The 72,089-nt window shown below is 37.3% G+C and overlaps 3 protein-coding genes across 5 annotated transcripts; 1 reads left to right on the top strand and 2 right to left on the bottom strand.

Moving 5' to 3' along the window:
* Positions 1–19,578: 19,578 nt before the first annotated feature.
* On the top strand, positions 19,579–27,523 carry LOC107831676 (peroxisomal fatty acid beta-oxidation multifunctional protein AIM1). Of its 2 annotated transcripts, XM_016659461.2 has the most exons (18): positions 19,579–19,829; positions 19,933–20,004; positions 21,018–21,080; positions 21,170–21,226; positions 21,355–21,422; positions 21,504–21,585; positions 21,686–21,741; positions 22,166–22,468; positions 22,670–22,756; positions 23,453–23,627; positions 23,795–23,916; positions 24,103–24,266; positions 24,809–25,063; positions 25,335–25,456; positions 25,531–25,652; positions 25,770–25,918; positions 26,346–26,484; positions 27,231–27,523. In XM_016659461.2, the coding sequence occupies exons 1-18, from the start codon at positions 19,736–19,738 to the stop codon at positions 27,273–27,275; spliced, it is 2,175 nt and encodes a 724-aa protein (XP_016514947.1). In that variant the 5' UTR covers positions 19,579–19,735; the 3' UTR covers positions 27,276–27,523. The 2 variants fall into 2 exon arrangements, with proteins under 2 accessions (XP_016514947.1, XP_075098556.1); XM_075242455.1 differs by lacking the exon at positions 24,809–25,063.
* A 702-nt stretch (positions 27,524–28,225) lies between these two features.
* On the bottom strand, positions 28,226–46,372 carry LOC107831675 (protein tesmin/TSO1-like CXC 5). Of its 2 annotated transcripts, none has more exons than XM_016659458.2 (8): positions 45,683–46,372; positions 43,644–43,754; positions 41,959–42,136; positions 39,529–39,885; positions 39,132–39,232; positions 38,963–39,057; positions 32,733–33,152; positions 28,226–28,672 (listed from the first exon to the last, which is right to left on the bottom strand). In XM_016659458.2, exons 1-8 carry the CDS (start codon positions 46,006–46,008, stop codon positions 28,425–28,427), a joined length of 1,836 nt encoding a protein of 611 aa, XP_016514944.1. In that variant the 5' UTR covers positions 46,009–46,372; the 3' UTR covers positions 28,226–28,424. The 2 variants fall into 2 exon arrangements, with proteins under 2 accessions (XP_016514944.1, XP_075098557.1); XM_075242456.1 differs by lacking the exon at positions 28,226–28,672 and adding an exon at positions 31,574–31,734 and having other exon boundaries at positions 45,683–46,370.
* A 3,573-nt stretch (positions 46,373–49,945) lies between these two features.
* Positions 49,946–52,862, bottom strand: LOC107831674 (cyclin-dependent kinase F-1). The gene is made up of 2 exons (XM_016659457.2): positions 52,344–52,862; positions 49,946–51,260 (listed from the first exon to the last, which is right to left on the bottom strand). Exons 1-2 carry the CDS (start codon positions 52,827–52,829, stop codon positions 50,325–50,327), a joined length of 1,422 nt encoding a protein of 473 aa, XP_016514943.2. The 5' UTR covers positions 52,830–52,862; the 3' UTR covers positions 49,946–50,324.
* Between the last annotated feature and the right edge of the window lie 19,227 nt (positions 52,863–72,089).

The following is a 72,089-nucleotide window of genomic DNA, read 5'->3' as shown; positions in this document are numbered from 1 at the left end:
CTCGTTACGAATTAACTAAGTATAGGTTATTTTCGACCTCGTTCAATTAACACCTACCGCCCCCGGCCACGACTGAAACTTAATTCTGTTTCTACCTTGTTCAACACACATAAACCAAGTTCTTACGACTAAAGCGACAGAACGGCAAAACAAAAAAAAAGAGGCATACAAGCCCGAACAGAAAAATAAGAGTCAGGTACGAGCAGCGAAAATGGTATTTCATAAAATATATTCTTTACAAAGGCTAGAACAGATGCCTACAAAATATATACAAAACTTACAAGAAAAAAGAAAGAAAAACAACTACTCGCCACCTAACCCAGCAACGTCATCTATCTGACCGTCTAGGTTATCTCCGCCTGCCTCTACGCCAGTACCGTCGCCACCGCCTTCAGAATACTCATCCTCATACCAGGCATCTTGTTCAATCTCGTCCATGCCTGTGTCCTCCTCGCCATCACCAGCCTCCGGCATAGCGGGATCGTAGCCACAAGCAGTCCGAGCTGAGCGTGCCTTAGCGCAAGCATCCTCAAAGTCGGCCTCAGAAACTTTCCCCACCGCCATTAAGTCCCTAAATATATCCCGTTAGGCCTCGACGTTGATCCAGATCTCATACAGATCCCACGGAATGTCAGGAAAGGTAAAAGCGCGAGAAGAGGACGGCTGAGCCAATAACTAGAACTTATCGGCTTCAAGGGCGATAACTCGTTCATTAAGGCCCGAATTTTCTTTCTCCAACTCCCCTATATGCTCGTCGAGTCGCTCCTTTCTGAGCCTTGCCATCTCCAAATCACTCGCCCGCTCTGAACGAAGAACGCGGATTATGGCCTCCGATGCCTCTACTTGTCTCAAAGCCGCCAACCGATCCGATTACGACTTCTCTAAGTCCGCTATCCTCTCGGCGAGATCACCACCTAGAGCATCCGCCTTGATTTGACTTTCTTCGAGCTCGGCCCGCAGCGAGCTCACTTGGGCTTGAAGGTCGGCGCATCAGGCCTCGACTCCCCTGCTTACCTCGAGCTTCTCTTCCTTGTCCCTTAACGCCCCCTCGAGCTCACTACATTTTCCGATTACCTTCGCCAATTCGTCATCCTTCTCTTTAGCTCATCTCGGAGAGCGTGGAAGTTGCTACTCCCACCAAGCCGCCTGTAAAGCTCGCAGTGCTTATCACAATACTCGCGATATTTCTACTCCATCTTTTGGAAATTGGCCTTCCGCCTCTTTTCTCGGCGGGAGCTTTCGATCGCTAAGATCACGGTATGAAAAGAAAACCAGAGCGAGTAAGAATAAAATCGGATTCGACATTAACGAACATACAAATGAAATACCCAACTTACCCTAAGAGCAAGGCCGCCTATGCTCCTCGACAATGTGGAATCCTTCAGTTTCTTGAGGGTCTTACCCTCCATGTCGGAACAGAGAGGACCAAGAGAAGGGACCACGTCCTCCGTATCAACTAGCAGATCCCGGTCTAGAGGGATCTCAATAGTCTGTGTGGTTCCCTCCAACCTCACCTTGAGCTAGGTGATTCATTCTCCCATCATCCTAACCTCTTCAGGATTCCATATCGGAGCCCGTCTCGTAACCATCCTCAGCAACCCCTTACCTCTCTCATAGGTAAACGAGGTGGGAACATCAACGGGCCGCGAGGACGACGGCTCATCTCGCCGCACAGTACCCAGAACCTCCAAGGACTCTCCACCAGTTCTGACGTTGGCATTAGGAAGGGGCACGCTCTCTATGGCTTCCGCTGATGGTAGGACCTCAGATGGAAAATTTGCACCATCTTCAGGCACAACAGAGGCCGATTCGCATTCGTTCCTTGTAAAATCTACGGCTCGGATTATCCCATCACCGACGTCTACTGACCTCCTTTTATGAGGGACCAAATCCTCCTCGTTCGGTGAAGACTCTTCATTTATTAAATGAAGTAAGGGATAGTCCGAAGCCCCTTGTATTGAAGTCGTCGACGATCGAGTCGATCTAGCCGAAACTGGAGGCCGAATAGAAGTGGATAGCTAGGAAATCTTGGCCACAGTCACAGCAGGGACGGACCCCGTTGTAGTGTTCATCTGGAGAAACGTAGGAGTAGGGGCCTTCGACCTCCTCGAGGATCCCCGGGCTAAAAATACAACAACAACAACGACAACCCAGTAAAATCCCACTAATGGGGTCTGGGGAGGGTAGTGTATACGCAGACCTTACCCCTACCCCAAAGGAGTAGAGAGGCTGTTTTCGAAAGACCCTCGGCTCAAAAAAACAAAAAGACAAAATGGGAAAAAAGGGAGACAATATTAGTATCACAACAACAATCATAGGATAAATAGGAACACCATGAAATCCAGAAGAAAGATGCAAAGTAAAGGGACACAATATTAGTAAATATTAGTATCACCACAACAGTCATAAGAAAAATAGGAACCTCATGAAATCTAGAAGAAAGATGTAAAGCAAAAGCGATAGCTAGTAAATAGGACCCGCACTGAAAAGAGAAATAGTAAGCCACAACATTCCCACTAGTTATCTTAGAAAAATAAACCCTACATGGCTAGTCCCACCATGTTACGAAGTAAGGCACGACTCAACTACCTCCTAACCTACAACCCTAATACTCGACCTCCACATCTTCCTATCAAGTGTCATGTCCTCGAAAATCTGGAGCCTCGCCATATCCTGCCTGATCACCTCTCTCCAATACTTCTTAGGTCGCCCTCTACCTCTTCTCGTGCCCTCCGTAACCAGCTGCTCACACCTCCGTACCGGAGCATCTAGGCTTCTCCTCTGAACATGTCCGAACCATCTAAGCCTCGCTTCCCGCATCTTGTCATCAATGGGAGCCACATGCACCTTCTTCCGAATATCATCATTCCTAATCTTATCTATATTAGTGTGCCCGCACATCCACCACAACATCCTCATTTCTGCTACTTTCATCTTCTGGATATGTGAGTTCTTAACAGGCCAACACTCAGCCCCATACATCATGGCCGGTCTAACCACCGCTTTATAAAACTTACCTTTGAGTATCGGTGGCACTCTCTTGTCACACAGGACTCCAGATGCTAACCTCCACTTCATCCATCCTACCCCAATACGGTGTGTGACATCCTCGTCGATCTCCCTCCCCCTGGATAACCTAACCAAGGTACTTGAAGCTGCCTCTACTCGGGATGACCTGCGAATCAAGCCTCACATCCACGCCCACTTCCCCTGGCTTAGCGCTGAACTTACACTCCAGGTATTCCATCTTCGTCCTGCTCATCTTGAAACCCTTAGACTCAAGAGCCTGTCTCCAAACCTCCAGCCTCTCGTTAACATCAACTCGGGACTCATCAATCAGAACTATGTCATCGGCGAATAGCATGCACCATGGCACATCCCCTTGAATATGGTGTGTTAACGTATCCATCACCAGGGCGAATAAGAACGGACTGAGCGCAGAACTTTGGTGTAGCCCCATTACAACAGGAAAATACTCAGAGTCGCCTCCTACTGTCCTAACCCGAGTCTTAGCCCATCATACATGTCCTTAATCGCCATAATGTAGGGAACCAACACACCTTTTACCTCCAGGCATCTCCAGAAAATTTCTCTAGGAACCTTGTCATACGCTTTCTCTAGGTCAATAAACACCATGTGCAGATCCTTCTTCCTCTCTCTGTATAGTTCCACCAACCTTCTAACAAGGTGTATAGCTTCTATAGTCGAACGACCCGGTATGAATCCGAACTGGTTGTCGGATATAGACACCGTCATCCTCACCCTCGCTTCAACCACCCTCTCCCACACTTTCATGGTATGACTCAGTAATTTGATACCCCTATAATTGTTACAACTCTGGATATCACCTTTGTTCTTATACAATGGAACCACCGTACTCCACCTTCACTCATCCGGCATCCTCTTCGCCTTAAAAATAACATTAAACAACCTAGCCAACCACTCCAAACCTGCTCTCCCCACACACTTCCAAAATTCTACCGGAATCTCATCTGGCCCGGTCGCTCTACCCCTACTCATCTTACGCATAGCTCCCATGAACTCCTCAACCTCGATACGCCTGCAGTACCCAAAGTCACGGTGACTCTCGGAATGCTCCAATTCGCCTAGCACAATATCACGATCCTCTTCTTCATTCAGAAGTTTACGAAAGTAAGTCTGCCATCTCCTCTTAATCTGGGCATCTTCCATCAATACTCTACCATCTTCGTCTTTGATGCATCTCACTTGGTCCAAATCCTGAGCCTTCCTCTCTCTCAACTTGGCCAGCCAGAATAACTTCTTCTCCCCACCTTTTTCCCCCAATTCCTCGTACATACGACTATAAGCCGCAGACTTAGCCTCTGTGACTGCCAGCTTAGCCTCCATCCTAGCTGCCTTATACCTATCCATGCACACTCACCTCTCCTCCTCACCTATTCTCCCCACTAACTTCAGGTACGCCGCCTTCTTTGCTTCCACTTTACCTTGGACCACTTCATTCCACCACCAGTCTCCTTTGTGCCCACCAGAGACGCCCGTCGAGACCCCTAACACCTCTCTCGCAGCCTCCCTAATACAGTCTATTGTCGTTGACCACATAGTGCTTGCGTCACCACTGCTCCTCCAAGCTCCCATAGCCGACAACCGCCCCTCCAACGCTTGGAATTTATCCTTAGTTAAGGCTCCCCACCTGATTCTCGGTCTTCCTCGAGTAGACCTTTTACTCCTTTTTAATATAATACCAACGTCCATCACCAAGAGCCTATGCTGCGTCACGAGTATCTCACCCGGAATCACCTTGCAATCCTTGCACAACCCTCTGTCACACCTCTTGAGGAGGAGATAGTCAATCTAGGTCTTCGCCACCGCATTTTGAAAAGTAACCAAATGCCCCTCCCTCTTCTGAAAGCTAGAGTTCGCAATCACCAACCCAAAAGCCTTAGCGAAGTCCAACAACGATGTACCTCCTCCGTTCCTCTCCCCAAAACCAAAGCTTCCATGCACCTCGCCATAACCACCTGCGGTCGACCCAATATGCCCATTGAAATCCCCTCCTATGAAGAGCTTCTCAGCAGGCGGAACCTGACGCACAATCTCATCTAACCCTTCTCAGAAGCGCCGTTTAACCTCCTCATCTAGGCCCACATGCGGCGCATAGGCGCTAACGATGTTTAGGTTGCACTCTCCAACCACCAACTTAATAATCATCAATCTATCATTCACTCGTCTAACCTCAACCACCGACTCTCTAAGTACCCTATCCACCAAGATGCCCACTCCATTCTTACCTTTCTGGACTCCTGAGTACCAAAGTTTATACCCGTCCACGTCCCTCGCCCTCGACCCTACCCACCTTGTCTCCTGGACACACGCTATATTGACCCTCCTCTTCTGGAGGATCTTCACCAACTCTATAGATTTACCCGTCAATGTACCTATATTCCATGACCCAATTCTCAACCTACAGACACCCTTGTTCCCTTTACCTCCCTTGCCTCCTGCCCTACCCCCTAAACCCTGCCCTACCTCCCGCCCTACCCCCCATTCCCCCCGAGGACATGACCTCACTCGACCATCCCAGACCACAGCCACTCTACCTACGACAGAGTAAGGGGAATTACTATCACACAAGGCAACAGACCAAACCAGAAGAATACAAGTTGCAACAACAGGCACACTAATATGGTAAATAAACTAGTACGAGGTAAGATGTTAGCAATTTAACTCACATAACAAAAGAAAACTGGAAAACGGGAGGTACAAATTCCCGCAAGCAGAAAAAATACAATAAAAATACCGATACCACGAGTACCACATATAGAACGAAAGAACCTGGAGCAAGTTTTCCTGAAGCGTGTCGGATCTGCTCAAGAGCACTGGCAAGTCCTGCTGTGTCCGGCAATCTGAACACACCGGAAAATAGTCTGTCCTCGTCGGGAAGAAGCTGCACAAAATTAATTTTGCCGGGCCATGACAACAAAGATTCAAAAGGGGTAAACTCACCGATCGCTGAAAGCTTGGGTCCGAACTATACCTGTTTAAGGGGCCGGGTTGACCTATTTCCGGACCGACCCAGATCGGTTGTAACCTGGACCGGCCCGGAGTGATAGTTAGGGGGCCGGGTGGGCTGGGTTAGGGGGTTGGGGGTTGGTCCATTTTAAAAAAATCCGGTTAACCGGATCGGTCCAACCCGGTCAATAAAAAATACTATTGAATCGGTTAACCGTACCGGCCCGAACCGGTTCAATGGCTATAAATCTGAAAGTTTTTTTTTAAAGTGATATGACCATTGGCAACGGTCAGCCTTAATTTGGCTGTTGCCCAAAGGGTAGATTGCAAAAATAGCCCTTTTTTGGGCAATATTTTTAAAAAATAACACTTTTAGTAATTACTAATTTAACCCTTTAAAAAACTATAAATACATCCCCTCCCCCCTCCCCCTCCCCCAATCTTCATTTCTTCACTCATCTCTCGTTTCTCAAACTCATATTCTCAACTATCATTCTCTCATTTATTCACCTAAAGTGCAATCAACTATTTGGCTCTCATTTTTTTTTTGGAATTTAATTTATCGTATTATTTATTTTTTGAAGTTTGAACAATTGAACTTCAAACTTTGAACAATTGACGTTTCTTCGTGGTAACATTGGAGTTGCGAAATCATCAAGTGTTCAATTTATTGCCGAATTCGGTGCACTCCCTCCAACTCTTTCTCTTATTATAATAATTATATAATTATTATATAAATATAGTTTATGATGCTGCTCTTAATGTAGGCAATGTTAATCCCACTACGCATTGTACCACTTCTACTACTATGGATGATAATGAAGGCCTTCATGGTTTTAATATTTGGTCTATATTTCCTACTACTCAGACCAATAGCAGGAATATTGATGACCTTCAATTCTGCTTGCAAAAGCAAAAAGAGCCTCGCACAAAGGAATTTTCACCGTTGGGATGGAGGCATGAGAATGAAAAATAATTTCCTATTCTTTTTGCTATGGCTCGGGACGTACTGAATGTGCCAATTTTAACTGTTGCATCAGAGAGTGCATTTAGTCAAGCAAGATAACAACTTGGAGACACTCGTCACTCATTGGGAAGCAATGCTTTGGAAGTTTTAGTATGTTTCAGAGATTGGATTAGATAGGAACGAAGAAATCAGGGACGTGAAGATGTTAATAGACCAGAAGACGAGGAACTTGGAGATATATTAACACATGGTAACCCATCTGAATTTAACACTCCAGAAGATGGCCAAGAAGTTCATATTGATTATGAAGAACTTACTAAGGCAATGCAAAACCTTTGAATTTACTCGTTTTTCGTTAATTTACTTGTTAAATGTAAACTTCAATTTGTAAATTTGAAATAAAAAAATCACTTGCAAATTATAAGTGCAATTGTTTTCCATCTTCATTGTATTCTATTATCTTAAATTCTTAATGAAATATTCAAAATTTCAAATATAAAGATTTTAAAGCCTTTGCATCCTTTTATTCAAACACTCTTTTTATAAGATTATTTTTTTGTTTTATATTTTTATTTTATATTAATATAAATTATGATAGTTATACAAAATATAAAAAAAATAAAAATAACATTAACCCGGCCCGGCCCGGCCCGGCCCCTTGGACTCATAACCATTCCGGTTTATTTTTTTTACCCGGATGGACCTGGACCCATTAAACCCGATATGAAAAAACCGATAACCGACCCGGATTAAAAACCGATCGGTCACCTTTTTTCTCAACCCAGACCAGCCCGTCCCACCCGTTAAACACCTTTAGTCCGGACTTCTTGATAAAGGCCGACCATTCGCGAATCCTCACTATGTGAGGCAAGACCTGGCTAACCCAGTCATGAATATCCGCAACCAAAGGAGGGGGCGAAGTCTCAGCTGAATGAGGAAAAGGCAGAGTGTTAGGCTACAATCAAAATGAGCAAAATAAGCGCTTAGTAAAAAATACTTACGGGCATAATTCTATGCTTCAGGAAATCCATTCGCATTTGTCACCACGTCCTCGGTCTTGACTTAGAAGTAGCTAAGCCAGAACTGACGATTTGCTTTATCATCCATCTTCACTACCAAACTCTTACTTCCTCGGTGACGAAGATGCAACATCGTCCCCCTATAGAAACTGGGTGCGAAGAGGTGCATCAGGTGGCGAAGAGAGATCCTACGGCCGGCCAATCCCGCGTACTTTGTCAACATACGGATGAGTTTGTAGATGTAAGGTGAAAGTTGGGCCGGGAAGACGCCATAGTAGCGGCAAAATTCCTCCGCCAATGGGAGAAGGGGAGATGAGTAGCCCACATAGAACGGATACGCGTAGAATGCGTAGTATCTGGGGCGATAAATTTGCACCACGTCACGACCAGCCGGGACCAGATTGATGTGGGCCGGAATTTTGAACTTCGCCCTGAAATTAGCAAAGGCAACCGCATCCATCACCGATTCCGTGGCCTCAGGGTCGTCCTCGGGCAGTTTTGAAAAGTCAGATCTAGCTTTCTTGTTACGGGAAATTATTTCCTCCACCATAGGAAAGCTTTCATCCTCCGCAACAATGGCAACCTCATCGTCATGGGGAGGCATGCACACTGCCAAAGGAACAGGGTCAGGTACCCCCCAGAACTGGAAGACACATTAACCATCTTTGTTTATGAATAAAGGAGGTGTAAACACAGAAAAGTCAATAGTAGTAGGAGCCACCAGAATCAGTGAAAGCAAGAATATGGAAGTAAGATCAAAAGAGCAAGGATTCTGAATGAGGAAGGAAGAAGAAGGTATGAAGGTCCAATATTTAGATTGCAAAGAGTAAGGCAAAGGATTTTGTATCCCTATTTATAAGAGTTCATGTATCAATATCAAGAAAGCAAACCATTGTTACCCAGCTCAGGAATCGAAGCGGTAGAGGCACAACGATGCAAGGTATCAGGAAAATGTGTAATAATGACATATGATGACATGACATCAATCTGAAATGACATGACCCTGGGTTGCAGCTCACGGAAGACCACGTTTCCACCCCGTCTGAAACTCTACTACTCGACCTTCTCATCTAAACTTCTCAACCATAACTAACAGAGTCCGCTCATCGAGGTCGCCCAGGGTCGACATCAATAAGCGGAGGGACTAACTGTATAGGTCAAAATCTGCCTCAATGATATTTAGCATGGAGTGGTATTATGGAAAGTGATGTGGCCGAGGTCGACTAGTGGGCAGCGGGGCTCGTAGCCGGGCGGTCAATAACGGGCAAGATCAAGTATCAAGGACGGTACTAACGGCTAGTTTTTATAATAGGATATTTAAGGAAATATTTCACTGAATATTCTATGTACTGATACTTTTAGGGTTGACTGGGGATATATCCCATATAAATAGAAAAAGAGATAAGGGGAAAAGGCATGTAATATTTTTTGATAAGAGCACTTTTTGAGAAGAAGACTCTCTGTAGAAAAGATACAAACACTACCATTCTAATAAGATTCTACCATTCATTGTTCCATATTTTTCCATCAGATCCGAGAATAGTTCCAATATTCTAGGATTTGTCTATCACTCATCACTGTGAGAAAAAAGAATCATCCACCTCATTCAATATTGGGTGAATCATTCCCCTTATTTATGTTAATACCATTTATTATTATTTATTGCTTGATATTCTTCCTTCATTACTTCTCTTGAAATATTAAATGCACAGTGCATTTAATCCCCCACCAACACTATCCTGAGTTATTTGTGTTAGCTAGTTGTAAATCCAGGGATATTATTATTAACTAGACTTAATCCCTCATTACATAAAATTAATTAGTTTAACCGAAGATTTATACTTTTTGGTGAAAGAGGTACCAATTACCCACGCCCCGTTTAATGATTGTGATGAATTATCTATTTTTTGTTATTCTATGTGGAAAATATATTAAATGACAATATATAATTCATCTGTCCAATGACATAAAAAATTTGGGAAATTTATAGATTCTATATTGGAGTTGTTGTGTAAGGGATGGTTTGGTAGGAGGTATTAGAAAAAATAATGCAAGCATTAGCTCTATGCATTACTAATACCTTATTTGGTATATTTTTTCAACCTGTGTTTAACTAATACTTGTATTAGTTATACATCATACTTGGTATTATCCTATGTATAAGTAATGCATAGAAAACCATGGCATTAGTAATACCAAGGCTACTAATGCATGCATTAGGTTGGTTAAAGATAAAATTATCCTTAAAGTCCCTTAAAACTTGAGAATATGGAGGGAATTTTTATAAAGAACTATTCTTCTTAATAATTATGCAATGCATTATAATTTTAATACGCCACACCAAACAGTAGATAAGAAATAATATCTGCATAACTAATGCATGCATTACTAACCCATGCATTACTAATCCATGCATTACTAATATACCTTATTCTGCACTATTCTCATACACCCTACCAAACTACCCCTAAAAAAGCTGAACTGATGGGTAAAACCTTTCTGTATGCTGCTCTTCCTATGTTAATTAGACCAGATAAAAAATACCTTTCTTTTCGTTCATGTTCCCTTGTGCCATTTGATACTATTCCGTTTCAATTTAAATAATGTAGTTTGACTTGGCACAAAGTTTAAGAAAATAAATAAGACTTTTGAAATATGTGGTCCTAAAAGCTCAAGGGTCAAAAGTTTTGTGGTGACATGACAAAGTGGGTAAAATGAAAAATTTAGAGTTAAATTATTTTCAAATATAGAAATGTGTCATTCTTTTTGGAACGGACTAATAAGTAAAGTGTGTCATTTAAAGCAACCTAATACAAAAATAACTCCAGAAATAGGATTCAATAATAGTCTTCATAAACTCATAACAAAAAATATCTGTGCCAAAATTAGAGTAATTGAAGTGCACTGAGCACATACTGCTGTTTGGACTGACCGTTTGTGTTCGGGAGATTGCTTGTACTTCTCAACTTCAGCCAACCAATCTTCATCGGTTAGAGGAGGAAGGCTCCCTGTGAATTTCCAGTCTGTCATTGATAGACCAGAACGTGTCAGCTGTGTGACACCACCAAGCACAACCATACTGAAGACCCAAGCAACAGATGCAAAAGGCCATATGCCAAGCATTTTCCGGGCATAGGGTCCAGCAGTCACAAGGAACTTCAATCCCTCCTTGTTTTCAGCTACAAAAGTTGCCACTGAGGAAATTTTCCTGCAAGACATTCTATGCACACCTTGAAATCAATACAGATTCTCCTGTTGGGCTGTTGGCTGCCATAATGAAACTTTTTGGACACCAAAACAAGACACAAAGGGAAAGAAATCTGACTTAAGCACTTCAATTTTTTTTGCATATTCATACACCGATTCATATCTAGATGCAGTCGCTTAGCAAGCTGAAGTATAACATAATGTGTCATCGATAACAGAGATAAGGTAATACCAACTCTGAATTTTTTTTTTTGCAAATTTCTACTTGAGTTATTACAAACCCCTACTCGAGAAATGTGGTGGAAGTATGATAGTTTCTACATTCGGCTTTACCAGCCTCTATGAGCGTGCATAATGTGTAGTGTACTCATCAGGCTTTAGAGGCAATTTTTTTTGATTAAAATGGAATAAGAGTCAAAACGCAGCAAGTCAACAACTGATTCAACTAAATGAAACTAACCCCAAGAAATTGTACTAAACACCTCCAGATGAAATTATAGTTGGATTGCCACTATGCTTTGACTTAAATTTTAACACTTACAATGTGAACAAGGGGATGAAGATTGAGAATTTCATGTTCATATATTGGATGGAATATGCGCACCGAATGTGGGGAAGGGCCCTTGGTATAATGTTTGCACTTCCGTTCTCATATTCTCTCCTTAAGGGATACATAACAGTAAGACTTGGACTTAGACTTTCTGGACTCTTTGCTCTTGGTGCTGGACAGGGGCTTATCGGTTGGCGGGTGGTGAAAAGTGGTTTAGAGGTACTGTTTAACCAAAGAATTAGATTCTCAGTCAAAGCCTATTTTTAGAAGTACTCGGGTTACTGATAATCAAGAAATTTAAGATTCTCTCAGAAATAAGAAAGAAAATTAGAATAAAAAATGACAAAGTAATCAATAGAAAGCACAAGAAAGTAATTACAATAATAATCAGAACGTATCTGTACAAATGACATTTCTTTCCCTTATATAGAGGTCTTCAAGTACAACGTCTTTTTCCTTTTAAGACCGAGTCATTATGAGCATTAATGATATTAATGAAACGTTATATTTGGTAATCGTAACTGTTCGTGAAGATTCTGTAATGTTTGTAATCATCCACGCTCATTAATTGAAGATCCATGAATCTGCCCTTTTTACTGTCTTGGTTCATTCCACCGGTGCCTTTTCATATAACTTAAAGAGACTCGAGCAACCATTTCTTTTCACCTCGTGGGTGATTTGTTCGTATTTGCTGCGACTCGTGTCTCTTTTAGTGCTCCTCTCCAGCTGTCGCTTTTCTAGTGATCCACGTGTCTTGCCACATCAGCCACATATACAAATCCACGTGTAATATTTATTTTTTACCAATACAGATAGTCTCCCCACTTACCAATTATTCAGCAATTGAATATTTGGAAAGTGGATCACATTTATGGCGGGAATTTTTTGCTGTCGTTTCTCATGTATCATTGTGTCTTCTTCTGAACCAATGCGTCGTATGTCACTTCCATTTAATGCATGTGACATGTGGCAGTTATCGATTGGTTCTGCAACTCTTCAGCGGGTTTTATGGCTTTTTTGTGGCTGCATCAGTCACGAAGTGACTGTTTTCATAATGACATTTCCATTATTACCCTCTTTACATGACGGTTGCTTCTGCATATAAATACATCCTTTGCCTTTGCTTTTACGAAAAACTTTTTTCAGTGTTCTTTATTCATAACTTACTCTTGTTCTTCGTTACGTACTAATTCCCCATACAACTATGTCTTCTTCAAATCATGATCCTCGAAAAGTCGTCATAGTAGATGAACTTCCCCCTTCTTCCGCTCCTATTAGGAGTAAGAGAGGTGGTAGGTTACGTAGTTTAGGGTCAGTGTCTGTACGTGGTTCTCCTTCTCAACCCAGTACTACTCCTCCATCATCTTCTAGAACTAGGGCTTCTTCTTCACATAGATCTTCCGCTAAAAGTAGGGATTCTAGTGAACCACTTTGTTAACCTACTGTCGACGAGATTATTCCCGCCGAACGTTCCTTTGTCATTGATAGAGAATTAATTAAAAATCAGGTCACTTCCATGACTTCTCACGATCGTGCTGATGTTTACCCTTCCCAGATTACCGAGGGTTTAGTTTCTATTGTGCGGAGAGATTGCTATTGGAAATTTGACTTCCCGATTCTAGTCCCCCATGAAAATCAAAGGATCGCTTCCTTTAAAGCTGGTTTTTCTTTTGTGTATACGTATCCCTTCACATTAGGTTTTAGGCCACTTATTGATCCAGTTATCATTGAGTTTTGTCGTTTCTTCGATGTGTGTTTAGAACAGATTGGTCCTATTGTATGGAGGGCTATAACATGCCTTAGATACTTGTCAAATTTGGCATCTTTACCCTTCACCTTTTACCATCTGATTTATCTTTACTCTCTCAAATTATTTCGTCATGGGATTTTTACTCTCGTGGCGAGGAATAAGAGGGTTTTGGTTAGCCCTGAAGACGACAAAGATCGTGGCTGGTATGCCCGATTTGTTGTTGCTCCTACAAGTATGTTAGTAGGTACAGAGAACATGCCCTTCCATGAGAAGTGAAACTTTGCACGTAAGTCTTTCTTTCAATCTTTTATTTCTCTTCTTTTTTTGTGAAGAACTTGTAATCTCATAACTAATTTTCTTTTCTTTTTCAGCAACCATGGGAACTGTTGAGGAGATTCCTAATCTCCGTGGTTGGGTAGAGAAATTGTTAACTGTTGCTCCTATGGAAGAAAGGTCCTCGAAATACCTTTCAAACAGATTTGGATGGAAAGTTAAGACTCACGGTAACTTTCTCTTTCACCTTCTTCCTTACTTCCATGTTTATTTTGGAACTTATTAACCCCTTTCTTTGTTAGGATTTCCCCATTCGAGTTGTGAGTGCTGCTTCAATCACTGCTTCGAGGCTCTCTCTATCAAAGGCTCAAGAGATAATCTTGAGTTCTTCGTCAAAAAGAAAAGCTAATAGACCACAGAACTTTGAGGATGAAAAAGAACGGGACGAAGGCTCGTTGGTTCGTAAGCCACGGGCTAGGAGTCGGGTCATTTAAGATGACAAAGCTACTCCCCCTCCTAGTTCTGTTCCTATGTCCGAGCCTGAAAATGCTACCTTAGTAAATTCTGATGAAGAGACGCATGCTGCACCCCGTGACTCTACTGAACAGCTCTTTTCTCGTGGGTTTGATGAAGAAAGCTTTGGCTTTATATCTGAGGAAATGCCTCTTGCCACTTTTCATGCCTCTGCTCCGATTAATTCTTGCATGTAAAACACACATGCATCCGTGCATTCCTTTATTTTATAGCCATTCCCCATTCATGTGGGGGATTGTTGGGATTTTAAGCTTGTGTAGCTTAAAAAGGGTGAATAAGAAATGGAGGGAAAATAAAATATTTGAGTTTCCCTTGGCAAAGGGACATTATCCCATATCGGAGGAAGAAAAGGCTTTTGATGGGTATATATATAATTTCTCTTCTTCTAGCTCTTAAAGAGTTAAGAAGAAGGCAAGCCTCGCGTCGTCGTCGTTGCTCGCTCGGCTTCGGCTTCGGCTTCGGCTTCGGATTCCGATTCGGTCAAAGATTGATTGATTAATCTTTTTGGACAAAATTTTTTTCAATTATTTAATTAATTAATTAAATAATTAACGAAAAATTCAATCCGGAATAACCCATGACCCGCGACAGAATTTTCCCGTAACAACCATGTTCCAACAGCCATGGCTATTCTGAAAACCTTTTCAGAAACAATGCCAGCAACTCTATAAATAGAGTTTGAATCCCAGAATCTTTCCTTACGAAATTTTCTGAGCTTCTTTTTCTTCTTCTGCACAAAAAAATTTCAGTGTGTTTTACAGCCTTCGAGTGGCTCGCTATTACCGGCGTTTTGGTACCAACACTCCGGTGAGTTAAATCGTTCTATCCTGAAAGGATATATTCCAGCACCTCGGGTACTTGAGTGGAATAATTTCCTTAAGAACACATTGTGTATTCAGTGGGCTCGATTTATTCCTATACTGTTTTTTTTTTCAGAATCTATTTCGTTAAACAAGTATTACTAACTTTCTATTTTATTTTTTCAGAAAGTTTAATTGTTTATTACAGCAATACAGAATTATAACAGGTATTTCATTTGTCTCTTATGATAAAGCTACTCTAACAAAGTTTAAGTTTCTGGACATTGAACCAGACTTGTTATATGCACTTGCCACAATAGCAGAACATTGCCTTGTCAAAATAAAAATAAAAAGCAACAGGCGGAAAACTATGATTGGAATGCCACCAGTTTAAGCATTTTTTTTGAATGCCAAAACTTCTAGATCATCGTATACTTGACGAATTTCATTCTTTATTTTTGCAGCTTGATCATCGTATACTTACCACTGCTACTTTAGCTGCAATAGGTGGGTTATAGTGGTCAACCAGGAAGCTGTACGACACTTAATCGGAAGCACCATGGGCATGGCTGCTCTGCAGGTATCAACATTGCATTATCGATAATATTCCCCAATGGCTATTTCTTGTCTTCGATTATATAAAGTGGGAAACTTTTCCCACAGTAAGAATTGAACGCACACCAATTGTGTGGAAGACTCTCACTGGTACCATTAGACTGTCAGTGTGGTTGAATCATTTTGATTTCAAATGCAGGTAACATTGGGCATATCTACTCTTCTTTCCTATGTCCCAGTTTCTCTAGGAACTGCTCATCAGGCAGGAGCTTTGACTCTTTTAACATTCATGATCCTTCTCAATCACACTGTGCGACGACCTTCTCCGTCACTTCTCAAGATGTTACCCTCGGTCGCGAAAATGGTCTGATATTAAGATCAGCCCGGTCCCTAAGCTCCCGCTATGTGCGGGGTCCGGAGAAGCACAACTTGCAGAATCAGAAAAAAAAATGCCTTTCTTTCTGCCCCTCTTGTTCTCATGCTTTCCCGGGGACTTTAGAATGATTAATCTTGTAAAAGAACCAGCAATTTTGTACTTTTGTCTATGCTCATTGAGTCTTTAGAAAATTAGCAGCAATCAACTTTAATAGCAGAGTTCCGATTGGATCTCTATGAAAATAAACATTTTTGTATATTACAGTTCTATTGTAAATTACCATAATTCTGGTTTCTTTTACCCCCATCTTTAAATATCTGCATCATGAAAAACTGCAGACTTAGAATTTGCCTGGATCAACAGACTAATATCAAGCTCCCAGGCTTTGGTCTAGTGATAAGATCACAACTTGTGATGTGGCGAATGTTACGAGTTCGAATCTTGCTATAGACAAAAGCTTAGTATTTAAGTGGAGAACCGTTTTGAACCTGTTCTATTGGTCCTCAGGAATATATCAATTAAAAAATGAAATTAAGTTTTTACTTTTTTTTTCTTCTAATGAGTTGGTTGAACTCATACTACTAGCAACTTATTTGGATTGTTGTTACATATCGTTTCATAATGTATTGCATTGTATTGTATTATTTAATAAATACAATGTTTGGATAGGTTGTATCATTTGCCGTTGTCTCATGATGTCATGCATCAGCAATATGAAGAATAAACTTGCTACATTACTAAGAAAAAATAGGACATGAAGTAGAATTATCAAATAAAAAAGTAGGATAAAGGATAAAATATGATTATTTAATTATAAGAGCAAGATGAGACAAAAAAAGTAAGGTAACGACGTCACCACACTAAATTCGTCGTTTCATAAAATAACATTTTTTCGTCGTTACGAAACGATGGATTTAACGATACGATACAATAAAATTTAAGTAACAATAAAAACAAACATTATATTTGGAATAACAATACAATACAATATAATACATCTGCAACTACATGATAGGGCTGGGCATATATTGGGTATTAACCGATAGTCCGAACCGATAAAATATTATTGAGTTATTGATATCGGGTTATTGGGTAAATAGTTTAGTAATGGTTTAATGTTATTTGACTATTAGGTTATCGGTTCGGGTCTTGGTTTGCCTAATTTTATTAACGGTTTAACCGATAATCCAATAAGCTTTATCAAAATTATAATTTTACCCATTAAGTATATAAAGTCACCTTATTGATTCATTCTCTCATTCTCTTAATTCTCTTAACAATTACTCTCATCAGACCTTAATCCTTAGGGTAAGTTTTAAACTTTTCTGAATTTCTCATTACTTCGGTTAAGATTTTTAGTTTTAAACTTTAAAACATTAATTGTTCAATTTTTTTTGTTTTTCTATTTGTTTCTTTTGTTGCAATGGTTCTTTAGCATTTATAAGATAATGATTTTGTTATTTTTCTGTGAATTATGCCCAAATGTACTGAATAGTTAGTAAGATTAAATTAAATGTCTTATTACTTACTCTATTAACTTATATCTTTGAAAATTGAGATCATTTGGTAGGATTTTCGCATGCAAAGAAAGTTTTCTTTTCTAAAATTGAAATTTAATCCCTTTTTATGTTAAGAATAAAAATTTAGTCCCTTTCTCTTGACGGTATGATCATAATTTCTATAATAAAAATATTTTAAAAAATGGATATTTTTTTATTATTATCAGGTAAACTATAACCGAACCGATAAGAATTGATAACCGATTAACTGATAGGGACTAATAACCGAATCGATCGATACCCACCCGATAACCGATAAGAATTGATAACCGATTAACTGATAAGGACTAATAACCGAATCGACCGATACCCACCCGATAACCGATTAACCGATAAGGATCGATAACCGAATCGATCGATACACTACATGATATGCTTCCCAATTTATAGTACGTTAGAAACACTTGCTAAAAATTGCTTTTACTGAAACTAGCGAAAGACGTAATTGCTAACATATTTGCCTTTACCAAAATTGGCAACATATACCGGACATTGGTGTTGACTCTACCAATAGAAATATTTTTTTCGAAAAAGCTCGTTCCTTCATAAAAAGAAGGAAAAATGTTTAATTTGTCCTGTACTATTCCAAATTTAGCAACTTTATCATTAGTTAAAAAAATTGTCTAATATTATTTTAGCTATTAGGAAACATTCTCTTTTTTCACATTTGCCCCCCTAATGAAACTCTAACCCGAGGGTAATTTGACAGGTAAATGTAGAGTTTTTTCCTTGAAGAAATTAAATGTGCGGAGTTACCTATTTTACATTGGAACTTCATTAATCAAAAATGAAAAAAAAAACTATGCTAACGATAAGAATATAAATGGATCAAAAGTGTAATAAAAGACAAATAATTACGCAAAAAAATATTTAAACAAAATTTGGACATTTTCCCTTAATACGATATAACCTCAATCTCAAAAAACAACAAGAGTTTTTTATTTGAAAATATAAGTCCACGTGGTTTTTAATTAAAATTTTAAAGACTCATTACTTGAGTCAACACGTCAACTTTGACTTGCAGCTTGTTTGGATGGTTGTTACCTATTGTACTATAGTATTGTTACTTTAAATATGATATTTGTTTTGATTGCTAATTAAATTTTATTGTATCGTATCGTTAAATCTGTCGTTACGTAGTAACGAAATGTGTCACTTTATGTAACGACTGATTTAGCGTGGTTGCGTCGTTACCTTGCCTTTTTCTCTCATCTCACCCTTCATTATTATTTAATAATTTTATTTTTTTTATAACATTACAAGTTTGCGTGATATCATAAAACAACGATAAACGATACAATCTATCTAAATATTATATTCATCAAACAATACAATACAATACAATTAGATTTGTGCATAATTTGGTAAATACCGAATTACCGCACCGAAACCGAAAATTTTGGTATTTGGTAATCGATACTTTGGTATTTGGTTTAAGTTCTTTTTAAAAAAATTAGTATTCGGTATCAAAAATACCGAAATACCGATACTGTAACGAAATATATACTAAATTACACAATACATATATTATTAATTATAACATAAATATTAAACTTCTAAATCTTACTTTCTGTTATTTTTATAGTTTTTTTTAAGCTTTACCACCTTTTTTCCCACTATACTTTTATTTTCCCCTTTCTTTGGTTGCCTACTTACGTTTCAACCTTTCTCCCGTCTAGGTTTAGCATTTTTGTTTTTTTTTACTACATTATAATATTTTTATTTTCATATTTGTGAGTATCTTATACAAGAATATTACAGTGTATGACTTTATACACTAGTTAATATTCAAGCCGAACAAATCGAAATTATCAGACCAAATAAATCGAAATCGAAACCGAAAAGAGAAAAAATGAATCATATCGAATTTAATTAGGTATGATATTAGTATATCATTTTAAGAAATCGAATAACAAAAATAACAAACTAAAATGTCTAAATAAATAAAGTAACGTAACTATACAATAAAATATATTACAAAAACGATACGTAACAACGTCAGGACAAGACAAAACTGACATCATTATCAACGTCACATCCATCCCTTTCAGATTCAGCGAATCCTCAATATATTCACTTTCTTCTTCTTTTCTCTTCATTTATTTTCCCACAGAATTTCCAAAATTTGTAGGTTCGGAACTGACGGCGTTTCAAATGGCGGAAGTGAAAGTGACGATGGAAGTTGGAAGTGACGGCGTTGCCGTTATCACGATTTCTAATCCTCCAGTTAATGCTCTTGCAATTCAGAGTAAGTTTAAATAATTAAATTCATCTCTATTTATAAGTATTTTAAGTTGTTTATATAATCGGTGTTTTGATTTTGATTTATAAGTTCTGTTTGGTTATTATAGTTTTTGCTGGATTAAAGGAGAAATGGAATGAAGCAGCTAAGAGAAATGATGTCAAAGCTATTGTTTTGACTGGTAAGCTCTTAATTTTATTAATAATTCGTTTTTATTTTTTAATATTCTTCTTTTGGTCTGTTTGATTTTGGATAGAATTTAGTATCATTAAATAGTACTCCTAATTAGCTTTAGAAATTTAGTTACTGTTCTGAATTATGAATTTGTGAAGCTGATGTTTGTTTGAATTCTAGTAATCGTTGCTAGTAAAATTTACTTTTGTAAAGGTCCAAATTTTGCCTTTGTGCTATCCGGAATTGTTCAATTTTGTCCTCCATGACACATTTGATCCATTCATACCCTTGTCATTAGCAAATTATCTCGTATTTCTCGTCATTAACAGACCTCCAACGTGAAATGGGTGGACTCCACTTGTCCAAATTCTTCAAAATAAAAGTTCAATTATACCCCTAAATGTGTAACTATGGTTTAAAATTACCGGAGCTATGTTAGGAGTCGAGGGTAAAAAAAAAAAAAAAATTCTCAACAGCAGGGGTAATATTAGACTGAAAGTTTAATAGAGAGCAAAAGCTACTCAATTTCAAATATTACATGGGCAAATTTGACCTTTTCCCTTTAATGAAATTGACTAGAATATCTTTGAATCAATGCAGAATTAGCTAATGCAAACTTAAGAATATAACACGATGCAAACAACGACATGGATAATACCAACTAGTAGGGATTAAGGTTTAGTTGTTCACTTATACTTACACTAGGTTCAGCAGATTTAGAGAAGCTCTAGTCCCTAATTTGCTTTAAAGTACAAATATTTACCAGTATTGGAATGAAATGGTCTGAATAGCGGATGCTGATTAGTTGGGGATTGAGGTGTAATTGTTGTTGCTGATGTTTTTCTTTCTTCGGGACAAGCTACAGTAAAGGTTTAATTTCCTTTTCTGTACCTTGTCAAAGAAAAACAGTGTTAATTTTCTTTTCTGCTTCATGGTTCATGTCCTTTGTGCTTTTGTTTGCTTTGTGTATGTGGGTCTTCCCTCTTCCTTTTTGTTTATGTTCTCATTGTTTTACTGCAGGACATGGTGGGAGGTTTTCCGGTGGTTTTGACATCAATGTCTTCCAAAAGGTTCATACGACGGGTAATGATTAGTTTCCTTTCATCTTTGTAAGTTGTTATTGTGTCTCAAGGAACCTTGTTTTTGAAAATTGGAATTCATATGCATTGCAGGAGATATTTCTTTACTGCCTGGTGTTTCTGTTGATCTCGTGGTGAACACTATGGAAGGTAAGAGGACTGTTGGTCCAAATTAGGATCTCAAAATCTTAAATGACTTACTGTAACTTCTTATTTTACTTCTCCGTGTCATTTTGGTGTCTTATAATACTGTCTATCATTTCGTTTTGTAACTTTAGATGGAAAGAAGCCTGCAGTGGCTGCCGTGGAAGGACTTTGTCTTGGTGGTGGCTTGGAATTGGCATTGGTTTGTGGTCTCTATAAAATTTATTGCATGTGCTTAACTCTTTCTCTGGTGTGTAAATAATGTAATGCATGCTTTTGGTAGGGATGCCATGCACGCATTGCTGCGCCAAGAGCACAACTTGGGTTGCCAGAGCTTAGCCTTGGAGTTCTTCCTGGCTCTGGAGGTAACTCTGCCACTTAGTGCTCATTGAAATTGCGTTTAGGTTAATTGTCTTTTTCTTTTCTAAGTTTTGACTGAGCATAGAGATTATGTTTCTTCTCAAGGTACACAACGTCTTCCAAGGCTTATAGGGTTGTCAAAGGCCATTGAGATGATGATGGTAAGTCATTCGTGATTCGTCCTTACGTTAACCATTTGCAATTAGTTCCTTTTCAAAGTAACTGCTGGAGAAATAATGTGTTTACCGGGTGCATCATCTTAAACAGAAGTTTTCATAGTTATTCTCAGCATTAGATGGTGATTCTGGACTTTCTTTCATGATAGCAACTAAAATAGGATAAGAAATATGAAAGGGCAAAAATATCACATCCTTATTACATGTACTAGTTCAAGCTCTGTTGTTTGGCTGATTGTGATTGCTGGGTTTTAACTTTAATCAGTTGTCCGCACATTGACCTCCCCCGAGATTGCAATACATGCAGAATAATTGAGTTGCTTTTTACTCTAATTTGTAAATCAATGTAGAAACAATGATTTGTATGAACAACTTCTGTAGCCTAATTAATGTGAACAACGTCTTGCAGACGTCCAAACCAATAATGTCAGAAGAAGGGAAGAAGCTAGGTCTCATTGATGCCATTGTCCCTCCAACAGAGTTGTTGAAAGTAGCTAGACAGTGGGCACTTGACATTGCAGAAAGGCGCAAACCTTGGATGCGTTCCCTTCACAGGACCGACAAAATTGGTTCCCTTTCAGAAGCACGGGAGGTACTGAAGTCGGCTAGGCAACAAGTGAAGCAAACAGCTCGGAATATGCCTCAGCACTTGGCATGCCTTGATGTAATTGAAGAAGGCATAGTCCATGGTGGATATAATGGGGTTCTCAAGGTATCTATTGCTCGGTCAATTAATGCGTATGTTCTATAATGCGTATGTTCAGAAAAAGACAACGTTCTAGTTTAACCATTTTTTATTAACAAAATCCAGATTATCACAAATAGTGTCATAGAAAGGCAGCTAACTCAGTCTTTAGCCATTTGATAAAAATGGACCAAATGGATTAACAAGCTTGTTTCGAGTCTTTTGCAGGAAGCTAAAGTATTTGAGGACCTAGTATTATCCGATACGTCAAGAGGTCTTGTTCATGTATTTTTTGCCCAACGGGCTACATCAAAGGTACAATATATGCTTCATCATGGAACATGATAACTGTATGGACAAGAATGCTGAGTAGGCAAGAATGAACAATAAAATTAATGTGGATGACTAGAACTTATGCTCCCTAGCAGTTTTAAAGCTTAAATCTTATTTTTTTTCCCTCTTGTTATCTGCTGTAGCTTTGTCTCCAATTTCCAAAATGGCTCTTAAACATTTAATTCTGAGCACATAAATCTGATTATAGATTATTTCGTATCATAGTTCTTATGTTAAAAGATAGAAAGGTATTAGCTGTTGGGCGCAAAACAGTCTGTCTTTATGCAAAGCTTCTCATTGATAAGATTGATCGCATGGTTGAGAAGCAAAGTTGGGTTCATCTGTTGTTTTTTCATAACACAAACTTGATTTGGTAGGTTTCATATACTTGAGGTTTCACTTTGGGATGGCTTTTCTTTATGTGTGTCAGCTAATGAAAGTTTGTTACCAGTATGATTTCACGAATGAGAAGTAACATGGACTCTGGATCTCTTGTATATATTTAAGTATTCTGTACTTGTTATATTATATTTGTTTCTGATCATTCCTGTTGCCTTTATGCTCCTGCTCTAGGGCTAGTTTGACTTTATTAAGAAAGTTATTTGGATATCTGCTTCCCCATGGGACAATCAATTCTATCTTATTTCTGAATTATATTTTAATTACTAAATGGTTCAGGTACCTAATGTAACTGATATTGGTCTGAAACCAAGGCCAATGAAGAAAGTTGCTATAATAGGTGGAGGTTTAATGGGTTCAGGCATAGCTACCGCTCTAGTTCTGAGCAACATATTTGTTATTCTCAAGGAAATTAATCCCGAGTATCTTCAAAAGGGGATAAAAGCAGTTGAAGGTTATTGATACTCTTTCAGCAGGAACTTATTATATTTTAGTAGTTGATGCCTTGGTAATATGTTGTGATAGATTGCGAGATTGTGAGGCCCTTTGACCATTTTTATATTGATACTCCTTTTATGGTCTTGGAAGTTAGAAACTTATATGGAGCACCTTATATTACAGCAAACATACGAGGATTGGTAGCGAGAAAGAAGTTGCAGCAGGACAAAGCAAACAAAGCTCTCTCAATTGTTAAAGGTGTACTGGATTACTCAGAATTTAAGGATGTGGATATGGTCATAGAGGTAGGGACTGAACCTATATTTTGCCAAGTAATGTTCCGCAGGATGGTTTCTTCTTTTCCCTCCTTGCTTCTTTGTTTTGCTTCTCTATTATCCTGGTGCTATAAAAATGCCAATGGCCAGAATTTTAGTATTCTCAATCTGTTGAAATTGTTGTAAGTATTTGAAACAGTCCTGTTTTCTGTGTAGGCTGTCATTGAAAATTTTCCGCTAAAACAACAAATCTTCAGTGATATTGAGAAGGTCTGTCCTTCTCACTGTATTTTGGCAACCAATACATCTACCATCGACCTCAACCTAATTGGGGAAAAGACGAGATCTCAAGATCGGATTATAGGGGCACACTTTTTCAGGTTAGAATTCTTGCCCTGTAACTTTAGTCCTTTAGTGAAGGCCAACCCTACTAATCAAGAAAAATTGACCACTATGATCCTGTACAGCTGATTTTCAAGTATAAAAGTTATTATATTCTATGTTTTTTGTTGAGGGGAATATGACCGCTACATGAAAGAGAAGAATAAATATAATATGGGAAACAGAATAATGTGGAACAAAGTGTTATATGGATGTGAGGAGATTATCTTTCACATTTCTCAATATAATTTCCATTTTTAAGTTTTCCTCCCAGAAAATTTGGGATATTCTTCAATTCGTCTTTTTGTTATTTTGTTCTTTATAAGAGAAATTGGGGAGATATAGAGCAAAAGCTGTTATTACTGCTGCCTAGCAATCTAAAAAAAGGGAGGGAGAACCTAGTGAGAAAGACTCCTGCCTAACAAGCTAATTGCTCCTTCTGTTCTTTATTTTTATTTTTATTTTTAAATAGAAATCCTTGTGATAAATCTGTTGGAGCACTTCTGTTTTGCACTTATGATTGATTTTTTGCTATGGTAAGTCCTGCTCATGTGATGCCTCTGCTGGAGATAGTACGGACCGAGAAGACATCTGCACAGGCAATTCTCGACCTCATGGCTGTTGGCAAATCAATAAAGAAAGTACCTGTTGTAGTGAGAAACTGTACTGGTTTTGCTGTGAATAGGACATTCTTTCCATATTCCCAGAGCGCACATACTCTCGCCAATCTTGGAGTAGATGTCTACAGGATTGATGCGCAAATCACTAGCTTTGGTCTCCCTATTGGTCCATTCCAGTAATTCTCTTCCACAAAGTTATCATTTTTTTTTTCATGTGAGGGATAGTAAACTAGTCAGCAGTTCTCTGCAGCCTGCAGATGCAATTTTCATGGTAGATTTGACTTATACAGCCTTAAGATGATTTATGTACTTAAACAATTCAATTTTTCAAATGCACCTAGAGCATCAACACTAACAGGTTTTCTTTCCACATACAGCAGCCTGCCTACTGCAAGCAATAGTTAAGTTGGTTAGGCATGTAAAATAATTTGCTTCAACACTTTGTAGGCTTCAGGATTTGGCTGGATATGGAGTAGCTGTTGCTACAGGGAAAGAGTTTGCTTCGGCTTTTCCTGATAGAACATTTAAGTCTCCATTGCTTGACCTTCTAATAAAAAGTGGGCGAAATGGTAATATTGCAAGTCTCATCCTTTGTTTTGTTGCTTTCTAGGTAATGGTTTTTCTATTGACACTGGTGCTGCAGGTAAAAACAACGGAAAAGGATACTACATTTACAAGAAGGGAGAGAAGCCAAAACCTGATCCTTCAGTGCTTCCAATTATTGAGGAGTCTAGAAGGCTCACTAATATTATGCCTGGAGGAAAGGTATTACCGGCTAACAAAAGCAAATCTCTAATCATTAGTTGATTATTGGTTCTGAAGGGTTTGTAAAATTCTAAATCCCTCACCATAACCGGTGTCTTTGTTTTTAATTTGTGGCAGCCATTATCTGTTACCGATCAAGAAATTGTTGAGATGATACTCTTTCCCGTTGTGAATGAGGCATGTCGTGTTTTGGAAGACGGGGTTGTAGTCCGGGCATCAGACCTTGATGTCGCTTCTGTACTTGGAATGAGTTTCCCATCTTATAGGTTGGTACTCTACTGTGAATTCAGCATTCACTTGCTTCCCTTCATGGATAAGTCAAATATTTACTCCTTGCTAGCTTGTGATAACTAATGATTTTTGAAGTGTGAACAACGGGACTAACACAAAATCAATATCTCCTGTTTTGCTTGGTATAAATGGGGAGTAATCTTGCATGCTTAGGAGAGATTGTATACCCAAGAGACAAGGGGATTGTTAAAACTAATCGGTGGAGAGGAATGGGGAAGGATGGAGGGAATAGACAGTCTACAAGTGCAAGTTGTTATCAAATCATGATGTTTACAGAAGACAAAAGATCACCAGCTTTAACCTTTTTTCTCGACACTTTGTAACTGGTCTTTTTTTTTTCGCGCCAAAACGAGCACTTTTTTCTTAAAACAAATGTTTCTTACAATGATTTTCCTTTCGCAGAGGTGGCATTGTTTTCTGGGCAGATACAGTTGGGGCTGGTCATATATATAAAAGCCTCAAGAAGTGGTCAGAACTATATGGTAATTTCTTCAAGCCATCAAGGTTCTTGGAAGAGAGAGCAGCAAACGGCATTCCCTTGGTAAGAACTTGATCTTATAGATTTATCGTGCAATATATAGATCTTTTTACCTGTCTCGTGTGTCTCAACTAGCAATTTGGTCATTGATTTGTGCCTACAAATTATTAAGAATCAATATACAGTTGAAGCAGTGACTTTGGCCGATTTAACTATTATTACTTTATAATATTGGAAGTACCACTAATAAGCAAAACATCACCATATTATGAGCCCTCTTTTGCCAAACCACATAAAGCAGAGATATTAGTCATGGTTTTATGATTTGCACCATCTTAGTTTTAGTTCAGTTTGTCGGGATGAAAGAACAAGAAAGACGAGATAATCATATAGCTGGCAACAGCCACCGAGCTGCTTACCGTAAGACTTCAACTCCATCATACATCGGATTTGGTTCTGTTGGATCAAGAGAATCTGGATTAGGCATGATCAAAAGAGGGGACAACTCCAATATCCGCTGCCAACTACAAGATAGTTGGAATAACTTGTTCTGCCCTTATTTTATTGTAAGGAACCTTTCAATGGTCCAGGGATTGCTAGATCCCTTTCATAGTTTTGCTGCAGATGATACATTAGGAATTCTTCTTTGGTGGTTCTTTATTGATTAATTTCATCACTATCTGTTCAACTTGGGAGACTTACAACTGACTGTTGGCAACTGTGTGCATATTTTGAACTGCGATTGCTTGCTTTCCGTGCTATGTGCATATCTTAAATGTTTACTTATAACATCTTTTCTTGTGCTTCAGAGCGCTCCTGCTTCTACCTCTTCATCTTCAAGGTCACGCATGTAAGCAATGCAATAAAATTTCAGATACTGTGGAAATACGACTTGATGGAATATAGAAATGTAAAATTTCCTTGGAGGCACCTACTTTGACCTCTTCAGCATCATGGTTATATCTTTATATAATGTTTACTTCTTCGGTATAGAACACCCCAATTTCAAGTCCAATTTAGTAGTGTGGACTATTGACAAGAATGGAGCGGATTGCTTAATTTCTTGAATAATGTTGGAAAGAATTTCCAACTTTTTATATGCTATTTCTTATTTGGTTATTGTAACTATTTATGTGTTCAAGAAGTAGATCTTAAGTTCACAACGTTGAAAATTTGACTAATCAGGCGTAATTTAGTGAGTTTAACATATCCATGCTTGCTATTCTTTTCGTGAAAATATTTCATTTGTCAGCAAATTGGGGAAATATTTCGCTTAAAATAGTACAATTATGTACGATAAGATAGTTTCCAACGTTGCAATCATGCACTAGATATGCTTCTATTAGAATCATCAAACTCTATTGAAACAAGCCTAACATAACAACAACAAACAAACCCAGTGGATTCCCACATGTCGGGTTTTGAGAGGATAGGGTGTACGTCAGATCTTATCTCTACCATGGGAGAGCATAGAGACTATTTTCGTTAGACCCTCGAAAACAGACCTAACATATTCTATCAAATACAGGATGCCACATTTGCATCAATAATTCCTCTCAAGGTGGCACGCCTTAATCCCATAAGCTGAGAAACGGCAAGGACATCTTGAACTAAGGGGAAGGGACCTTAGTAACAACAAAAGAAGTGTGCATTTCCCGATCAAAGAAGCCCTTGAACTGTTCTTCTAGATGAGAAGAGCGAGTCTCAATCCGGATGTCCCGTTTTAATCCACTTGAATTCAGCCCTACACACATTTGACTTCCCTAGGTGCCAATTAGCTAGCAGATGCACATTCAAGAAAAAGTTAAACAAAATACAATTTTGATTGAAATTATACTAAAGTAAATGTGGTAGAAGTTACATGGGTTGTTAGCTCTAACAAATGGGGCCTGAATGAACTTCACTGCTACATCAAAGAAAGACAGAATGAATAAAAGCCTAATATTACAAAAGAAGCAGCAGTTACAGGCAAATCTCATTCTAAAACTCACTACGGTTTATTTTCAGATTTTTGGTTTGACATCCCCATTCTCATCTGGACGATGAACTTTAGGAAATGGATTATTATTAGCAGTAGTTACTACTGCACTAAACAACTGAGTTGTTCTTGGCTGAGGAAGAGCAGACTTGGCAACACCATTGTTTAAGGAATCATGCTGATTCCTCATTTCAGTCGTAGTAAAACCATTACCAATCATATCTTTTTGATCGACGGGGTCAGCACCTCGGATCATTGAAGAACATTTTCGTTCTGAAATTTGAAATAGATGGTTAGTTACATAATGTCATTCCAAATGAAACACAGTGGTAAGCAGCATAAAGAAAAAGGGGAGCAAATCGGAAGTGTGGGGTGGGGGTGGGGGGCGCGTATGCAGTTGCATATGAAGCAAGCATAATCTCTTTTGTTGAAAGCTCTAAAAGCCTATAAAATGATACTGTAACTAAATACTTCACAAATAGTTCTAACAACCCTTAACCAGAAGTCTTGGCTTCGAGCCTTGGAATGGAGTTCATCTTTGGTAGGAAGCACACAAAGCCCACTATCGCAAAAACCACCCATAGTGGGCTTTCTATGGTGTGAATCTAGATTACTCAAGCCAGTGTATTCCAGGCATCGGATGGTTGAACCAAAAGTTCTAACAAATTGTATTATTGATGTTTTAATTTAAATTAATAGGGATTTAAGAATATAAAAATAACATGAAAAAGTAGATAGGTTATATTAGGAATTTAAGAGACAGATAGTACGCATAGGTTATGTGAACATTCAAAGCTAATGCAAGGCGTCCTTTCCTTATTTGTTTCTAGGACCGCAGGTAATTAATTTCTACAAACCGAGAAGAACAAAGCACATGTTCTAATTCACCATGACCTTGCAAGTGTGGTCAAGTGGAATTGATCTGAGATACAAGAGAAAAATGGAGAAAGGAGCTGGTGGCAGTACCTAGAGCTCTGCAGATTTATTATACACGAGGATTCTGAATCAATTTAATCAAACAACAATCAATTGAGCCTCAACCACAAATCAGTTTGGGCCAACTACTCTAAATCCACATCATTTTATTCAAGTCCATTTCAATCCACTAGTAAATAATTTACCTTTCTAAGGCACATGTTAGGAGCACTATAAATCTCTCACTAATCTTTTCCTAGACAACTGATTAAATCCCAAACAATTGTATCGACTATTTGGATCCTTTACTTTGTGCTTTTAGCTAAGGTTTTGTTTGGCTGACACAATATTTTCTGTAAATAAGTCATATTTTGATGTTTGATTATGGATTATAGGAAAATATTTTCTAAGGAGAACATATTCCACCAAAAAGGAAAACATGAATTCCTTTCACTAATAGGCAGAAGTCATTTCCTTTATAACTATTCTAACTTACTCCATATCACGTGTTTCAACCAATACCTGGACATTATTATTTTTTGAAAAGGTGAGGCATAATATAAATGAAACAACACAAATGATATACTGTTAAAACTGTACATGTGCAGCCAAAAGAGAAACTTTGCAAAAGTATAACCCTTCTGAACCTGTAGGGAATGTAGCACTTCTAAAATAGATTCAGCCTCATCTACTTGTTCCATTTTACACCAAAAACAAAGCAATGCTATACACCTGGACATATTATTAACTTTTAATACTTAAAAATTTAATCGAAATACCATTCAATATTCAGACATTATTATCAATCATTAATAAATAAGTTTACATGGAATTCCACAAGATTTTAGTTCTTTGATACTATTTCCCTCCAATTGATTAGGTCTATCTCTTCTTCTTTTATCACATTTAATTATCATATTGTTCATTGTAAAAAAATTTAATCATCATACTGTCATGCCAATGAACCAGTGCATATAGAGGTCTATATAAGATAGAACAAAATTCTCTCAGGCAACCTTCTCTGGCTTTATCTCCATATGTGCTACTTGAACCCTCTGTTGAATGTGATTATTTCTAATCTGTTCTATCCTGTTGACCGCACATCCTCTAAAAATCTGTAGTTTATTCTATGATATCCATCTTGCGGGTATGTTGGGCATTTCAGACTCAACTTTCTCTCCTATATTACTTGTTGGTCTCACATTCGTTCTATGGAACTTGCCTTTTACTTCATTGATTACCCTTCTATCACGTATTATTCTGGTAGCACTCCTTAATTTTATTATTTTTATGTATTGCGTCTTCATTTATCATGTAATTCTTCTTAAAGCTAAGCATAGTTATCTGAATATCTATGATTAGGATCCGTCTAATCTTACGTCACTTCAATCTCCTTTCTGGGGATGAGAATAATGAATGATCTCTGTGATTGCACCAAATTTGTGTTCTTGTAACCAGTAGAGTTATTTGAATTTCAGATAGGTGAGAACTGTGGTTCATTAATCAGCTTTTAGCAGGTTGTAAGAATATGTGGAACTAAATACTGAAGCTGATATAATTACTTGCGAAGGAAACAAAAAGGCAGCTTCTTGCTAATATCTATTCACTCTAGAATAGTTTTTAAGGAATTAGGAAGCTGAATTCGATCATTGGAAAGCAATATGTCAGACCGAGTGCCTCTGAAAGCTAAATTGCTCGGACTCTTCACTTTCCGTGCCGCACACGTGTATTTTAACTGATTTTGGGTATTTTAACCAAAAGCGACGGAGAAATTAGGGACAAATACGATGATTTCTGAAATCAAAACAAAAGCTAGGGTGAAATTGAAGAAAATAGAATACCTTGTATATAGAAATTTCTACGTTAGTCATTTTACTTTTATCTCCTTCTCGGATTCTCCTCTTGATCAGTATTTTCTCTTTCTCGATATACCGGGTAAATTTTGCACATAATCTCTCATAATTTAGACATATTTTATAACTCTATTTTAGATACTTGAATTATTTTTAACCAAATCCCCGCACCCGTATCCGCACCCCCCATCTTAAAATTTAGATCATAAAGGATCCGACCTCTAGATCCGCACCCGTAACGGACACCCGCACCCGAGTCCGAGCAACTTAGTCCGAAACTATCTTTTTTTCTTTGGACAGCAGATCATGGAGCTATAATAAATAACTTACACAGAAGAGAAGACCACTGTGCACAGGTCTGCGGCATGGCAGACAGGAGGAAACGATCAGTCACTTGCTCCTTCACTGTGAAGTAGCTAAAATTTGTGGTGTATTCCTTGCCTTGGTTGGCCTGAATTGGGTAATGCAGAAACAGTTGACGAAATTTTTGCTATGTGGAAAGGGAACAAAATCTTGATCAGTCAGAAGATTTTGAGATACCGCTGCCGCTTACATAATGTAGCCACTCTGGAGAGAAGGAAATAGGAGACGCTTTGAATACAAGATCTTGCTTTATAGACTAAAGCATAGATGCACAAATACTATAATTTTATCGGGTGAACAGATAGATGTAAATGATTAGAACAATGTCACGAGTTTGATGGTAGGTTGATAGATGTAATGCTTACAACGTAGCTCCAACTCGGTACATTTACGAGCATGTAAATAGACTTCCTACCTTACCCATAAAAGGGAAGAACCAGTTACCAGGAGCTAAAGAGGAAGTGAAAGGTGGATTTTTCCTAGAAAAGAGAATTATGATTACCGTGAAAAAGAAGGAAGAGGGATAGTTCCACTTCGAAGGATTACTGAGTAATGGAGTTCTCAATCTTCACTCCTTTACATTCAGTAGCCAATGACATGCTAATTTATGGTGTATGCAGGGAGTCTGGTCGTGGGTTATCATAAACTATGTCAAGTACACAATTCATTTGTCTTGATATACTTGTATGGATTGGGTAATGATACGGATTTGAGCACTTCACATTAATCCTTTAGAATACATTAAAGGGAAGGCCAGTGCACTAAGCTCCCGCAATCCGTAGGATCCGGATACATAAGTAAACATGTCCAACTCAAGCATTATACAATGTACCTCAGGTAGGTTGGTCAGGATACTTGCATATTTGATTATTTATAAGGGAATTAATTAACCACATTTAATTATTTTGGGCTATACTTAGGAATCTAGTAATGGATTGCAATTATCAGCTACCATCTCTTCTTCAGGTCATTACACTTATATCCCTGATAATACTACATTTCTCTTGCCTAACGCAGGAATCCAACAGGAAATTATCTCCCATTTACACTAGAAGACAACAGTTTAAACAGAGGCCATTGAACGTATCACTGAAATGTATTTTGGGGCTTATTTATGGATTCATTGATGTAGATAAATTGGTAACAGCTACATATTCAGTGAATAAGAACCAGGTATGGACAGAAAAGAAAGAGAAACTTACCTTTTAGTTGTCCTAAATCGACAAGCCTATTAAGACAATCACGAAATTTCATCAACACGATTCTTTCTTGTTCTGCATACGTCTCGGTCATGCCCTGCCCGTGGGGCAATTGAGAAGATGTATTACAGTTAAGAGTCGCTAGGTCATTAGGGGAAGCAACAGCAGCTGAAAACATGGTGTGTGATTCATCACACATTAGTGCTAACGTCCCTGGCGACATTGGCCTTTTTGATACATCAGCACCATCCAAACTAGACTCTTCCACACTGATTTTCTCACCCTGGTCCCCACTTGAACAACAGTCAAGCATATCCTTCTCAGTACCAGAATCTTTCTGGTTTTGTACTCGCTCCTGAGTTGATGAAGCCAAGGAAGCTTCTCTCTGCCCCTCAGCCTGTTTTATTGAAGCATCCTTTTCATCTGAAAGCATTCCAACACGTAATCAGTAAAATAATTGGACACCAACTACTGCAAACGTGTAATAAAATCACAAAAATCACATGGTAGAACCACCATATGAAAGATCTTATCTTTCCAACAACATAAGATCTGACTTGCACATTCAGTCCATGCTCAACACATTACTCCACCTATACGAGCTTAGCATCCTATGTGAACTCACATTACCTGTCCCAAGCCCATAAACGAGAGATTTGCGGTAGGTTGATGGTCTAGTAGATCTAGTCCATTTATGATGAATCCTCATTATAACCAATTTATGATTCTAGGGTTCTCCATTCAGCAAAAGAAGTACATCACTAGTGTTTCTTCTAGGAGATCTATTTGCAAAAACATTCTTTATACACAGAACTGATAAAAAAATATAATCTTTTTCATTAGTTCCTTTTTTTTCAAATCAGAACTATTAAGAAGTCAAGTTAAATTCATATATCTGTTGTCATCCACCAGATGCACAGGGAGGCATAACAGTCTGAAAACCTATGTTGCTCGGACTCTCTGAAAATGTTGCCGGGTGCTTGTTGGATCCTCCAAAAGTAGTGCATTTTTGGAGGATCCGACACAGGTACGGCAACATTTTGGAAAGTCCGCGCAACATAGCTGAAAACCAGCTTATGCATAATTACCTTACCTGATCTGCGTAGTCTCCCTCTAACAAATTGGAGTACATCTGGCCCAACTTTCATGCTCTAGTTAGGAACATTGTGGTTTATTTTTGGATAGGGTATCATAATGCATGTGCGGTGACTGTAGAACCTAAATGTGGCTTCTGCTTAATCCTAATTGCGCAAACTCACAAGTAATTCTGCTGTAGATCTTATAGATACTAACAGAAAACATGTTTTATGCATAAGGCTTTCATTTAAACACAAGGTGGGGGAGGAAAAAAGAAATGAGTCTCACTTCAATGAGCACATGAGGGTGTGGCCGAGTAGTCAATGAAGTGGAAAAAGCTACAGGAGACCGAAGTTCAAGTCTCAGCAGAGGCCTATAAAAAACCAGGTGATCAATTCCTCTCGGCCTAAGCCTTGGTGGGAAGAGTTACTTACTACCTATAGGTTATACATTATGTGTACTTATAAATTGGCTTCATTGTATTACAATTAACAATAATAATAGACTTTTCTCCCGTGCATTCTCACATGGTATCAGAGCTAACGTGAGAGATTCATCGTTGTGCAAAAATACCAGCGACTCCGGGAAGAAGAAATCAGTTAATCAGAAAATTTTCCGGTGGCTGCAGGTCTGTCCGATTTAAAAGTTCCTTTTTTGTGGGTGTTGTGCAAAAACCAACACCAGCACGAAGTAGATCACCCTCCGGCGACCAACCCCGAAAAAAATCTCCGCCAGAATACCTGGCACGCACCCTCACGTTTCGCTGACAGTGAATTTTCCGGCGAGACCTCTGATCCACGCGCCGGCAGTTCCGATCATTTTTTGGCCCAGCTTCTTCAGGACAAATTTCTCGGGAGGTGATTTCGAGCATGTCCATATAATTTTCTTTCTAATCCGACAACTTTGGAATTTTCCGACGAGCTACAGTGTTTTCCGGCGTGAACAATGTTTTCTTCCTGTCGTGAACAGTGTTTTCCCAAATATTTCATCAGTTTTCCCATAGGAGTTATTGATTTCTACTATTTCAAGTGAAGACCCTGATTTTTAACTCCAACTAAGAAAAAGAAAAAAAGTGTTCTGATTTGGCATTCCAAGGTTAACCATACAACTTTTAGTCAAGAATTTGAGAAATTGGTTGTAGCAAAATGGGATCCAATACTATGAATAGCTGAATGGTCTCTCTACTGGATTATATTGAGTTCCTTCAGTACAAAGCGTGTAAACATACATCCATAAGCAGACATCTTCTGTTATTCAAACAGGTAATAGCGTGACTTGTGTCTCCCAATCTTCATCCTCCGAGTCTTGGGTCATTGATTCAGGTGCATCTGATCACATCTCTGGTAACAAATCTCTTTTCACTACTATTTCATATTCTCAATCTCTTCCAACAGTCACAATGGCTAACGGGTCTCAAACCATAGCAACTGGAATAGGTCAAGCAAGTCCACTTCCTTTCTTACCTTTAAATTCAGTTCTCTATGTTCCCAGTAGTCCTTTTAATCTCATAGCTGTTAGTCGCTTAGCCAAATCACTTAAATGCTCTGTTTTATTTCTTGATGACATTGTTTTTATACAGGAACACAGTACAGGGCGAATCATTGGTACCGGGCATGAATCAAATGGACTTTATTACCTTATCCTTGCAAAATCACATGGACTCACATCTTGTATTCCTTCAACTTGTCCTGTTACTGATTCACCAGATTTATTACATAAACGGTTGGGACATCCCGGTTTGTCAAAACTTCAGAAAATGGTACCTGGTTTATCGCACTTGTCCACTCTAGAGCGTGAGTCATGTCAGCTCGGTAAGCATACCCGCTCCCATTTCCCTCGGCGTCTTGATAATCGGGCAGAGTCACCTTTTGCTTTAGTTCATTCAGATGTTTGGGGTCCTAGTCGGGTCAGTTCTACCTTGGGATTCCGCTACTTTGTCATTTTCATTGATGATTATTCCAGGTGCACTTGGATATTTTTGATGAAAAATCGGTGTGAGTTGTTTTTCTATTTTCCAGACCTTCTACGCTGAAATTCAAAATCAATTTGGGGATCTATCTGCACATTTCGTAGTGATAATGCCCTAGAGTATTTGTCTTCTCCATTCCAGTAGTTTATGAACTCTCATGGGATTATTCATCAAACATCTTGTCCGTACACATCTCAACAAAATGGGGTAGATGAAAGAAAGAATAGACATCTTATTGAAACTGCTCGTACCTTACTCATACAATCTCATGTTCCGTTGCGTTTTTTGGGGATACAGTTCTTACATCTTACTATCTTATTAATCGTATGCCATCTTCAGCTATTCGGAATCAAGTTCCATTCTCTGTCCTGTTTCCCCACTTACCTTTGTTTTCTCTTCCACCCAGTGTCTTTGGGAGCACGTGTTTTGTTCATAACCTTACTCCAGGAGAAGATAAGTTAGCTCCTCGTGCTCGTAAGTGCGTATTTCTGGGTTGCTCGAGAATGCAAAAGGGGTATCTATGCTTTTCTCCTGACCTCCGGCGCTACCTTATGTCCGCTGATGTTACCTTCTTTGAAACTCAATCATACTTCACAGGTCCAGGTAATCACTTAGATATTTCTGAGGTGCTACCAATTCCATCTTTTGGAGATTCAGTCACAATCTCCCATTCATCTTCCTCTACAACTCCAGCTCCACCACCTATAGCTCAAGTTCCACCACCTAGTCCAGTTCAACCTTCTGCAGTTCCACCACTCCTGACTTATCATCGGTTGTCTCCTCTTAGTGAACCGATTGCACTACGGAAAGGTATACGGTCCACACTTAATCCTAATCCCCATTATATCGGTTAAAGTTACCATCGTCTGTCATCACCCCATTGTGCATTTGTATCATCTTTGTCCTCTGTTTCCATCCCTAAGTCTACAGGTGAAGCACTATCTCATCCAGGATGGCGATAAGTTATGATTGACGAGATATCTGCTTTACATACGAGTGGTACTTGGGAGCTTGTTCCTCTTCCTTCAGGTAAATCGATTGTTGGTTGTCGTTGAGTGTATGCAGTTAAAGTTGGTCCAGATGGCCAGGTTGATCGACTTAAGGCTCGTCTTGTTGCCAAAGGGTATACTCAGATATTTGGGCTCGATTACAGTGATACTTTCTCTTCTGTTGCTAAAATAGCATCAGTCCGCCTTTTTCTATCCATGGCTGTTGTTCGCCATTGGTCTCTCTATCAGTTGGACATTAATAATGCTTTTCTTCACGGTGACCTTGAGGATGAGGTTTATATGGAGCAACCACCTGGTTTTGTTGCTCAGGGGAGTCTAGTGGCCTTGTATGTCGGTTGCGCCGGTCCCTCTATGGTCTAAAGCAGTCTCCTCGAGCCTGGTTTGGTAAGTTCAGCACAGTTATTCGGGAGTTTGGCATGACTCGTAGTGAAGCTTATCACTGTGTATTTTATCGACATTCTGCTCCTAATCTGTGTATTTATGTGGTGGTTTATGTTGATGATATTGTTATTACCGGCAATGATCAGGATGGTATTACTAAGTTGAAGCAACATCTCTTTCAGCACTTGTAGACTAAGGATCTGGGCAGATTAAAGTATTTTCTGGGTATTAAGGTCGCGCAGTCTAGCTCAGGTATTGTGATCTCACAACGGAAGTATGCCTTAGACATTCTTGAGGAGACAGGAATGACAGGTTGTATACCTGTTGATACTCCTATGGATCCGAATTCTAAACGTCTGCCAGGGCAGGGAGAGCCGCTTAGCGATCCTGCAAGATATAGGTGTCTGGTTGGTAAATTAAATTACCTCACAGTGACTAAACCTGACATTTCCTTTCCTGTGAGTGTTGTAAGTCAGTTTATGGATTCTCCCTGTGATAATCATTGGGATGAAGTTGTCCGCATTCTTCGGTATATAAAATCAGTTCCAGGCAAAGGACTATTGTTTGAGGATCGAGGCCATGAGCAGATCGTTGGATACTCAGATGTTGATTGTGCAAGATCACCTTCTGATAGACGTTCTACGTCTGGATATTGTGTTTTAGAAGGAGGTAACTTGGTGTCTTAGAAGAGCAAGAAACAGAATGTCGTTGCTCGATCGAGTACAGAAGCAGAATATCGAGCAATGGCTATGCAACATGTGAGCTAGTTTGGACCAAAAAACAATTGCTCAAAGAATTGAAATTTGGTGAGATCAGCCAAATGGAACCTGTGTGTGATAATCAAGTTGTCCTTCATATTGCATTGAATCTGATGTTCCATGAGAGAACTAAACATATTGAGATTGACTGTCACTTTGTCAGAGAAAAGATACTCTCAGGAGATATTACTACAAAGTTTGTGAAGTCGAATGATCAACTTGCAGATATTTTTACCGTGTCCCTCAATGATCCTCGTATTAGTTATATATGTAACAAGCTCGGTACATATAATTTGTATGCACCAGCTTGTGGGGAGTGTTAGAATAGCTATGTGAATATATATGTAATTAGTCCCAGTCCTATAGGTAATATGAGTAGGTTATATATTATGAGTACTTAAAAATATAGTTCATTGTATTACAATTAACAATAATAATAGACTTTTCTCCCGTGCATTCTCACACACACAAGCCGCCTAAAGAAATTGAGTTTCTGTGATGATTTGGTGCTTTCACGTTTCGACCAGCGGAAAACTAGATCTAATTCATTTCCACCAGAAATCATTTCATACTCCATTCCAATTATCTTTGACTGATTATCCATTTGGAGTAAGAAAAAAAAAACCATTCATCCCTAAGCTGCTGTTTATAATTCCCAAGGATCAAGAAGGAAAAAGACTTAAATAGTAAAGCGAGAGAGTGAAGAAAATACTTCAACCAACAACAACAACAACAATCCAGTAGAATCCCACTAGTGGGGTTTGGGGAGGGTAGAGTGTACGCAGACCTTATCCCTACCAGGGGGGTAGGGAGGCTGTTTCCGGGAGACCCTCGGCTCAACAGACGAGACAAAAAGAAAATACGTCAACCGTTATTTTAAAAATTATGTCAGAAAAAAGTCTTGATAACTTCTTACTTTCTAATGGAAACTCAATTTATGATTTTAAAGTGAACATAAAGGTGGAATCAATATAACAAAGATGATGGACCAAACGTATTGGTCATACAAGTAATCAAAAGTACTTAAAAGATATATACCTGCCAGCATCTTTGCTGCTTCTCCTGAATGTAAAACTAAAACTGAGCAAAGTTCCTTCAAGTCTTGTGGTTGGATGAGGTCTGCCAACAGAGACCTTCAACCATAACATGACAATTAGTTTGCTGAATGAGCAGTAAAGGTTAATTTCTTAGGGGTAGTTACTGCTACCTGTAAGTAAACTTGGAAGGACCCACTGTTGCAGCATTTCCAACACAAGGACCAGGAACTGAAGATAATGAAGGTAGGACAGAAGCCTTGATATGGTTCCCCTGTATAATACAGTATGTTAATTCATCCATCAATTATTTTCTGGGAAGCTGCAAGTTGTCTCTCCTGCTTATTTTAAGCAAAAAATATCAACAAGAATAAATCCAGAAAACGAATTTCACGCAGTTGTTAAATGCATTTTCTCTGATGAAAACCATGCCCTTCAGTGTGCAATCAACTATTATCAGCAATGCAGCGATGCCCGGTGGATTATACTAATGAGAAGGAACTCGGACATTCTTCACCAATCAAACAGTTGAAAAATGCCTCGAGTTCAATGGTAAAGGATATCATTTACCTGTTGGGATTGTCCATGCCTGTGAACAGGTTCCTTAACTGATGACCCAAAGAACAGCTCCTGGCCCTTTCTTTTCTTGTTCACAGGAGACAATCCATAACCAGAGGATCCAATGGCCCCTGTGATAGCAGCATTTGCCGCCTGCTGGAGATATGCCATGTTGTTTGCATGATCTCCATGGAAAAGAGCCTGCCTCTCTTCACTTCCTTCAAAATTTTTGCAGTCCATGCATTTACAATTTTCAGAGCAAAGAATGTTGGCTTGGAAGCACTCACAATACTTCTTGAGGCAACCTGATTTCTTGCAGTGGCATCCTTTGTTATGCTTTGCCAAGACTAAGACATCCCCAATTTCCTCCTAAAAAGGTTTAAACGCAGTTCGAAAGTTACCAAATAGAATAAGAAACAACATTTGAAGCTACTTTGACTTACATCAAATTTCAACTCTGCCAAATTCATCCTTATAAGCACAAGTAGTTCTAGAAATCAAGCAAAATTTCACAAAAGAGAATAAGTTCTTAGGACATCATGAGAACAATAGTATAAAATGATACAGCTTCAAAACCACCATATTGAGTTAACTAAGTTGACTTCGTAGTTAGATTGACCCCTTTAGGTAAATTCTACAAAGTGGTTGTTAGACCTACTATGTTGTATGGGGCAGAGTATTGACCACTCACGAACTCACACGTTCAGAAAATGAAAGTAGTGGAAATGAGGATGCTTAGATAGATGTGTGGGCAAACTAGGAGAGATAAGATTAGGAATGAAGATATAAGGGACAAGGTGGGAATGGCCTCTGTGGTAGACAAAATGAGGGAAGCGAGGCTGAGATGGTTCGGGCATGTGAAGAGAAGGAGAGCAGATACCCCAGTGAGGAGGTGCAAGAGGCTGGCATTGATAGGTCTGAGGAGAGGTAGAGATAGACCGAGGAACAATTGGGAAGAGGTGATTAAATAGAACATGACACATATTCAACTCACCGAAAACATGACCCTAAATAGGAGAGTATGGAGGTCAAGGATTAGGATAGATGGTTAGTAGTTAGTCGAGCGCATGGTTCTAGTTTAGAGCACCTTATCTGCTCCCTCTTCACTTCATCAATATTATTGTTATTATTGTATTATTTTCTTATCCCTCAAATTTATTACTACTGTTATTTCTTTTACTTTGGTTATATTTACTATTTTGCTGCCTTGCGAGATTTTACTGGGTTGTTGTATCTTTACTATTTTGCTGTCAATACTTCTTTCTTCAATATTTTTATCTTTAACTTTTTTTACTCTTGTATTTTTCAAACCTATTTTGAAAATGTTTTCTTTAGCCGAGGGTCTATCGGAAACAACCTCTCTACCTCACACAAGGTAGGGGTAAGGTCTCAGTACACCCCACCGTCCCTACTTGTGGGAACACACTGGATATGTTGTTTTGGAGCCGCATTTGATTAATTTCTCAAAGTTAAATTTTTATAATAATGATAATTGACTAAACGGCTATCTAGCTCTAAAGTTCTTCCGGGTAAGAATTATCTCTTTTTTTTTTCCAACAATGATTCCAGCAATTTTCAATAAGTAGATTGTTAGTTGTTAAATCTACAACCACCAAATAGTTGATGAATGTTTTCCTTTGACAAAATTTGGATCATTTAGTTTGGTCAAGCACAAAGAGGATACTAGATATATTATGTTTTCTCTCTTCTTTTGACATGATTTTTTCTTTTTTTTCTTCCCAGAAGGAAAAAGATGATTTAAAATTAATCATAAAGAAGTTCATAAAACTATTCCTTTGTCCAAACTTATAGGACACTCTTCTCATTTTGGGACGTCCCAAAAATGATCGACAACATACCTCTTTATACAACTTGAAAATTTTCAAGAAGTCAAACTCAGTCATTCAAAATCTAAACTCTGATGTGATGTTTTCTCAGTCAAACTAAATTTCAAAGGGTGCATTGGTTATGAAAATACCTTTAATAGAAGCACCTTTCTTACTCTTACACGCAATACACAGAATATAGATTTATATTAGATAAGGTACAGATATAGGTTACTTTTTACTGTTTGTAAGATTAGTCAAAATTCCAGTATTCAAATGCAAGCTTGAATAACCACTGACATTTACATTTATTTACAAGCTGAATTCGAGCTCAAAGTCAAACTAAAAATTGATCCTAATTGACTACTCAAGCTCAGAAAGTTCAAGTAAATATTTATATTGCATTTCCTACTTTTCATATCAGCAATTTTTAACCAGGTCATTGCCTGAAGAGAATCTGAATAAACAAATAGTAACATAGACCACAAGGACATTAATGGGAGTAACATGTCCAGGATATCTTCAGATCTCTAGCATAATTAGAATAAAGATTTTTATGAATAGTTCAACTTTTAAGAAAGCATCATCCACGAATCTGCTTAGTTTTAAGAAGTACCTTATTATCTCGAGCTCCATGCGGACTGCTGGCGATTTTAGGCCTGAATGCATGTGGATTACGCTCTAAAGTAGCTTCAACTGCCTCACGTCTAGCAGGCTCATTTTCAACATTATTATGACAATTGTTACAATTGCACCCATCACAGTATATGCCAGATGCAAAGCATTCACAATACCTGATCCAAAAATAGAAAGAAAGCAAAGAAAAGTCACATTGCATAAGAACTAAAGCAGTGACTCTAAGTAGTAATGCATAAAAGCGAAATAAATCTTACAAATAACAGAGAATGGAATTGTATAAACATATTACCTGCACCCTAACTGTGAGAGGGAAAAAAAGGGATTGACTTAAACCATCCGAAATACACCAATGTCCCACAAATTGACCTTTTCCATGGGTTGGTTTTCAACCCTAGAAAACCATTGTGGTGGTTTATTTTGATTTTTATACATAAAAAGCTGCAAAAACTCAAATAAAACCTCCATTTTCAAAATGTAGACTGTATACATGTATTGCATGGCCACTTTGAAACAAATAGCCCATTTATTTCATGGTTAGAACCTAATGGCCAAAAGGTTTACTTTTGCAAATGGTGAATTTACTAAGAACAGTGTGGTTTTATATGTGGGCTACAGCTGGTAATTTTTGTATGTAATCATGTTATGTATAAACCACAAACTTCCATGTATAGCACAAAAACATAAACTCTAAACCCCAAATTTATCATATGTAAAGTCTATAATCCTAAACTTTGAGCTCCTAATGTAACGTCATATAACCAAAAACACCAGACTTTCTAACGTATAGTTGAACTGTAAACACCTAAACTATAATCTATACTGAATCTACCAAAATTGTCAACCAACCAACCACAAGCTAACTAAACTAAATTGATTGGATATTTTGGAAAAACCAGTGCAAAATATGATTAGGTTATGGTTTTACTTCAAAACCACCCCAAACCGCCAATGTACATCCATGTACACATCTAGTCATCATTGATTGGAAATCGTATGCGGCGGAGAACTTTTCCTAAAATTTTGCCACTATGTGTATGTGCTCACAAGATTAATGCAAAGACAGTCAGTACTATGACACAAAGAGAAATAATTCACATATACTCCTGCAAGTGAAACTTTGCGCACTTAAACAGATTAAGAAAAAAGGCCCTGGAAAAAGCATTGAATCGAGCTGGTGCCCAAGGTAATTTAAGTGATGGAATAGGCTTTAATCTCATTATTATCCTTCCTTTTACAAAATTACCAATAAGCCCTAGGATAAAATTATTAGCTTCTTTAGAACAGGGATTAAACATATCGAAGGTGCCAAAAGGAGTAAAATATCCTTACAATATCTGGTCATTTCGCATCTTTATTTTCCATTTTCTTAACCCTTCCTGTTGGGAATTGTTTAGTTGATAATATTTGTTTGGACCAATGAATATGTTTTTTTTAAGACACATCTATGCTTGATTACCTCATGTATATCCCTTCCAACAAATATTTTGCCATCAAGAAGGGAAAAAATAGAAATTTAAGAGCTTATCAGTGCCGAAAGGACAATAGAAGAACAGTCATTTCAGAGCTTATCAGTGCTACCTTCATGTGTTTGCCATCCATTAATATATTTTAGTTATTTTTGAGATTTTCCACATATCTGTATGAGACGGAGGTAGTACTTACAACTTTAGACATCGAGAGTGTTTGCAGTTACACTGCTTCTGCTTTTTAGGAGTACCATCTTTTACCTCACTAGCACTTTGCCTTGGCCGTGCTCTTGGAGAATCTGGTTTCCTGGAAACAGTGAGTATTAGCATCATATAGATCATATTCAGTCTAAGCTAACATAAAAATGCTCCCTCTCACAGCTTCGTAAATCAAAATCCCAAAAACTTGTGTAGAGCCCACAAACAAACCCTAGACGGATGATGATCAACAGTAAGAAATGTGAAGCCAAGGCAAATCACAAATACACCCAGCATTTTACATGTTTGAGGTGAGCAAAATGAGATAACTGTAGATATTAATATTACTTATACAAGAAACAGAGAGCTCTTTGATAACTATGTCCAATTTCAAGTCTGAGGGATGTGAGACAAGCATTATGATGTACTCTGACGATGATTTAGAAACTTATCGACAAATTTAGGATCAACAAGACAGAAGACTCTATGATCAACTAATCAATGTGATTTCGAAGTGGCTAACCACAAAATAATATAAGGTTAACAGTTTAAATTAAGGAAATTTGTGTGACAAACAAACTGAAAAGTCAAATCTTTTTGTGAAGTAGACCCACAAGCGTAAATGGAAACCAATTTGGCTGGAGCATGCCTACATGTGTACAAATATTGTTTCTTTCCATAAGTTAGCAAGTAATTGCAAACGACTTACTCCTCCGTTCCAGTTTATGTGAACCTATTTCCTTTTTGGTCCGTTCCAAAAAGAATGACCCCTTTCTAAATTTGGAAGCAATTTATCTTAAACTTACAATTCTACCCTTAATGAGAAGCTTTTATAACCACACAAATACTCTGGGCCCCTTTTTGACTTATTTAGGACCACAAATTCTAAAAGTCTTCAATTTTTCTTAAACTCCGTGCCCAATCAAACAGGTTCACATAAATTGAAACGGAGGGAGTACAAGGTTGTAAGGAAAGGATCATGATTATCATCTCTAATGTCATGTGCTGCTCACCAGTCAACCAAAATATAGAAACAAAGAATCACTTATAAAAGCCTAGCAAGGTGGACCAAATGAAATCTAAAGAACAAGAAAGGCAAATTCAAACATTTCCGAATCCAAACATTTTCTACCCTCTCGGGCTCTCACTTCCCCCCTCTCCTCATGGATATAAGAAACAAATTTCGTTTCTAACCTTTTCATCTGACGCTAACCTACAAACAGATTACTGATTAATTACCTATCCTAGTTCCACCAGAAAAGCTTGAACTTTCCCTAGCAACAGCCCCTAGTATTTGTGAAAGAAATCTCAAATTCTGTGTCTTTCTCTTTATGGATAACCAAGAAATCCATTGTTTCTGGTTTAGAAAATCAGTGGATATGGGCTTTCTACCATTCCCCATTCAAATACCACACTTCATTCACCAACCAAGATTTGAACTCATGGCGTGCGCCTACCACAAATATAGCCTATAATACCTTTTGACCAAAGCCCTAGAGGCATCTCATATTCTCTTTCTACATGCTCAAAGAAGCAGGGGCGAATGTAGGCTTTAAGAAATGGGTTCGGCAAAACCAAGTATCTTTGGCCCAAACCCTGTATAAGTGTTAAGAAATCCACCAAATACGTACAAAAATCAGATTTAAAATTCAGTTACTAGCACTTGAGGTCGTTGTCCTAGAATCCAGAACCTATAAAGTTTAAATTCCTCGATATATATATATTAAGAAATCCATTAAATATTTATAAATATTTGACTTTGATCACAAGATATTATTCTATATTAACTTGCGGTCATTGTAGGAACCCATAAAATTCAAACTGTGAATCGGCCTTTGTCTGTAATACCGTTCACATTGAATCAAAGCCCTAGAGGCTTCTTATATTCTCTTCCTACATGCTCAAAGATGCATTCTTTAGCAAATAACAAACAAATTATAGAGTTTATAACAAACTTTTAACTATAATTTCCTCTAATCCTGACAAATTTCAGTTAAATGAGCTAAAACAAGACCCTCTTTTTCCGTAGATACTTACAGAGGAGGTCGTATTGAAGGATGAGTAGTCGGCACCGCAGTTTGTTTCGTCGGCATTAACACCATATGTTGCTGCGTCTGTGGCCTTTGCAGTTGTATTGATTTCACAAGCGGTTGAATCTGCTTTGTTTGCTCCGGCATAGCGGTGCCCGGAGATTGACCACCACTGCCACCGAACACCGTGAAATCCAGCTGCCTAGCCAGCTTCTTCGCCGGAATATCCACTGCCACCTGCGGCTGCACCGTCGTAGCTGCATCAGCGGAAACAGCCACCTCCGATTGAGCCTTGTTAGGAGGGAAAAAATCCCCTCCCTCACTATTCTCCATTCAAACACACAATAAAAACTCAACAAACGCCCAGAAATTACAAAATCTCACAAATTCACTGATTATCCACTGCAAATACCACGATAATTCCACAAATTTCAACAAACATAACGAAAAAACTGCTTAAAATTCAAAATTTCGACAGGTGAAGCTGTGTAATTCGAAAATCAGATTCAAATTACAAAAAACCAGCGAATGTTGGCTAGAAATCCACTCAAATTATTCACCTAATTCAACAATAAGTTCGATCGACAAATACACATACACTGTGTGTGTGCGTGTTTTATGTATGTACACAGGCGGAAGGAGAAAAGAAGGGATTTTTCGAAGAAGAGAAGCAGCAGCAAATATTTGCTGCTCCCTCTAAAGCTTTTGAAATTCAATTTTGTAAATATTGGACGGTACGATTTCGGTAAAAAGTTTCATCGTGCGGTGGCTGCGGGGAGAATTAATCTAACGGCTTAAATTCATAGAAGCTTTGTAGGATTATCTATAACCGTCGGATTAGAAGAGAATTAGAATGCGTGTTCGGTCACTCTTTTTTACATGCTCATTTCATCTAAATAAGATGACACTTTTATTATTTAATAACTAATCTTACTTAGCGTTCGAACATAGATTTAGTTAAAACCTGAAAAAAGAGTTTTTGAAAGTTGAATTTATATTTGGACATACATTTTATTTGGAAAAAAAATTGAAGTTTTGTGAGTGGAATACAAAATTTCACCAAAAAACTACCTTAAAGTTTTTGGGAACTTGAATTTTTTTTTCAAAAACTGATCATATTCCATGAACAAATAGTATTTCAAAAAAATTTTGAAAAAAAAAAATAGTTAAAATCTATGGCCAAACATGAAACAAATTATATAAAATAATAATGGATATTATAGCAGATGGCTTGCAACATTTAGGAAAAAGAGCAAAATTAGGGTATTATATGTACTGACATTGTAATTGAATTCAAAATAAGCAGATATCATCTTAACCTGGTTTAATGAACAATTTAGTTAAGTTAGTTATGTTGTTTTATGATTATATAATTAATATTTTTTTTACTATTATAGACAAAACTTATCCAAAAAATCAAACTTTTACATTTTTTAATATGCAACAACATTTGTTATTTTCATTTTTTTTCATTTTTTTAATATGCATCAACATATATTCTTAAGAAAGGAAAAAGAAAAAGCCACAAGAAAAGTAAAATGACACAATTTCTGGATAACTCGTAAACAAGAAAAGGACGAAGAATGTAAATAAATATTTTTGTTGCTTCAGAAATAGAAGAGAGGTTTGATATGGTTATCCTCACATTTGTTATGTTATTTTCAATTTTTTTTCAAGTCAAGTGATTTAGGTTTTTTATTTTAGAATGACAGATTTTATTAGATAAATTTTGATAATTGAGCGACCATTTGAGTAATGGAATCTATTGAAGTAAAAATTAAAACATACAAAAAGAATAATATGATGAAAATAAATAAATTACCTCAAGAAATAGTTGTTTATTTATTTAAACCTGATACAATGGAACTCAAAGACAGATTTAATAGAAGAATAATACTGTAACACAATGTAAAAGTACTTCACCAAGTTAAATATAAATATATATATATATATATATATACACACACACACATAAGCTAGCGTTTGAACATTGATTTGGTTGAAACTTGAAAATTGAATTTTTGAAATTATATTAAAAAATAATTTTTTGGAAGTTGAAGTTGTATTTTGGACATGCATTTTATTTGAAAAAAAACTTTAAGTTTTAAGAGCAGAAGAAAGAATTTCATCCATAAATAGCGCTAAACCAATTTTTGGGAACTTGAAAAAAAAATCAATTTTTTTCAAAAACTTATCATATTCAATGAATAAACAGTGTTTCAAATTATTTTTTTGAAAAAAGTAGCAAAAATCTGTAGTCAAACGGAAGCTAACTACTATGGTTAAAAACACCAAATTAGAGCATTGTATCAATGAGCTCTAAATCCTCCTTGTATAAAAAAAATAACGCGTTTTGATATATAAAACTTTCTTAAACTTAAACTTATATTTTTTCTTAATGACATGTTCTTATTGTCATAGAAAGGTTATGACAACTTTAAGATTACAAAAGTTCGAAAATACTTTTGATATGTTGTTATTTTGTAGATAAAATGAAAGTAATTCAAAAATTCAATATTTCGTTTTAAAAATGCTAGTTGCGTTGAGTCTTCAACTGCGAAAACCTATACAATATGCTGCATTTTCTTGAGATTTTTTATTTTTTTTTGCTAATGCATTTTCTTGAGATAAAATAGGGTAGGATTATATCAGCCAACATCACCAGTCATATAATTGTCAAGTGACCAATGGTAAGACGCCATGTGGAATGGCATTAAGCGCCACCATTACTTGGGAAGAGAAGAGCGGGAAATTAGGTGGGCTCGAGAGCACGTGATTATTATTTTTATTTTATTTTTTAATATAGAGGAAATCTCTCTGCTATGTTTAATTTGAAGAAAATAAAATAAGGTACAATGCAAATAGTAGTAGTAATAGGTTTTGGCTCTAAAGGGTCCACGAGGACGTTGACTTTCCTCGTGCATAAAAAATCATTAATTCGGTTATTTACGGATTAATCAGTATTTATTTATTCCGAAAATATAAGTAAAAAAATTTAATTTTAGGGTATTTGTATTCTGAAAATTGAATTGAAAAACTGAAATTTAAGACACATAGGTTAATTCCTAAATAAAAGTCCTTTAAAATGATTATTTGATACCATTTCTGTACTTTTTTCTTGGCGTAAGAGGTTAGTGATCCAATGAATGCTGAAGTTTGTATAAAAAAGCACTTGGGAATTGGGATAGACGGACCAGATTTACTAGGGATATTTTTTCTCTATTAGTACGTTGGTGATAAGAAAATGAGCACAAAGAGACCGTGAGAATTGAACCCGCACATATCATGGGAGAAATTTTCACTTATATCACTAGACTATTAATCTTTGCAGTTATTAATTAGAGATTCAAGTGAGACCAAAGAGGGTATGGTTTTTTTTCTCCTTTATTTTTTTTTTGTTTGACAATCGACCATAAATCGTAATATTGAAGGAGGAAAGACAAAACGAGGATAATGAGATAGGAACTATGTACCTATATTTCGAGGACGGTTAATAATTCTTCAAAGAGTATGGTATGATGGATGAAATCATTCCACGCTTAATCAGAGGTCTCAATTTGAGCCTTAAGAATGAATAAACTCTTGGTTTGGAGTGAATCAGAATAAATCGGTCTAGAAAATTTTGAATACCAAATGGTGAAACCAAAAAAGAAAATATCGTCTAATATGTTAGGGATCATTTTGAGTGTAATCTCAAACTTAAAGGATTATTTTAAGTTTTTTTTTTCAGAATTGTGTACGTATGTCTTTTGAAATGAAAATTTGTTTTACCTACCAAGGGAAGTGGAAGAAAGAGACACAAAGCGAAACTGGGAAATAAGAAGGTTACCATGGAATAAATATGTTATCTTAGTGTTATTGCAAAGTCACCAGCTTTGTTCCAGTTCCACCAAAACTTTCTGGTAACATATTAGTCAATGACTAAAGGAAGAGAAAGTGCTTTTCGATGAAACAATATCACTTCCACGTTTCAAATTTTGAGGGGTTAATTTGCAATTGAAAAAAACAGTCCTGCGCAAAATGAGAGCAAAATCTCGAGGCTGCACAAGCAAAGGTACTGACAATATTGAGGACAACTTAATAACTATATATCCTTTAACCATGAGGTCTCGAGTTCGCGTCCCGGGTATGGAGTCACATTTGTTAGGGAACATTTTACCCCCAATGTGGGACTTCCCGGCACGAATCCGAATTTAATCGGGCCCCAATGCAGGTACCGGACACCGGATGGGAAACCAAAAAAATACTTAATAACTATATACCTGAAATTGAAACAGATGGGATCCAATTCTTCATTGAAGTAGCTGTAGAACCTTTTAAGTAGATTGTAGCACAATACAAGAAGTCTCCTTCAGCACAAAAACAATACTAATAATATAGACTTGCCGTTTACGTATATGTCTCAGTTTCTTAATTGCTATTCCAACAGAGGAAGCCACAATTGTTACAACTTACAAAACTTTGAGAAGCCCCTACAACAAAATATATGAAGTACTGCAACAAAATGATGATACTTGAATATCACATGGCAAACTGAGAATCTCTATCACTCTGAGAGGAATCGCTTCTACCAATGTGAGGACAGCTCAGCCACAAAATTTTGGGGAAAAAAGGAAGTAAATTTTGAACAAAATTATACACCCGGGTGCTCAAGTAAACTTAATTGAGAAACCATAATCAGTGGTTGATACTTTCACTGGGCCAAAATCATCAAAGTCTGAGTCAGAGTTAAAATCCCTATAATCACCTAATTCATCAGGTGAATCTTCATCTGCGCCACTATGTTTGGAGGGAATCCTCAGTTCAGACGATGGGACAGGCAAAGGATCTTCATTCAGATACTTGTCATGTAGTAATTCCATTGCCGTAGCTCTACCAGCCGGGTCAAAACATAGCAACTTTTTTACGAGCAGAATTTCGTCAGTTGACCTGTTGGATAGACATGCTTCTAAGCCAATTGGATTATCTACTTTACCAAATGAAATTATCTTGTAATCAGGAAGATTTGCGCAACCAGGCCAAACTTCTTCAGATAAGTTTCCAAGAACACTAAATATTCTGCCGAGTTGATCAATGTCTGAATTTCCAGGAAAAAGTGATTCCAGACGCAAAACCTCCGCAAAAATACAACCTAATGACCACAAATCAATCTCCGGCCCATAATTTGTGGATCCATAAAGTAGCTCAGGTGCCTTGTACCAACGAGTTCCAACGCAGGATGTAAGGGGAGGAAAACAATCATGTTCACCATCTTCAACATCGTAGGAATATGTTCCCGGTAAGAGATCTTCCTCAACATTACTCATGGTGCCTGTAGCTAGACAGGAAGTGTCTCCATCTTGAATATTACTATCTTTATCAATGTCATCCAAGAACCTGGATCTCAGATCATCCGACTCTCCAAGGCGTTCGGGTTGAACCAGAGATGCTTGCTCTTCAATAAATAGACCTCCTTCAGAAGACACATCTGATATGTGCTTGAAATGTGATGGACCGGCCACAGTTGCCTGATCGGGATTGCTCTGTACGTATGGCTGTTGATTGTCATTAGCAGCTACAAACCCGGGGACCAGTAGTATCCTAGCCTGTGTCATGTTGTGATAAAGGAAAGAACATTAATCAGAAGCGGCCTTGAAAAGAGTTCAGGTATTAGAGGATGTTCCAGCAGAAGAACAAAAGCACTATGGATATCCTGAAGAAGACCCTATGCTTGTGAGAACAAAGGTTATGCATATAGAGCTGGGGGGGGGGGGGGGGCGATCTAACGTGACTACTGTAGGTTCAATTAACTATTGCTTTTGGCTCGAAGCATACACATACAAAGAGCAATAACAACTACTACGCCGCAGTCCAAACAAGCTGGGGTCTGCTATATGCATTCTCAATGACCATGTTTCTCCATTTAAACTCCATATCAGGCCAAAGTTATACAAATAAGTTCTCTATATTTCTACTGACATATAAATCTCTGACAAGGCTAAAAGACTCTTAGAAAGCATAGGAACTAAAAAAACGTACTAATATGATTAAAACATATACCCAACTAATTGGTATCACCTATACAAATCATTTTCTTCTATAATGTCCTATCTTTCACTAAGTATGCATGGATTCCATAATATTGCCCAAAAGCCTGTTACCCTGAAATTCGGAACGGTCATTTTGTAAACGAAGAGTTAGAAGAACTCAATGTTAAGGACAACTTTTAACATTTGGACTTGATATCCAACAGGATCAATGTTCAGGTGGCCACCCTATGTCAATACAAGATATTGAATGTTTTCATCTATGTTGCGCAGACTCTCCAAAATGATGCCGCACCCATGTCGGATCCTCCAAAAATACACTACTTTTGGAGGATCCGACACGCACCTCGTGATATTTTTGGAGAGTCCGAGCAACATAGGTATAAAGTGGTCTTTAAATGAGTTAATCGCCCAGCCGACTGCACCTGTTGCTAAGCTGTGCCTGTAATTCTCTTATGAATTGCAATCAAAACTCTACTAGTAATAAACGATGAATATTTGACGAGGAACACATATTAAAGTTCACATCTTGACGAGCTCTGTGCATGTGGTAAAAGACAATTTTCTAAGCTCAAATAAATCAGAAATATCGAATCGAAATGGAAAATTTTGATATCTCGAAAAAGCAGAAAAACTGAGAACCTGGCCAAAATCAGCTAACTTGAGGACTCCATTATCAGAAATCAACAAATTTTCAGGCTTCAAGTCCCTATGTACAATCGAATTCCTATGACAAGCATCAACTCCACATAAGATCTGGACCATCCACTTCTTAATCTCCCCAAGGCCCAATCCATTTTCCCAATTCTTCGCTTCTTTTATAAGAGAGCTCAAATCTGTAGGCAAATATTCCAATACGAGTACAGCATCTTCATCTTCTCTCCAAAAATACTCGTATAAAACGACGACGTTTGGACAGTGCTGAAGGATTTGTAAGGCTTCGATTTCTCGACAAGCTGATTGGTAATCGTGGATTTCTTTAAGGGCGACGGTAACGGAGTCAGATCGCCGGCGAGCTTTGTAGACGTCGGAATATGCGCCGGCGCCGATTCGGTTGAAGATTTCGTATTTTGTGGTGATTTCTTTTCGGGTATGGATGCTCCAGCTCTTTTCGTGTGGAGGGTCCATTGTTAAGGTATTTCCTTTTTCTTTTCTTTCTTTTGGTTTGTTTTGAAGAAGAAGAAGAAAATTGGCTATGTCACGTGAGGTGGAGTCATTGCACGTGCATCGAAGTTAGACTAAACATAAAATTTTGAAAAATCCAACTTTGACTTTATCTTTTTCCACTATAAAACTATTCAACTTCGTTTGCTCAAAGCACAATTATTATTATTATTATTACTAGTCTTAGGGTTACCCCATACTGTTTTTTAAAAATCACATAAACAAATATTATTAAAATATATTTTAATTATAAAATATATATTAGAAGAAAATTAAAAATAAAGAATCAAGAAAGTAGGGATCGGGAGTTTCTTGTCATTGAATCCTAAAAATTATTTTTTCTTAACTCTTCAAGATATTACCGATATAACTATATAAGAATATTCAATGTGAAATCTATTTTTAAAGAATAAAAATATCGATTAATATTTTATTTGAGTTTCTTGATTTTATAATCTATATTACCAAAATAATAAAGTCTATGCAAAAGACAATTGAAAATCTTGAACCCTAAAGGAGAAAAAAGAACGTGTCTGGCCTAGGGGCGGCCCAACCCTAAAGCAAGTGAACACTTGCTTTAGGCCCCAAATATTTAAGGGCCCCAAAATTACTAGTATTTTTCTATATATAGTAGTATATTATTTATATAATTATCTTTTATTATTGATAAATTTATTTCTTTATTGTCATATTAATTTTTAATAACTCGATTTCTTCCTCTAATTAATATAACTAAAATAGTTTTCTGTCAATCTTATTTTACTTTTTTACTTAATTATATTTCTCTATTCATTAGTTGGTCACGTAACTATATCTAATAATCTAACTTATTATTTATTTTTCTTACATAAACTATACTCTCTCCGTCCCAATTTATATGAAAGTGTTTGACTGGACATGAATTTTATGAAATAAAGGAAGTCTTTTGAAACTTGTAATCTTAAATAAATCATAGACATTTTTGGGCTAGAAATCATCTCATTAATGGTAAAAAAAAAATCTAAAGTTGAATTGTTACCAAATATAGAAAGGGACTTACTAAAAAAAAAGGAGTCACTTATGTTTTCTGGGTTCTCCCATTTCAGTTGTGATGCAATCAACGTTAAATTCATTTAATTTTTTGTATTTTATAAAACTAAATTCTCATTTTTTTTAATTCCACATCCTCACTTGTCTAATTTTTAAAAAAATGATGTTCATATATATATATATATATATATATATATATATATATATATTAAGGCCTCTTATTAAGATTTTGCTTTAGGCCTCCGATGAGGTTGGGCCGCCCCTGGTCTGGCCTTGAACAAAATAACTCCATGTCTGTAAAGTCATGAGGAAAAATTACCTATTTCGCATAACACACTTTGACATATTTTTTAATTTCTTGCCAATAACTGTCCACCAAAATGATCACCTTAATTGCTCCATAAAAAAGGAGGCCTTTAAACTCAAGTAACTCAACAATTTCATATATAAAAAAAAAAGTCTAAAGGAGTATATTGTGAAGTAATAACTGTACATTTTATTCATTGACTCTTGAAAAAAAAATTAATACACAAGTAAATTTATATCTCAAATTCTAGGATGAATAATTTTTGAGAATTATACCTTGACAAACATATGCATATCTGATACTTGGCGCATCAATATAAACGCCACATACTGAAGAAGTAATACTCTTGTCGTCAAGATTTTTCCGGCTTAGCAAACAAAATTGGGAACTTGATCTTGCACTCTTTTTGATTCTTCTGTGTTATATATTGTGATTACATTGTTTCATTAGCTTTTAAGATATCAAGTTAATTCAATAGATAATGAAATTGAAATAAAATTATCTAACCAAAAATATAAACAATCATCTCTATCAAGTACCAAGAAGTTAGTCAGTTCAACTTAAAACTTATGAATTTTGAAGCTAAAAGATAAAAATACAAGAGGAACAACAAAAGAGCCAATTTACAAGGACCTTTTCGTCGTAGCTTCTAGGCTGCAGTTTTGATTAACAATTGACAAATTTTATCAAGAATTCTTTGATATTCGGTGTTAAATTTCTTATCTAATTCAAATTCATGTTTCTTGGACCTATTAGTATTAACTTATATATGGAATCTTCAAAAAGTATCGTTAACACCTCCTTTTATTTTTTTCTATCTAATATGAAGCCATCAAAATATCCTCTCTTATAAACAAACCGGTACATAAAACAAACACTTGAAATCTTGACTCCTTCTTAATTTTTTTCTTTTTATTTTTTTAATTTTTTTTCTTGTTCCTTTTCTAATTTCACGTGATTGTCATGCAAATCTTGATCTCATTCCCTACAAATATCAGTACACACTCTACCATTAGCAGTAACACAACCAGTTATGGAGCAAGAAAACATAATCTACGACCACCAAATCTCCATATATACTAATTAGAATAGAAATGATAATAAAATATTGGAAATGCAATAAAAATATAAGTAGCAAAAAAGATTTCTAGTACCATATGATACCAATATGGTATACATATATACCAATAGAGTATATGATTGCTCTAGAATACTGCTACAACTATCTGCGGCTATACTACTGTACCAAAATATTATAGGATGCAAAGAAAATTACATGCTCACATTGCAAGCTAAATATTCGCAAAACAACTTACTCATTCCGTATACTAACATGGTATATAGTTGTATGGGGTCGTTCCACCATATGATACCAATATGACATATAATTATACCAATAGGGTATACAGTTCTACTAGTTAATTCTCAGACAATAATATATGACTATACTACTATTACATAATACACATGCATAAAGAGAAAAATTAAAAAATAGTGTACCACATATTATTATAATAATATATTTCAAGATATTGTACTATAATATTATTATATAAATCAAACGCATAAAGAAAAATCAAAATGATTATATAATACACATGCATAAAGGAAAATTAAAAAATTCAAGATACTGTACTATTCTACTATTATTAAAGAAAAATCAAATAGTGTACCAATTAAATGTAACTAATACAACCAAAAAGGGTTCCAACTAACATATGATACCAGTATAGTATATAGCTATACCAACATGGTATATAGTTGTACGCAAAGGGTTTAAAAAAGATTTTTTTAATTCAATTATTAAACTGAAATAATATCAGTTGTCACATAATCTAATTAACTCGCCAAAACCTCAAATCAAATTTTAAACCCACCCTAGTTAAAATTGTATCGAAATAACTACAACCTCAACAAACCAATTTATGCATTTCAAGCTTCAAGGTCCTTTAATAATGAATTTTATTTTTATTATAATAAATCTCTGAAAAATTAAACTTGTGGAAGTAAAAAATGTAATAACATATGATAATTTAAGCTAACAAAATGACAAGCTAAAAATACTTTATGATGCAATACTAGCAGCTAATAAAAATTAGAATAAAAAATCTCAAAAAATCGTAAATTATATATTCATTCCAGCTCTCAATCTCAAGAAGCAATGAAAATTACAGAATTTTTAAACTTTTATTAAGAAAAAATAACACAAGGGAATTTTTTTTTTTAAAAAAAAGAAACAAAAAACTTCGAAGAAGGTGTTCAAATCTAATAACAACCACGCCACAAACTAATTAAAGGTCAGTTTGAGAAAGAATCTTTGGACACCCAATCAAATAAAGGTACAAGGGATAAGGGAAAACAACTATGGGTAGTCGGGTAATATTTTTAGTTCAAATATGTATAAATTGTAACAAATTTTTAGATGGGTAAACATGGGTAAATATTTTAATTTTCATAGGTAGTTAGCATAAATTGCTCTTTAAAAAAAATATGCTTTTATTTATTTATTTATTTTAAGTATGCAATTTGCGCAAAATCCTTAAATGGAGACAAAATCTAGACAGTAGCGGGAAACAATGTTGAATTTTGTGAATTTCCTCGTTTAACGTTAAAGATATTAGAAAAGGAACACTTTTATATGTTCATTTTAGCGCTACAATAAAGAGGAGAAGAAAAGGAGTATCGAAGAGGCTATTGCTTATTCCACTTTGGTGTTTAATTTCTTTTTATTCTTCTATTCAAACTGTTAGGCTATTAAATCTGAAATTCAGAGACTATCTTGGGACAGTTTTCAACTAAACAGAAGTAAATAATAATTTTGCGAAGTTGACAGTCATATGAACTAATTAAAGTACATTGAATGAGGGAACCAACATATTCCCTCTGCCTTTCCCCAACTAGTTATGGTACAAAACTAATGCTATATGAATAACTTAACTATGCCTCAATTCTAAACTCTGTGTCAATATTTATGAAATTAATACAACATAAGATCCACATAACGTTTTCTAAGCATCACAGCCTCCACACACGACCCCCTACTATTGGATAAAAATGAGATAAGTATTAGATATTGAACAATTAAGTAGAAGAGGAATCAACATATGGTGGAGATTTTCAAATTGTGAATAGATAGAGAAAATACTTGGCGAGCTGTTAAAAATGCAAGTAAGAATGCCTATCGTTAGTGAGACCAACCAATGATGCGGAAACCACAATATTAAGCATATAGTCAACAAGTTTTTGAGACCATTCTTTAATAAGATTCTGGCTCTAACCAAACGAAGATTTTAAACTTATTTACCCGGTTTATCTAAGTTTTCATATTTATAGAAAGTAACTAAAGTTTTTTTTACAAAATATATGAAGATGTTTGTTTAATCGTAAAACGGTACAGTTAAATTTATAACGTGATTTATAGACAAGTGAATCGATTTAACCCAAAAATACGAAATGAATAATAATAGAAATAAGATTATGAAATGAAATTAGAGGAAATACAAGTCTCGATATGAACTTAGCCTCTTCGGTGGCAAAAGTGTGAACAATATTCAAGAATAAAACCAATCTTAGATTTTTGAAGAGTAACAAAGTGTTAAAGATTGTAGCATTTTGAGAACATTTTCATAGCTTGTTATATGTCTCTGCACCTCTATAGCTTAGTGGTCTCAAACCTATACAAGGGCTTTGAAGGGATAGGGGAAGAAAAGAAAACAAAGAGGGTCATTTTCTTTTAGGAACATGGCTCCTCCATTCGCTTGCTTATGAACTCGTAGCTTCGCCACAAGCGATAAGGGGGGCTGGGAAGGCCGACGACTACATGAGGCCGGAAGCTTTCGTAGAAGCTTTACCCCTTGCTTTACAAAGATAGTTATGAACTGACTAAATGACTAGATTCTCCCGGAATGCTAGCTAAGCTAATCGTCTTAGTTCCCTTCAATTAAATCAATAAGTTTTTTGATTGAGGGGGACCTCGGTCCGGGAAGGGGAGAGTGGCGGGAAGGGGAGTGTCCGAGTGGTCAAAAACGACATACTGTAAATCTGTTGAAATTTTTCTACGTAGGTTCGAAACCTGCCTCAACCTGCTATAATCCTCCTGACCTTTAGAAAAACACATAAATATAAAATCCATACGCTAAATACTTAGGCACCCAAATCAGAACTTAAGAAAACTAAATCTATTTGAAAGAATCAAAGCAAGTGAAAGTACCTGCAGTACTATCCCACAATCTCAAATTGACAATTAATTTTCCCATCCATAGCTACATTAGCACCGAAATTATCAAACACAGTAGGAATATAATCCTGCAAAAAAGCCACAAATAGATTATTAAGACAAACAATTTTTCAAGAGTAGCTGCATTTTTTAGTAGCTTGCTTCAATGCAACCCATGCCAAACAAGAACATCAATTCCCAAGAAAAAATAACTAAAAATGAAAATTTGGAGAAAAAAACATGAAATCCCACATTTGAAATTCATAAATATGTTGACCAAAAAAAAAAAACGGTGCATATATATTGACTAGACTTCTAGTAGTAAGAGTACAGTTTGATGTTGTGTAACTTACGTGCATGTCACGAATATGAAAAACTTAGAGGGACCCCATTATCCACAGAGTTTTGGAAAGTGTGCCAGTGCCCATAAGAAACTTTTGTTATAAAAAACAAAAAAAATACTGAAAAATTAGAGGATTCTTTAACATGGCAAGAAAGAAAATCACGGTGGCAGGGGCGGATTACTGCCCAATATACGGGGCACGTAATCTCTTTCTGTTATATTATATCTGTTTGGCTCTCGTGCTCCAAAAAACTGAATAATGCACTTGGTTGAATGAAGAGTTATTTATCTAGAGAAATATGAATTAATTTTTACTTAATATATATTTTTTCTCCTTTCTTTAGTGGTGCACCCATATTTTAGAATTCCTATATCCGCCTTTGTACGGTGGAAAACATACTACTAGCGTAACAAATTAGCATGCAGGTTTTCCCAACAGCTCCATCCCCTACAGTGACACATTTTATGAACTTTGAAACGTTCATCTCACAGCTTCTCTATTTTTGAGATGATAGAAGAATACATATCACTCCCTTGGTGTTTCAGAAAGAAAACATTAAATAAACTAGTAAGGAAGAAAGATTAAGATGTAGAGACGTGTCAAAGGGTTTCTCTCACTTGGCTTTTAAAGCATCTCAATAAATTTCAAAAACGTTTAGATGATAGAATATTGGCCAAATACAAAGACAACCCATTAAATTTGGCCCAATTTTTTATTTTGACACTCTAACTCAATCTTGTTCCATTTTGGTCCTACAACCCTATTTTTTATGTTTCACTTTAACACAAAAGCTGAAATCAGTCCAAAAAATATGGCGTGTGTATACACACAAATCTGATGTGTCATGTGTAATAATATCCAATTAAATATTGCCAGCTGATTTTTTCATCCATGCCAAACGGGTGTACTCTAATATAACTGACCCCGACCCTATTTGGGTAAATTAAGGCCGTTTCTCTGTGACAAAATCCCTACCCGACTAAAGCTCCTTCACAAATCCCTAATCGCACATGATGAACCCGTCGATTTTTGATGGTTTCTTCATCATCTGAAGATGAGAACGACATTTTCACCAACTATTTCTTCATATTCATCAACTATTTCTTCATATTCACATGACAACCAACCTCACATTGAACAAGCAGAAAACAATACATATTTGACTAGAGAGGAAGAAAACATTAATCTAGGAGATGACAATACTATTTTGCCTTCAGATCTGGAGAGTAGTGAATCTGAATTAGATGCTATACCTGAGGAAGATGATAGTGAGTTAGATGATGAGTGTAGAGCATTAAAGCAAGAAAGAAGAAAAAATAATCAAAAGCCAAAGAAACAGAGGAAGAATCCTACTCCAACACCAGAGGTTGAGTTAGGAGAGGCTGGAGCAGACAAAGGGTTTGATGACATTGAGATGCCAAACAAAAGAGACAAGTATGTTGGAAGATTAAGGGGGGATGAGGACTACTACAACAGTTCAGATATTGGAAGTGATGATAGTAGAGATGAGTTGGATGTTCTAGCTGAAAGGGGTGTTGACTTACTAGCTAGAAGGAAGAGTAAAAAATTAAGGTTTGACCCAGATTGTAAAATAACTATCTTTGAGCTTGGTATGATTTTTGAGAATGCTATGCAATTTAGGAAAGCGGTACAATCTTATGCTATAGAGTACAAAGTGCTGCTCAAACTTAAGCTTAATGAGAAGCACAAGATTAGAGTAAAGTGTAAAAGTAAAAGGCTATGTACATGGGAGCTTTAAGGTTGGTATGAAAATTATTGGATTTGATGGATGCTTCTTGAAGGGGTTATGTAAAGGTGAGTTACTAGTAGCTGCCGGTAAAAATAAGAATAATCAAATGTTTCCTATAGCTTGGGCTGTTATTGACCAGGAGACAAAACAATCTTGGACTTGGTTCATTGAAAATTTGATTTCAGACTTGGACTTGAGATGGAGTCGGCTTAACAGTTATGTCATATATGCAAAAGGTATTCTCTTTTAAATAATTTGTTTCTATTTTTATAATGTAACTTTTCTGCATTTTATTGTTGAATAAAATTGCTATTTTCTTGTTTTGTAGGGTCTGGTTCCAACTATTAGTGAATGCTTACCTAACACAGAGCACAAAATGTGTGCTAGACATATTTGGTCTAATTGAGCCAAAATCTGGAGAGGGGAAGAAAGAAGAATGCAATTCTGGAAATGTGCTAAGTCTTCATATGAAGTAAAGTTGAAGGAAGAAATTGCAAACATGGCAAAACTTGGGAAGAAGGAGATATGTGAAGATTTACCGGCATATAACAAAGAATGCTGGTGCAGGGCTTACTTTTCTACATGTTCTAAATGTGATGCTGTTGAAAATAATGTGTGAAACCTTCAATTCTTGAATAGTAGGACCAAAACATAAGTCAATTATTACTATGTTAGAGGAAATTAGATACAAAATCATGAATAGACATGTTGATATGAGGAGATTTGCTGAGACCTGGATAATAAACATTTCATTTCTTGGTTGTATTAACACTCATTTCTGAGACGTTTTGACGGCCAAGTACAAACGTGTCATGTATAATCATATTTTTCTCTGAGGTGCCCTATCACCACTTCATTTATCTTTTATCCAAAATTCTGTTCGACTCCCTTTATTACCCGGAGAAAGCACACATCAGAGGAACATGGTTGCAAAAGAAATGATAGGAAAACAGAGATCCTGGAGCCAATTGCCACCACCAAGACCTTCCTATACATGTAACGATCTAACTGGTTGTTTTGAGTTCTGGCGCATCATTCGGCGGTTTGAGGCCTTGAGTAGCTTCACTTTAGATATTATGACTTGTATGTGCGGTAGGAATCGAATTTCGGGAGGTTTGGAGTTGATTTGGAAGAAAATTCTAAATTCTGAAGTTTTATGTTGGACGAAATGACTAAGGTGTGACTTTTGAGCAAACGACCTCGGAACCGGAATTTGATGGTTCCAATAGGTTCGTATGATGATTTTGAATTTGGGCGTATGTTCGGGTCGAGTATGAGGTGGTAAGGGAGTATATCGGCGCTTATTATGGAAGGTTGACGCTAAAAAAAAAAAAAAATGTTTTTAGTGGCAATTTTAAGGTTTGGTTATTTTGGTTACTACAAAATTAATAATCTTTTACTACTCCTATTATTTTAGATCTTCCCTCCTTTTTCCCCCTAAAAAAATGTTTTCTTTTAAGAAAACTTTATTTCTCTTTACAAACAATTTACTCAGTTATTCATTTTTGCCAAAGATGTGATTAGGGCAGTTTTTTGGCCGACAAAGATTTTTTGCCCTACCAAGCTAATCAATTCATTCGGACGTAAATTTGTGCGACATAGACCCTTTCTCTGTCAAGCACCCTATCTATTTCTCTGTTGAAAATGACCCGTAAGATTTTTTTATTTGCTATCCTCACTCTCCTTCTCGAAGCAATTGGTGTAGTATCTCCATCTTGTATGTGATATGAACTTGACTGCTAGTGCATTTCCATTGGTTTTCTCATGTAAGTATTCTTTATTGTTTTCCAGATGAAAGGTTATTTGTCATTGGGTGAGAAATCTCAATTATAAGGTTTTTAGGACTAACCATTTTATTACTTCTTTAAGGACGTGTATTTTCATTTAGTGTAACTTTGATAGAACTTGACGTATCATGTTCTAACATTTATAATTTTACTATTTATGATTTCCTATCTTTTGATTTTAGGTTTGGAATAGTTTTAATTTTTTTTTAAACTTAAAATTTGTTGTTTCTCTGGCTAGAATTCATCCGTACAGTTTTAGGAGTAGTTACTTCTCTTACATGGTTTTATAGAGATGCTAGATCAATAGATTTTTCGAATTTTGAATACCGATTCGGAGTCGGATTTGAATGAAATTAGTATGGTTGAACTCGTAATTGAATGGATTATCGGATTTTGTGAGTTTCGTCAGGTTTTGAGACGTGGGCCCCACTGCCAACTTTTCGAGCGGTGTTGGAAATTTTTATAAATTGTTAAATTTCAAGCATTGGAATATATTTTTGATTAATTTGTACGTTGTTTGACTAGTTTCGGATTGAACGTCACCAAGTTGGGGCTTTAGAGCGAAATTGTGACCGGAAAGTGGGTTTTGAGACTAGGTAAGTCTCTTGTTTAACCTCGTAAGAGGGAATTTAACCTATAGGTGATTTAAATTATTGTTTGCTACAAATTGTGGGGGCTACGTACGTACGAAGTGATGAGAGTCCGTGCGTAGCTACTAATTATGCTTATGTCCAGATAGTTTTAGGACCCAAAGCATGAACTACTTGTAATGTTTGCACCCTTTGTTAATTGAAGTACCTGAATCATATTGGATTAGAGGAAATAGTAAAAGACCAAAATTTCACGTACTTGAATTTTGTGCAAGTTATTCGACCATTAATAGAACTTGTACCTCCTTACATGTTAGCCTTGTGATAGATTCTCATTCCGGAGGTTCATGAAGTGTCATTCTTTCTTGTGGAGCTGGCCGAACGCCTCGGCAATATAGATACATCTATGGATCATGCCGCTCGTCCCTTAGTAGTGTACACAATATTCTGGATCGGGCCGAATGACCTCGACAGAATCGTGCGTTATATCGTTAGTAGCCCGAATATTCACGAGCAAATCTTTCCGCTGATGCCCGGTATTTTTATGGTATTTCTTATTTATTTAATAATGACACTTGACATTTTTCTGAGTTTTTATGGTAGAATACGAGATTTATAAATTCATGCTTTATAGGAAATATTTGGAAGAATATAACTTATGAATTTACCCCATTACTTCCATATGCTTCATATCTGCTCACGTTTTTATTATATTGCTCTATTGGATCTTTAGTAAGTGTCGATATCGACCTCTCGTCACTACTTCTTAAAGATTAGACTTGATACTTACTGGGTACACGTTAATTTATGTACTCATACTACACTTGCTGCACATTTTGTGCAGGTACATATATGTCTAGTGGTTTTTTTGGGCGCAGAGGCGCGACTATTGCAGGGACTTACGGTGAGCTGCATTCTATAGTACGAATTCGTAGTATACAGAGTCTCCACCAAAGTTATTTACATTCTCCTGTCTAATTTGTATTTCAGACAGAGGTTGTATTTTATCATATTTACTAGTTGATGCTCATGCACTTGTGATACGGAGTTTTGGGGGTTTTCTTCGGGTTAATCGTTATTGTGGTTCATGTTAATAGTTTTATTCATTTTGTAAATTCTATGATATACTGTTAAATTAAGGAAAAATCACGATTTCAAAAACACTAAAATGAGTAAATAAATTGATAAATCAATGTTGGCTTGCCTAACGGCGGCGTTAGGCGCCATCATGACCCATAGTGGATTTTGGGTCGTGACAGCTTGGTATCGGAGCGTTAGGTTCACTTAGGTCTCACAAGTCATGAGCAAGTCTAGTAGTGTCTTGCGGATCGGTATGGAGACGTTTGTACTTATCTTTGAGAGGCTATAGGGCTGTTAGGAGCACTTCCCTTATTGATTCCTTTTTCATGCGGTTTGATTCCATTGAGGCTTGTGCCTCTATTTCCTTCCTACTCATTCTTTTACGATATTGAGCGCTCGTGCCAATTGGGCATCGAGGAGTTTTATTGGTACTGAAGACGTGGTACAGGATGTTGTTACTTGCTTGTTCGGGTAGGCTATTATCGTCGCCTTGCGAAAGGATGTTCTGTCGTTTTGGCTCAGAATTTGTACTGCCTATGGTTTTGAGGTTACGCACATATTGCTATGGGATCCGTGTTGCTATCTCACGGTGTTGATGTACTGGTGTGTGCTTGTTTATGCGTCAGGACAGTAAAATGAATCGAAAAGAGGATTTCTCAGTGCGTGATTTAGAGGTTTAGTATTTAATTCCAGTAAAGGAAAGGCAATTGGACTATGAATGTTCAGGTTTGGGTAGATGGAGTAACTAGACTTGGAAGTTTCGAGCGTGGTAGAATTTTCATTGTGATGCAGTGTCATAGTCCTTATTTGAGCACGTTACGGTTTGCCGACGTCATGGTCTTCTTTAATTTTGCCTTCGGAGCAGGGTATTGTGAAATGGTGCTTGAGGGGCGGTTGTCAGAAATAGAGATGTGCAGCGATTCAGGATCGAATGGGTGATTCCAATGTTGATGGCTCGAGAAAGATGATCTTCTAGGAGACTTAGAATTGGTAGTAATTTGTTAGCTCATGTGCTACAGAGATGAATTTTGATTCAATGCAACAATTGGGTAACGAAGAATGAGAAAGGACACGTGGGAGGTGTCTTGCGGTGGTTAATTTACTAGCAGGTCAAGTATGAGAAGCGGAAGTCGAGAAGTTGCTTAAGGGAGATTGTTTGACCGAAGTGGGAGAGGTAGAGTAGTATATGAATTTTGTGGTAGGATAGCCACGTACCTTCAGAAAGTGTAGAACGGTTTGGGAATCGTGATGGAAGGTGATTTGGTCTACGTATTTTATTTTGAATGATGGTTATTGTACGGAGAGAGATTGAATATGGCAGAAAAGAGTTTGCTTGAAATGAAGAGGGGTGTGAAGATTTGATTATCGTTTCAGATGCAATATGACTCAAGTTTGGATGACATTGTTGAGCTCTCAGTTGATGCTAATGGGAAAGAACGGACTTATACAGCCAGTGGGCGAGCATGGGCTCAGAAGAGTTTACTGAACTCGTGGTAGTTGTATCCGGTGCAGAGTTGTTGGAAGATATCGGTATGAACCTTCACGGGTAGGTTATCTCATGTGAACAGGTTAACAATTGCGTGATGTTGATGAAGCTTCTACGAAGAATTTTACTTGCTACCCGGTAAGGGATCTGATATGAGACTGTGGCTGATGATTCAGAATGTTCGTGAGAAGATTAACAAAACACTTCGAGGAACTTAGCAGGTTAACGGTGCGAGATCATGGTAATTGAGAAGGAGAAATCATTGTGGGCTTAACATTATGTGATTATAGCTTAAAGCTAAGTGGGGGGAGCCCCACCGTCTATTATTGGATCGCGTGGTTGTCTACTTGTGTGGTTTCTGGCTATCGGTGCATAGGTGAACTATTTATGACTGATGAATGTGTGCCAAATTTCGTCTTATCGATTCAGGTAAAGGTTTTGTGAAGACTCAGAGTTATGCTTCTTGTGGATGTAATGTGAAAGGAAAAGAATTCAGCTGGTTGCTTCTTTGAGAGGGAATTCATGTGCTAGCAGAGCTATGGAGTTTGGTTATAACCGAGACCGGGTCAGAGTGGGTGACTCTTAACAATGGTCCAGTGAGTTCAAAAATTTAAGTCTAGTGCCTAAGGATTTCAGGTCCGTTGTGTGGTTAAGGATCGAGTTTCTATAGTGGATTGTGAACGGGACTTGGAATGTTCTATGTTATCATCGGGTATGCGGTGCGGTATTAGAGAAAAGGATGAAATAGCTTCGGATTAGCGGGAGGTCATGTAGAATGGGTATACTAGTTGGAGATGCCATTGTGCGCATGAGGAGGTGTGAGATGAATCATGGGTATTGAGGCGATGTGGCCTCGCGATTCGGGTCACTCGGGATAAGTACAGATTGAGTTCGTTATGTTATAGATAGAGCTATTATTATTTTAAGATAGGTCCAGAGCAAATGTAAAGAAGTTGGGTCGGTTAGTAATGGTTGAATAGGTCCAGAGCAAATGTAAAGAAGTTGGGTCGGTTAGTAATGGTTGAATCAACACGATTGTAGCAATGATTAGTTCATTCGGTGTGCCAAGTTATAACATGTGATTTTTTATTATATGTACGAGCTCGGCCGCCACTATAAATTGATTGAATTGGGAGGCATTTGATTCAAATTACTTTGTGGTGTAAATGGATTTCTAGGAGATTCATGGCGGTGTAGATCACGACTTGAGGTTGTATGTTCTGCGGTTTGGGAATTCAGTTGCGTGTTGCATTGGTTCTTCTGAAATGAGCTAAGTGAAAGGTTTTCTAGCCATTGACGTGTTCATTCTACTAGTAGTTCATGAGTTATGATTAATTATGGTATTCTCCCGTAGTGGCATGATAGGTGCAGTAAGTGGCATGAGGATTCAAAAGTTGAGGATCAAGGTTGCGGTTAGGTATTGATAAGAATGTCACGAGCTCGGATGAGCAGGCGTGAATTCAAATGTTTAGAGTAAGATGGAATTTTCTTTTAGTGTCACCTGAGAACGACATTCTGTGTAAGAGGCTTTGTGTATTGATTTGCGGATTCTTGAATTGCTTTATAGAATTTGTACTGTTGGTGGCCTAGAGGCGCAAATTTTGCCACCGGGTGCGTAATGCCGTGGGAGCGTACCCCACGAGAATGTTTTTATAAGTATGGCATATGGGTCATTTGATTGTGAAAGGTTAAAGCCAAGTATGGAGGTTATAATAATATCACTACGTTGAGAGTTTATGCTTGAGAGACGTTCTATTCCTTGGGCTGTGGACTGTTTGAGTTTGTTCCGGATTTGACCGTTGTTCTTATGTGCCATGTAGGTTATGAGACGGCTTGATTATTCACACATGTGTTGAGGTCCCATGTAGCTTGCGATGTTATATAAGAAGGCTATCTCTCGAGGAGCAGATCATATATCGCACCTTAGTTGTGCTTGGGTTTCGTAGCGTATGTCGCTAACCATCTCCCAAGGGTTGTATTTTTGCACTGGGCATGCTTGTGGTCGATATTCGTTATTTCACAAGTATAAGCATTATAGCTTGATGTGTGTTTCCTCCTTAACTATTATATGTGGATCGGGTGGCACGCCGCCACAGGTATATTGTGCGGATCGGGTGGCACGCCGCTATGAGTATATTGTGCGGATCGGGTGGCACGCTGCCACCGGTATGTTATTTGGATCGGGTTGCATGCGGCAACGGTATTATGTGTGGATCGGGTTGCACGCCACAATAACGAGATGTTGAGTACGATTACCTATATCTATCCTTATGCATTTGTTTCTCATTCTCCGAGGAAGGTTCATAACACCTTTTCGGTTGTTTTATTAGTTACATGGGCTGGATAGTTCTTTTCCAGAGTTCGCTTTTCCTTATGTATCGCATTCGAGTTTGTAGCCTATTGGCGCATTGTTGGCTTCATATGTGATTTTGGTCAGTATTTGAGATGGCTTACTGCCTGAGCAGCTTGTGCTGGGTGAGATGAGGATTATTGGACTTGGGATCAGTGCGATCGAAAATTATGTAGGTTACATGTCACAACCCAAAATCCACCTAGTCGTGATGGCACCTAACACAACCCGTCAAGTAAGCCAATTAACAACTATCCAACTTAATGAGATTATTAAGATAACAAATGATAATACACTACTTTAATACAAAAATTTACAAATCATGAGCTTATAAGATTAGAATTTACAAAGCTGGTATGAAATAAATACATCATCTGTTCGAAATGTACATAAACAAATTTTTTTATAAGTCTAAGGCAACCATGAACAAGAGGCAGCTACGACCGAAACGCAGGTACGTCTTCAAATACAGCTCCCGACGATCACAGCAACATCAACATCCAATATCTACACGCAATGTGCATAAGTGTAGTATGAGTACAACCGACCCCATGTACTCAATAAGTAACAAACCTATCCTTAGGTTGAAAGTAGTGACGAGCTAGAACACAGGTCGGGGTCCAACACCAATATCCAACAACAGTTCATAACAACATAATGGAAGTAATAAAAGAAATATCTCAGAGATAAAATGCTCAGCTCGTTCACAGTTCCAAAAAAAATAGGCTTGCTTTTCAAGTATATCAGCGAAAACCCAAATCTTTTACCGAAATCACCAAAATATGAGTACGTTTTGTAAAACTGTGATTTTTTCCAAAAACTTTTCAACAACAGATAGGATGTTTCATATTCAAATGGCATGAGGAAAATACATCTCTATGCATACATGTCAATGAGTATATGAAGTCATGAGTGATGTAATATCATGCATCATGAGGAAAAATGCATCTCTATGCCTGTATGTCAAGTGTGCATGTCAATAGGATGCAACTCTAGCATTCGAATGAGTAACACATCTTTCATGCACGATCATCTCACCAAGAATATTTCCATAATTCTTCCCTGTCATATAGCAATAATTTGAATATCAGCAGTTTATCAACCAGGTGAGTACCACAATACCGATGAACATCCATAAGTCAAAATATAATGCGCCTTCTGAAATGCGCACCATTCTCAGGGATTACTGAACAATTATAACATTCCTCTAAATATCTAAAACTGACCATTATGTCCAAAATTCGTGACCTTCCTTTCATGACTGAACTGCTACATTGTACATGTAAATCTTAACCCCACACAACACACCACATCTATCATGCCATCATGTGACAAGCACAAGAATCTTATTATGAACTCTGAGTCACCAGCAAATTACATACTCGGTTAGTTAGAAACCTTTCTCTTGCTTCCTTCCTGGAGGAAATCACAATACACAACACGTTCTCCACATTGGTAGAAAATATCTGTTATAACCACGGTAGAAACCATAAAGAACACTTTGAAATTCATTTGCACATAACCAAGCTATTAGAGCTGAATCTCCCTAACTCTACCAAGCCACGCACATCACCAAACCCAAGAATATTGCCATCAAAACATCTGTAAAGTCTCACCACATCATAATTACTCCCATAAATACTACAACCAAAACACCCACTCTGAAAATACCTTATTTGAATCTAAAGCCATTTCCTTCACCTTCTTGATACCGAAATATTAAATCCATAATGATATAAAAAAATGCCACAAGTCTCGACACCATCAAACTTAAATCTCAAATTCTAGCCATATACAAATCCGCCAAAATTCTCAGTTGCTACATATTAATCTTGAATCCATTAGAACCTTCTTGAGAGTCATCCACTCTGCTCAAATCTCAATTGTACCACCCAAACGGGCCGAACTACCTATGCTCAATTAGTACAATAACACCCCAAAGAAGTAACCATGCCTTAACACAATCGAGAAAATTCATACACCGTGCACACTATATCCGTCACGAATAACAACTCAACTCATTCTGTGATTTTCATATGCTCATAAAGTGCAATATAACCCGTATCCAGGAATTTCCTTACTCGACTTATCCTCCATCTCAACCTCTGCAAGTCATAACTAATCCACAAGTATGCCTCAGACCAAAACCAATACAACACATAATCGTGCAATCAAATCGGTGATAGCATACTCCCCCACTTGGCTCAAAGCCATAGAACAAAACATTCCATAACTCACAATATCCATACTCTATTACTGCCATAATACTGTAATCAGTTCAACGAAAATTCTTCTCAAGCTCAAGCCACACCAACCATAAGCTAAGCTCGCATTTATTCTCTTGACAGTCAAGTCAACCTTCTCAACCAGATTCAAATTCAGATCTCAACACATACACCCCACTGGTAGAAAAGAAACTCTCTGCTCAACTTTATAAGGAGCATACCTTCGTAGTTTACTCCGTATGAGATAACTCACATGCTTTGCCTAAAATTGGCATCTTGACATACCCTTTCGCAGCCACAATCACTACGCGATCACTTAATCTCCCTATGTCCGAACTCATCAACAAGACATGAAAATCTACTTCTCTCCACCATTAAATAACATGAAAGATCCTTCAACACATTCATACTCTAGACTATACGTCAAATCAAGACAGACACCAAGCAACCAATGGCCTTTTTTTAACATCTCAAGCAAACTATTCTCGTCACAATTAAACCATCTGAACACATTCCGCAGTAACATCATGCTCGTTATATAACTATTCAACCGCTCATCGAGCCACAAATTCCACTCATAGGGACACTTTCGGACATATGATTTCAAATATACAAGTTCACACAACTGAAGCTACCGAGCCTACGCTGGTCTAAACCTGGCCTCAAGTCCTCCAGACTGGACCATCACAAAAACACATAATACACATCTCGCACCTCATCCCTAGAATCACAAGCTGGCGATGCACGACTGATACCGAGCACTCACATGCGCACATGAATGCGTGGAAGGAATTCAAAGAGTTATGTTTCAAGCTGAATCAATTTCGCACGATAAGGAAAGAAAGATGGAAATTATTCTAAATGCCCTGTAGTATCTTGAAGATAAGTATGGACGCCATCATACCGATCCACAAGACTCTACTAGACACTTGCTCATGACTTGTAGAACCTATGAACCTAGAGCTCTGATACCAACTTGTCACGACCCAAAATCCACCTAGTCGTGATGGAACCTAACCCAACCCGTCAGGTAATCCAATTAACAACTATCCAACTTAATGAGATTATTAAGATAAGAAATGATAATACACTGCTTTTACACGAAAATTTACCAAGGACCGGTAGTACAAATCATGAGCTTCTAAGATTAGAATTTACAAAGCTGGTATAAAATAAATACATCATCTGTTCGAAATGTACATAAACAGATTTTTTTATAAGTCTAAGGCTACCATGAATAAGAGGCAGTTATGAACGAAACGTAGGTACGTCTTCAAATCCAGCTCCCGTCAATCACAGCAACATCAATATCCAATATATGCATGCAATGTGAAGAAGTGTAGTATGAGTACAACCGACCCCATGTACTCAATAAGTAACAAACCTAACCTAAGGTTGAAAGTAGTGAAGAGCTGGAACATAGGTCGGGGTCCCACACCAATAGCCAACAACAGTTCATAACAACATAATGGAAGTAATAAAAGAAGTAACTCATAGATAAAATGCTCAACTCGTTCACAGTTCCAGGAAAAATAGGCTTGCTTTTCAAGAATATCAGCGAAAATCCAAATCTTTTACCAAAATCATCAAAATATGAGTACGTTTTGTAAAACTATGATTTTTTCCAAAAACCTTTCAACAACAGATAGGATGTTTCATTTTCAAATGGCATGAGGAAAATACATCTCTATGCCTACATGTCAATGAGTATGTGAAGTCATGAATGATGCAATATCGTACAACATGAGGAACAATGCATCTCTATGCCTGTATGTGAAGTGTGCATGTCAATGCGATGCAACTCAGTAATAAAACCATATGCATACTCTCAGAGTGTCATTTCACTGAGTCCTCCCAGTCACCCAGTCCTCACAGTCACTGAATCCTCCCAATCGCTCGGCACTCGCACTCGGCACTCGCACTCAGTAGGTACCTGTGCTCACTGGGGTGTGTACAGACTCCGAAGGGGTTCCTTCAGCCCAAACGCTATAATCTGCACGGACAAATCACGTGCTGCACGGACAAATCACGTGCTGCACGGACAATTCACATGCTGCACG

This window comes from Nicotiana tabacum, chromosome 21, assembly GCF_000715075.1.
Source record: "Nicotiana tabacum cultivar K326 chromosome 21, ASM71507v2, whole genome shotgun sequence".
Taxonomy (NCBI): Eukaryota; Viridiplantae; Streptophyta; class Magnoliopsida; order Solanales; family Solanaceae; genus Nicotiana; species Nicotiana tabacum.
The sequence above is the reverse complement of the archived record's forward strand: the minus strand, read 5'-3'. Positions and strand labels throughout refer to the sequence as shown.

Excerpts from the sequence above, each read along its gene's own strand:
- LOC107831676 (XM_016659461.2), top strand. The coding sequence starts at position 19,736 with ATGGCGGAAGTGAAAGTGACGATGGAAGTTGGAAGTGACGGCGTTGCC. Across the intron at positions 21,586-21,685 it reads AGTTCTTCCTGGCTCTGGAG|GTACACAACGTCTTCCAAGG; the intron begins GTAACTCTGCCA and ends TTTCTTCTCAAG. Across the intron at positions 22,757-23,452 it reads CCCAACGGGCTACATCAAAG|GTACCTAATGTAACTGATAT; the intron begins GTACAATATATG and ends TAAATGGTTCAG.
- LOC107831675 (XM_016659458.2), bottom strand. The coding sequence starts at position 46,008 with ATGGAGAATAGTGAGGGAGGGGATTTTTTCCCTCCTAACAAGGCTCAA. Across the intron at positions 39,886-41,958 it reads ATGGAGCTCGAGATAATAAG|GAGGAAATTGGGGATGTCTT; the intron begins GTACTTCTTAAA and ends AAACCTTTTTAG. Across the intron at positions 39,233-39,528 it reads GGCATGGACAATCCCAACAG|GGGAACCATATCAAGGCTTC; the intron begins GTAAATGATATC and ends TGTATTATACAG.
- LOC107831674 (XM_016659457.2), bottom strand. The coding sequence starts at position 52,829 with ATGGACCCTCCACACGAAAAGAGCTGGAGCATCCATACCCGAAAAGAA. Across the intron at positions 51,261-52,343 it reads AGTTAGCTGATTTTGGCCAG|GCTAGGATACTACTGGTCCC; the intron begins GTTCTCAGTTTT and ends AACATGACACAG.